Genomic DNA, 72,089 nt, shown 5'->3' with positions numbered 1-72,089 from the left:
TGACTCTTAGGACTCTTCTACAGGTGTTTGTCTCCCCATATCTCTATCCCACTCTGGAGGTATCCTGAAGAGAGATATCTAACCCTTTGTTACGCACGCCTCTATGAAGAGGGAACGCAACACCCTGCTACAACTAAACTCTCCGTGAAGCAAAAAAGGTATGGACTGTAGGTGCGAGTAAGAATGACAACAGACAGAATGTGGTACCGTTTACAAGGACTTTATTCCTGTACACGGTAATATGGGGAAAAGGGGCTGGACGGAACCAAACCAAAGAAAGTGAATATCAAAGCCCCCTCTCCTATCTTACCTGCCTAACCACTACTTACCTAACCTACCCTCTCCTATCTTACCTGCCTAACCACTACTTACCTAACCTACCCTCTCCTATCTTACCTGCCTACCCACTACTTACCTAACCTACCCTCTCCTATCTTACCTGCCTAACCACTACTTACCTAACCTGGCCTCTCCTATCTTACCTGCCTACCCACTACTTACCTAACCTGGCCTCTCCTATCTTACCTGCCTACCCACTACTTACCTAACCTACCCTCTCCTATCTTACCCGCCTACCCACTACTTACCTAACCTACCCTCTCCTATCTTACCTGCCTAACCACTACTTACCTAACCTGGCCTCTCCTATCTTACCTGCCTAACCACTACTTACCTAACCTGGCCTCTCCTATCTTACCTGCCTAACCACTACTTACCTACTTTAGCACCACCTGGTGTACTAACCAAAATACAGGGGGTGGTCCGCCCAGGTCTTACCTATTGTGCCTAGACAGTGAATATACTATGGGTATATGTATGCCCGCGGGCCTCTTGCCTAAGCACTCCCAAGGTGCCTTCCCCTTCCCCCCTGGGAACAAATGAAACAGAATATTAAACAATTTCACAAACAAACTAAGAAACAAAGGACATCAACTAAGCTCTACCTGAGCAACAAACTCACAGAACATACCACTTCTCAGCAATCCCAACCTTCAGCAATCCCAACCTTCAGCAATCCCAACCTCCAGCAATCCCAACCTCCAGCAATCCCAACCTCCAGCAATCCCAACCTCCAGCAATCCCAACCTCCAGCAATCCCAACCTCCAGCAAACTCTACCTCTAGCAAACTCAATCGCTCTGCAATGACCTCCCAGCAAATCTCTCTCTCCTGAACAGAACACTGGCTTTTATATCAAATTTCAATCAAATCAATCAAATTTATTTTATATAGCCCTTCGTACATCAGCTGATATCTCAAAGTGCTGTACAGAAACCCAGCCTAAAACCCCAAACAGCAAGCAATGCAGGTGAAGAAGCACGGTGGCTAGGAAAAACTCCCTAGAAAGGCCAAAACCTAGGAAGAAACCTAGAGAGGAACCAGGCTATGTGGGGTGGCCAGTCCTCTTCTGGCTGTGCCGGGTGGAGATTATAACAAAACATGGTCAAGATGTTCAAATGTTCATAAATGACCAGCATGGTCGAATAATAATAAGGCAGAATAGTTGAAACTGGAGCAGCAGCACAGTCAGGTGGACTGGGGACAGCAAGGAGTCATCATGTCAGGTATTCCTGGGGCATGGTCCTAGGGCTCAGGTCCTCCGAGAGAGAGAAAGAGAGAATTAGAGAACGCACACTTAGATTCACACAGGACACCGAATAGGACAGGAGAAGTACTCCAGATATAACAAACTGACCCTAGCCCCCCGACACATAAACTACTGCAGCATAAATACTGGAGGCTGAGACAGGAGGGGTCAGGAGACACTGTATATAGCTTCAGAAGGAACAGGTAATTGGAGACAGCTGCGTCTTGACGAGGGGGCGGGGTCAGCTCTCCAATTAGCCCTGGAGTCGACCAATCAGCTGCTTGAGGGATTTCAGGAAGCCATTTCCTGAAATAAACACATGCAAATACACAAACTACAACACATAAACTGGGGAACGTAACACCCTTATTATAAGACATTATAAAGGCTAAAACATGCTTATAACAAGTTACAAAACGTTAGGTCTGCAGCAGTGGTGGAAAATTAACCAAGTGTCATAAAAGTAAAGATCCCTTCATAGAAATTCACTCAAGTAAAAGTGAAAGTCAACCAGGAAAATCGTACTTGAGTAAAAGTCTAAAAGTATTTGGTTTTAAATATACTTAAGTATCAAAAGTAAATGTAATTTCTAAAATATATTTAAGTATCAACAGTAAAAGTATGAATAATTTTCTATTCCTGATATTAAGCAATCAAGAAGGCTAAATAACAGAATTGTATTTATGGATAGCCAGGGGCCCACTCCAACACTCAGACGTCATGTGTATTTATGGATAGCCAGGGGCCCACTCCAACACTCAGACATCATGTGTATTTATGGATAGCCAGGGGCCCACTCCAACACTCAGACGTCATGTGTATTTATGGATAGCCAAGGGCCCACTCCAACACTCAGACGTCATGTGTATTTATGGATAGCCAGGGGCCCACTCCAACACTCAGACGTCATGTGTATTTATGGATAGCCAAGGGCCCACTCCAACACTCAGACGTCATGTGTATTTATGGATAGCCAGGGGCCCACTCCAACACTCAGACGTCATGTGTATTTATGGATAGCCAGGGGCCCACTCCAACACTCAGACGTCATGTGTATTTATGGATAGCCAGGGGCCCACTCCAACACTCAGACGTCATGTGTATTTATGGATAGCCAGGGGCCCACTCCAACACTCAGACGTCATGTGTATTTATGGATAGCCAGGGGCCCACTCCAACACTCAGACATCATGTGTATTTATGGAGAGCCAGGGGCCCACTCCAACACTCAGACGTCATGTGTATTTATGGATAGCCAGGGGCCCACTCCAACACTCAGACGTCATGTGTATTTATGGATAGCCAGGGGCCCACTCCAACACTCAGATGTCATGTGTATTTCTGGATAGCCAGGGGCCCACTCCAACACTCAGATGTCATGTGTATTTATGGATAGCCAGGGGCCCACTCCAACACTCAGACGTCATGTGTATTTAGTGAGTCCACCAGATCAAAGGCCATATGTTCTCAAAATGAAACTTCATTGCTGAAATATACTTAAGTATCAAAAGTAACAGTCAATTATTTTATATATATATATTTATTATTTATTATCTTTATATTTAGCAAACCAGACAGCACAATTTTCCTGTTTTGTTTTTCAAGAAATAGCCAGGGTCACAGTCCAACTGTCACGACTTCCGCCGAAGTTCTCCTTGTTCGGGCAGCGTTCGGCGGTCGAAGTCACCGACCTTCTAGCCATCGCCAGATCCTCTTTTCATTTTCCTTTGGTTTTGTCTTGTCTTCCATCACACCTGGTTCCAATCCCATCAATTACATGTTGTGTATTTAACCCTCTGTTCCCCCCCCCATGTCCTTGTGGGTGATTGTTTATTGTAGTGTTTGTGCTCGTCTGTCCTGGTGTGTATTTACCCCTCTGTTCCCCCTCATGTCCTGGTTGGTGATTGTTTATTGTAGTGTTTGTGCTCGTCTGTCCTGGTGTGTATTTACCCCTCTGTTCCCCCTCATGTCCTTGTGGGTGATTGTTTATTGTAAGTGTTTGTGCTCGTCTGTCCTGGTGTGTTTACCCCTCTGTTCCCCCTCATGTCCTTGTGGGTGATTGTTTATTGTAGTGTTTGTGCTCGTCTGTCCTGGTGCGTATTTACCCCTCTGTTCCCCCTCATGTCCTTGTGGGTGATTGTTTATTGTAGTGTTTGTGCTCGTCTGTCCTGGTATGTTTACCCCTCTGTTCCCCCTCATGTCCTGGTTGGTGATTGTTTATTGTAGTGTTTGTGCTCGTCTGTCCTGGTGTGTATTTAACCCTCTGTTCCCCATGTCCTGGTTGGTGATTGTTTATTGTAAGTGTTTGTGCTCGTCTGTCCTGGTGTGTTTACCCCTCTGTTCCCCCTCATGTCCTTGTGGGTAATTGTTTATTGTAGTGTTTGTGCTCGTTGTCCTGGTGTGTATTTACCCCTCTGTTCCCCCCCATGTCCTTGTGGGTAATTGTTTAATGTAGTGTTTGTGTACGTCTGTCCTGGTGTGTGTTTACCCCTCTGTTCCCCCTCATGTCCTTGTGGGTGATTGTTTATTGTAGTGTTTGTGCACATCTGTCCTGGTGTGTATTTAAGTAGTACTTTAAAGTATTTTTACTGAAGTACTTTACACCACTGATCTGCAGGCTTGGTTTAAAGTGTCAGCGGAGGCACATCTGTCCTGCACTTTCTAGAAGCTCACACTAATGAGTCCAGTTGATTGTGTTTTTAAGGAGAGTGGATTTCCAATATATTTAGACAGATTTAACAACTCAGAGGCTTTGTGGTTACTGTCCGCCCTGATATTGGAAGGTTGGGGGTTTGATTTGATACTCAGCATTAAGGTGATGAATTGCGGATAAGGCCCTGAGACAGACGAGCATCCTGGGGGATGTACATCAAGCTGCATCAACCTACAGAAACAGGCAACAGGATGCACTAGGGCCATTCTGGCTCAGAGAAGGCTTACAACCTACAGAAACAGTTAACAGGCTGCTGCACTAGGGCCATTCTGGCTCAGAGAAGGCTTACAACCTACAGAAACAGGTAACAGGCTGCTGCACTAGGGCCATTCTGGCTCAGAGAAGGCTTACAACTTACAGAAACAGGCATCAGGCTGCTGCACTAGGGCCATTCTGGCTCAGAGAAGGCTTACAACCTACAGAAACAGGTAACAGGCTGCACTAGGGCCATTCTGGCTCAGAGAAGGCTTACAACCTACAGAAACAGGCATCAGGCTGCTGCACTAGGGCCATTCTGGCTCAGAGAAGGCTTACAACCTACAGAAACAGGCATCAGGCTGCTGCACTAGGGCCATTCTGGCTCAGAGAAGGCTTACAACCTACAGAAACAGGTAACAGGCTGCACTAGGGACATTCTGGCTCAGAGAAGGCTTACAACCTACAGAAACAGGCAACAGGCTGCACTAGGGCCATTCTGGCTCAGAGAAGGCTTACAACCCACAGAAACAGGCATCAGGCTGCTGCACTAGGGCCATTCTGGCTCAGAGAAGGCTTACAACCTACAGAAACAGGCAACAGGATGCTGCACTAGGGCCATTCTGGCTCAGAGAAGGCTTACAACCTACAGAAACAGGTAACAGGCTGCACTAGGGACATTCTGGCTCAGAGAAGGCTTACAACCTACAGAAACAGGCAACAGGCTGCACTAGGGCCATTCTGGCTCAGAGAAGGCTTACAACCTACAGAAACAGGTAACAGGCTGCACTAGGGACATTCTGGCTCAGAGAAGGCTTACAACCTACAGAAACAGGTAACAGGCTGCACTAGGGCCATTCTGGCTCAGAGAAGGCTTACAACCTACAGAAACAGGTAACAGGCTGCACTAGGGCAATTCTGGCTCAGAGAAGGCTTACAACCTACAGAAACAGGTAACAGGCTGCTGCACTAGGGCCATTCTGGCTCAGAGAAGGCTTACAACCTACAGAAACAGGTAACAGGCTGCTGCACTAGGGACATTCTGGCTCAGAGAAGGCTTACAACCTACAGAAACATGTAACAGGCTGCACTAGGGCCATTCTGGCTCAGAGAAGGCTTACAACCTACAGAAACAGGTAACAGGCTGCTGCACTAGGGACATTCTGGCTCAGAGAAGGCTTACAACCTACAGAAACATGTAACAGGCTGCACTAGGGCCATTCTGGCTCAGAGAAGGCTTATAACCTACAGAAACAGGTAACAGGCTGCACTAGGGCCATTCTGGCTCAGAGAAGGCTTACAAACCACAGAAACAGGTAACAGGCTGCACTAGGGCCATTCTGGCTCAGAGAAGGCTTACAACCTACAGAAAGAGGTAACAGGATGCACTAGGGCCATTCTGGCTCAGAGAAGGCTTACAACCCACAGAAACAGGTAACAGGCTGCTGCACTAGGGACATTCTGGCTCAGAGAAGGCTTACAACCTACAGAAACATGTAACAGGCTGCACTAGGGCCATTCTGGCTCAGAGAAGGCTTACAACCTACAGAAACATGTAACAGGCTGCTGCACTAGGGACATTCTGGCTCAGAGAAGGCTTACAACCTACAGAAACAGGCAACAGGCTGCTGCACTAGGGCCATTCTGGCTCAGAGAAGGCTTACAACCTACAGAAACAGGCATCAGGCTGCTGCACTAGGGCCATTCTGGCTCAGAGAAGGCTTACAACCTACAGAAACAGGCAACAGGCTGCACTAGGGCCATTCTGGCTCAGAGAAGGCTTACAACCTACAGAAACAGGTAACAGGCTGCACTAGGGCCATTCTGGCTCAGAGAAGGCTTACAACCTACAGAAACAGGTAACAGGCAACTGCACTAGGGCCATTCTGGCTCAGAGAAGGCTTACAACCCACAGAAACAGGTAACAGGCTGCACTAGGGACATTCTGGCTCAGAGAAGGCTTACAACCTACAGAAACAGGTAACAGGCTGCACTAGGGACATTCTGGCTCAGAGAAGGCTTACAACCTACAGAAACAGGTAACAGGCTGCACTAGGGACATTCTGGCTCAGAGAAGGCTTACAACCTACAGAAACAGGTAACAGGCTGCACTAGGGCCATTCTGGCTCAGATAAGGCTTACAACCTACAGAAACAGGTAACAGGCTGCTGCACTAGGGCCATTCTGGCTCAGAGAAGGCTTACAACCTACAGAAACAGGTAACAGGCTGCACTAGGGACATTCTGGCTCAGAGAAGGCTTACAACCTACAGAAACAGGTAACAGGCTGCTGCACTAGGGCCATTCTGGCTCAGAGAAGGCTTACAACCTACAGAAACAGGTAACAGGCTGCTGCACTAGGGCCATTCTGGCTCAGAGAAGGCTTACAACCTACAGAAACAGGTAACAGGCTGCACTAGGGCCATTCTGGCTCAGAGAAGGCTTACAACCTACAGAAACAGGTAACAGGCTGCACTAGGGCCATTCTGGCTCAGAGAAGGCTTACAACCTACAGAAACAGGTAACAGGCTGCACTAGGGCCATTCTGGCTCAGAGAAGGCTTACAACCTACAGAAACAGTTAACAGGCTGCTGCACTAGGGCCATTCTGGCTCAGAGAAGGCTTACAACCTACAGAAACAGGTAACAGGCTGCACTAGGGCCATTCTGGCTCAGAGAAGGCTTACAACCTACAGAAACAGGTAACAGGCTGCTGCACTAGGGCCATTCTGGCTCAGAGAAGACTTACAACCTACAGAAACAGGTAACAGGCTGCTGCACTAGGGCCATTCTGGCTCAGAGAAGGCTTACAACCTACAGAAACAGGTAACAGGCTGCTGCACTAGGGCCATTCTGGCTCAGAGAAGGCTTACAACCTACAGAAACAGGTAACAGGCTGCTGCACTAGGGCCATTCTGGCTCAGAGAAGGCTTACAACCTACAGAAACAGGCAACAGGCTGCTGCACTAGGGACATTCTGGCTCAGAGAAGGCTTACAACCTACAGAAACAGGTAACAGGCTGCACTAGGGCCATTCTGGCTCAGAGAAGGCTTACAACCTACAGAAACAGGTAACAGGCTGCTGCACTATGGACATTCTGGCTCAGAGAAGGCTTACAACCTACAGAAACAGGTAACAGGCTGCTGCACTAGGGCCATTCTGGCTCAGAGAAGGCTTACAACCTACAGAAACAGGCATCAGGCTGCTGCTCTAGGGCCATTCTGGCTCAGAGAAGGCTTACAACCTACAGAAACAGGTAACAGGCTGCACTAGGGCCATTCTGGCTCAGAGAAGACTTACAACCTACAGAAACAGGCAACAGGCTGCACTAGGGCCATTCTGGCTCAGAGAAGGCTTACAACCTACAGAAACAGGTAACAGGCTGCACTAGGGCCATTCTGGCTCAGAGAAGGCTTACAACCTACAGAAACAGTTAACAGGCTGCTGCACTAGGGCCATTATGGCTCAGAGAAGGCTTACAACCTACAGAAACAGGCATCAGGCTGCACTAGGGCCATTCTGGCTCAGAGAAGGCTTACAACCTACAGAAACAGGTAACAGGCTGCTGCACTAGGGACATTCTGTCTCAGAGAAGGCTTACAACCTACAGAAACAGGCAACAAGCTGCTGCACTAGGGCCATTCTGGCTCAGAGAAGGCTTACAACCTACAGAAACAGGTAACAGGCTGCTGCACTAGGGCCATTCTGGCTCAGAGAAGGCTTACAACCTACAGAAACAGGTAACAGGCTGCTGCACTAGGGCCATTCTGGCTCAGAGAAGGCTTACAACCTACAGAAACAGGTAACAGGCTGCTGCACTAGGGACATTCTGGCTCAGAGAAGGCTTACAACCTACAGAAACATGTAACAGGCTGCACTAGGGCCATTCTGGCTCAGAGAAGGCTTACAACCTACAGAAACAGGTAACAGGCTGCACTAGGGCCATTCTGGCTCAGAGAAGGCTTACAACCTACAGAAACAGGTAACAGGCTGCACTAGGGCCATTCTGGCTCAGAGAAGGCTTACAACCTACAGAAACAGGTAACAGGATGCACTAGGGCCATTCTGGCTCAGAGAAGGCTTACAACCCACAGAAACAGGTAACAGGCTGCTGCACTAGGGACATTCTGGCTCAGAGAAGGCTTACAACCTACAGAAACATGTAACAGGCTGCACTAGGGCCATTCTGGCTCAGAGAAGGCGTACAACCTACAGAAACATGTAACAGGCTGCTGCACTAGGGACATTCTGGCTCAGAGAAGGCTTACAACCTACAGAAACAGGCATCAGGCTGCTGCACTAGGGCCATTCTGGCTCAGAGAAGGCTTACAACCTACAGAAACAGGCAACAGGCTGCACTAGGGCCATTCTGGCTCAGAGAAGGCTTACAACCTACAGAAACAGGTAACAGGCTGCACTAGGGCCATTCTGGCTCAGAGAAGGCTTACAACCTACAGAAACAGGTAACAGGCTGCTGCACTAGGGCCATTCTGGCTCAGAGAAGGCTTACAACCCACAGAAACAGGTAACAGGCTGCACTAGGGACATTCTGGCTCAGAGAAGGCTTACAACCTACAGAAACAGGTAACAGGTTGCACTAGGGACATTCTGGCTCAGAGAAGGCTTACAACCTACAGAAACAGGTAACAGGCTGCACTAGGGACATTCTGGCTCAGAGAAGGCTTACAACCTACAGAAACAGGTAACAGGCTGCACTAGGGCCATTCTGGCTCAGATAAGGCTTACAACCTACAGAAACAGGTAACAGGCTGCTGCACTAGGGCCATTCTGGCTCAGAGAAGGCTTACAACCCACAGAAACAGTTAACAGGCTGCTGCACTAGGGCCATTCTGGCTCAGAGAAGGCTTACAACCTACAGAAACAGGTAACAGGCTGCACTAGGGACATTCTGGCTCAGAGAAGGCTTACAACCTACAGAAACAGGTAACAGGCTGCTGCACTAGGGCCATTCTGGCTCAGAGAAGGCTTACAACCTACAGAAACAGGTAACAGGCTGCTGCACTAGGGCCATTCTGGCTCAGAGAAGGCTTACAACCTACAGAAACAGGTAACAGGCTGCACTAGGGCCATTCTGGCTCAGAGAAGGCTTACAACCTACAGAAACAGGCAACAGGCTGCTGCACTAGGGACATTCTGGCTCAGAGAAGGCTTACAACCTACAGAAACAGGTAACAGGCTGCTGCACTAGGGCCATTCTGGCTCAGAGAAGGCTTACAACCTACAGAAACAGGCATCAGGCTGCTGCTCTAGGGCCATTCTGGCTCAGAGAAGGCTTACAACCTACAGAAACAGGTAACAGGCTGCACTAGGGCCATTCTGGCTCAGAGAAGGCTTACAACCTACAGAAACAGGCAACAGGCTGCACTAGGGCCATTCTGGCTCAGAGAAGGCTTACAACCTACAGAAACAGGTAACAGGCTGCACTAGGGCCATTCTGGCTCAGAGAAGGCTTACAACCTACAGAAACAGTTAACAGGCTGCTGCACTAGGGCCATTATGGCTCAGAGAAGGCTTACAACCTACAGAAACAGGCGTCAGGCTGCACTAGGGCCATTCTGGCTCAGAGAAGGCTTACAACCTACAGAAACAGGTAACAGGCTGCTGCACTAGGGACATTCTGTCTCAGAGAAGGCTTACAACCTACAGAAACAGGCAACAGGCTGCTGCACTAGGGCCATTCTGGCTCAGAGAAGGCTTACAACCTACAGAAACAGGTAACAGGCTGCTTTACTAGGGCCATTCTGGCTCAGAGAAGGCTTACAACCTACAGAAACAGGTAACAGGCTGCTGCACTAGGGCCATTCTGGCTCAGACAAGACTTACAACCTACAGAAACAGGTAACAGGCTGCTGCACTAGGGCCATTCTGGCTCAGAGAAGGCTTACAACCTACAGAAACAGGCAACAGGATGCTGCACTAGGGCGATTCTGGCTCAGAGAAGGCTTACAACCTACAGAAACAGGTAACAGGCTGCACTAGGGCCATTCTGGCTCAGAGAAGGCTTACAACCTACAGAAACAGGTAACAGGCTGCACTAGGGCCATTCTGGCTCAGAGAAGGCTTACAACCTACAGAAACAGGTAACAGGCTGCACTAGGGCCATTCTGGCTCAGAGAAGGCTTACAACCCACAGAAACAGTTAACAGGCTGCTGCACTAGGGCCATTCTGGCTCAGAGAAGGCTTACTTCTTTCTCCTTAGACAGATTTGATTTACAGGGGGATATAGATGAGAATGGAAGACACAGTAGAAAAAGGTAGACAGGGATTGAACCATGGCTCTGCACCAGTTGATTGTTAATGTAGTTTGAATTGGCTGTACTCTCTTAGAGAAAAAGGTGGAACCTAAAAGGGTTATTTGGCTGTCCCCATAGGACCCTCGAACTCAACTCTGGACCTCAAAGCCAGTTCCACTGCATTTTCTTTATTGTTGCCCTCTAATCAGGGACTGATTTACACCTGGGACAACAGGTGGGTGCAATTAATCACCAGGTAGAACAGAAAACCTGCAGGCTCCGGACCTCGAATACCCCTGCCATAGGATAGGAGAACCCTGTGAAGAACCCATTTTGGTTCCAGGTAGAACCCTTTACATAGAGCGGTCTACATGGAACCCAAAATAGTTTTATCTGGAACCAAAGGTGGTTCTACCTGGAACCAAAAAGGGTAAAAAAAGGGACAGCCGAAGAACCTCTTTGGAATGATTTATTCTAAGAGTGTCCTAGTTCATCAAACAAGGCTGTACTGGTACATCTACACTGCTGTGACACAACTGACCACTGTAGGAGCTATTGAAGTTTCTTCATCCATTATGTGTTGACCAACTCAACAGGGACTTGTAACACTTGATCTTAAAGCCTAAAGGGTATAATGCATTGTAAGATCCCCTTACAATCATCTCATAATAAATAAACTGAATACCTTCCATTTTGAGTCGGTTGACACATAGGAAGACAAAGCGTAATTCTAAGCCTTGTCATAATGCTCATTCATCTTTATACCATGTCATAAAGCACTATATCTGCAGGCTATATTTAAATTGTTACCGGACTTGCTACTCTTATTTAGTTATTTGGTTGAGGTTTGTCTTTGAGAGTCACACACCATGTAATTCCTTTTTGATCATGGCCCTGAGCTCTACAATCTCCATTAAACAGAATGTTTCTGCAGATTAGGGTTTGGACCACGCTTCTGTGAACATCAAATGGAACACATTTTGACGCTGAAAGTTAATTAAAAATTGTAAGTGAAACATCCTATTGACCTTCTTATTCTTTATGTAGTACTTTAGTATCTATCAATCAAATGTACAGTTGAAGTCGGCAATTTACATACACCTTAGCCAAATACATTTAAACTCAATTCCTGACATTTAATCCTAGTAAAGATCCCTGTTTTAGGTCAGTTAGGATCAACAATTCATTTTAAGAATGTGAGTGTCAGAATAATACTTTTCGCACCAAAGTACGTTCATCTCTAGGAGACAGAACGCGTCTCCTTCCTGAGCGGTATGACGGCTGCGTGGTCCCATGGTGGTTATAATTGCGTACTATTGTTTGTATAGAGGAATGTGGTACCTTCAGGTGTTTGGAAATTGCTCCCAAGGATAAACCAGACTTGTGGAGGTCTACAATTTTATTTCTGATTTCTTTTGATTTTCCCATGATGTCAAGCAAAGAGGCACTGAGTTTGAATGTAGACCTTGAAATACATCCACAGGTACACCTCCAATTGACTCAAATGATGTCAATTAGCCTATCAGAAGCTTCTAAAGCCATGGCATCATTTTCTGGACCTTTCCAAGCTGTACAAAGGCACAGTCAATTTGTATGTAAACTTCTGACCACTGGAATTGTGATACAGTGAATTATCAGTGAAATAATCTGTCTGTAAACAATTGTTGGAAAAATTACCTGTGTCATGCACAAAGTAGATGACCTAACCGACTTGCCAAAACTATAGTTTGTTAACAAGTAATTTGTGGAGTTGTTGAAAACTAATTTTAAGCATAAGTGTATGTAAACTTCCGACTTCAACTGTACGTATAAAGCCCTTTTTTACATCAGCAGATGTCACAAAGTGCTCATACAGAAACCCAGCCTAAACCCCACATCTGGGTGGTAGCCTGACTAGGAAACTTGTTGTCGGCTCCCCAATCTAGTGCATAGGCTTTTGCTCAGTGGGCTATTGCCTTGATATGCACAAGAGTCTCATGCAACCCAGGGATCACTCGATGTCGATTGGGGACATGAGGACATAAGAGGGTGCTGAATACAATTGAATCCAATACAATAATTGTGTACCCAGCTTGTTATAGAAGTAGCCTACTACTAATACAACATTCCCCCATTCCAGTTAACCTGATTGATTTTTTGACTGGCCATTCTAAGAAATGGTCACAATATTATTAAAAGGTTCCGAAATGTAGCTCGTCATCCATTGAGTGTTTGGTGTAACGGATCAGCTGCTCCAAAACAGGTCCGCTACTGAAATGCAACATTTATTAGCAGTGCCACTGCGCATGAAAAACGTTCTAAGAGAATTGAGTAGGACTGGGCTGCAGCGTGGTAGCCAGTGCTACAAGTATCCTCTCCGTTAGGTGTAACCCATTGCTTCAATTGAGTACATATTAAGCTAATAGTTTACTATATTTCATTTGAGCAAGTAGTACTGCACCTTCCATTATTCTATTGGGTTTCCCATTGACAGTCCCGCCCGACAGATTGACAGCTCTCAGATGAGAACCTTCTGTTCAACCTGCTTGAGAAAGAGAAAATACGTGCGTTTTGAGTCCTCATCAGCATCTGGAAAGAAAGTTTCCATTTTGAGTTTGAAGCTAGAAAAGTGTCTGAAAATGAAGTGTTTATCTATGGTAATTTATCTTCATATTGCTACTAAAGCCGGCTTTTTTCTATAAAATGTATTCCTGGTGTCCTGCTCATTTACCTTATAGGACCTAATGTTTACTCTCACTACTCCTACGAACTAGCGTTGGTGTACTTACCCAGGAGTGAGAAGTGGGTTACATAAGGACCCTCTCAGTAGTGTCTAATTATACATCGGTCGGCTACTCTCTCTCCCGTTATTTACTATTTCAAAGCGCAGTTGTCTTTTATTATTCGTTCCATTATATTCGACAATATCAAAACAGAACCCTCTTGACCAGATGTTGCCGAGAATAATTTGACAAGTCAGCACCAGACGGCGGGGAGAAGAATAAAGACCATGTTGGAGAGCTTTGCGCATTTCTCCATCTCGGGTGCCCGGTCCAGAACGTTATGTGATACGGATTTCTTTGTGACCATGACGTTCATTTGAATTGCTCACGGTTTTGTTTTTAACGAAGTTTAATTGACAATGAAGTACGGAATGGTTGTTATCACGGCTGGCTTTTCAGGTTTACTCAGCTTCAGCCTTCTTGCAGTGGCAATTGGCAGCGACTATTGGTACATCATCGATGTGAACAAGGCGAACCAGTCGGACTTGGAGGACCTGAGTTCGCATTCCGGTCTCTGGAGGATCCGTGAAGGTATGTCCACGTATTTTTTTTTTAAGCACCCCAAATTAAATGCCATAGCCTAGCACACTTTAATATTGCGGTTCAATATTGCGCTGTGTTTTCTGGTAGCTTGTCATATAACTTGAAATACATATGCCACATTTAAACAACGGAGTCTACCTGTTTCACCACCCATGTCAGCCTGCTTCCACGACCCACTGGCCACAGACGTCCGTTCAACGTCTAATTGTAATGTATATTTGGTTGAGTTGTCAACTAACGTGAATTAAACGTGACATCAACCAAAAATGTCCTTTGGGTTAAAAGTTGGATGGTTAAAAATAAGACATTCCCATAAATGAATTACTTTTTGCAAATCCAATCACTTTTCAATGTTTATTCAACCTCATCACATTTTTGTTTTCCTCGCTTTATTTTAGATTACATTTATTTAAATTCAACATCAAAAACTGAATCGAGTTTCACTTTCAAAATGCTACCTCATTCAGAATGGACCCAATGCTGGTCCATAGCCATCTCTGTTGTATGCCAGCTAATCTCTTCCCCACCCGAGACGCGTTTGCATACACAGGACATTGTAATAAACAGGTGCACTTTAGAAGCATTTTTTCCACATCTGTTTTATTGTACTCCTGCTCATTTACATTTTGCATATACATTATTATTAATAATATTATTATGATTGCTATTAATATTATCATTATTATTTTTGTTATTTTTCGTGTTATTATTATTATCACTATTGTTATTATTATTAATCTGATTGTTATTGTTATTATTATTAATAATATTAATTGTATTATTATTATTCACATAGCTCACCTGTATCTTTCCGGCTGTTTTTTCAACTGCATCTCAGTCAGCCTAGAGCATATTTCCTGTTCCAGACAGTGGGTGCGTCCCAAATCACACCCTATTCCCATAAAGCTCTGGTCAAAAGTAGTGCACTACATAGTAAATAAGGTGCTATTTGGGATGCAAACATAGGGGAGTGACACATTACGCAGGGAGCGCCTGCAGTGTCTGTTAGTGTATCAAGTCAAGTGCTACACCACAATACTGCAGTACAGTGTGTCAACAGTATAAATCATTGCTATAGATTTGTTGATTCATGGCCTGTAAAGAGTTCTGTCGGAGAGCTCAGAGGTGAAGCAGCTGTCGATGTTAGGCACACACTTAGTAATAGGATATTAGCAACCATATAGGTGTTACACAGCCATAAGTGTGTTGTGTCATAGGCCTACCTTTTGACTGGTACTTTAACATCGTCATGTATGTCTACCAGTCTGAGCGGTCCAACATATTATGCAATATCTGCCATTTAGCAGAAGCTTTTATCCAAAGCGACGTACAGTCATGCATGCCATTTTACGTATCGTCTACCGGTCTGAAAGGTCAGCACATATCTTCTGTTTGCTCTTTCTACAGGGAAAAATGGCACCTCTTGGCCAATCCAGTCCTTCTTTGTGGATACCTCCAACAAAACTGACATAGAGAAGCACCTTATCAGTGAGTATGTGGCCTCCGACGCCTTCGACATGAAGACTGTATTTGGGTCCCAAAATGGCACCCTATTCCCTACATAGTGTATAACATTTAACCTATGAGCCCTGGTAAAAAGTAGCAGTGGTGGAAAAAGTAACCAAGTGTCATACTTGAGTAAAAGTAAAGATACCTTAATAGAACATAATTCAAGTAAAAGTTAAAGTATGAATTATAAAAAAAATCCTTATTTTAAGCAAACCAGACGGCACCATTTTCTTGTTATTTTCTAATTTTCAGACAATCCAGGGGCACACACCAACACTCAGACATCATTTACATATAGCCAGGGGCACACACCAACACTCAGACATCATTTACATATAGCCAGGGGCACACTCCAACACTCAGACATCATTTACATATAGCCAGGGGCACACACCAACACTCAGACATCATTTACATATAGCCAGGGGCACACTCCAACACTCAGACATCATTTACAGATAGCCAGGGGCACACACCAACACTCAGACATCATTTACATATAGCCAGGGGCACACACCAACACTCAGACATCATTTACATATAGCCAGGGGCACACTCCAACACTCAGACATCATTTACATATAGCCAGGGGCACACACCAACACTCAGACATCATTTACATATAGCCAGGGGCACACTCCAACACTTAGACATCATTTACAGCTAGCCAGGGGCACACTCCAACACTTAGACATCATTTACAGCTAGCCAGGGGCACACTCCAACACTCAGACATAATTTACAGATAGCCAGGGGCACACTCCAACACTTAGACATCATTTACAGCTAGCCAGGGGCACACTCCAACACTCAGACATCATTTACAGATAGCCAGGGGCACACTCCAACACTCAGACATAATTTACAGATAGCCAGGGGCACACACCAACACTTAGACATAATTTACATATAGCCAGGGGCACACTCCAACACTCAGACATCATTTACATATAGCCAGGGGCACACTCCAACACTCAGACATCATTTACAGATAGCCAGGGGCACACTCCAACACTCAGACATCATTTACAGATAGCCAGGGGCACACTCCAATACTCAGACATCATTTACATATAGCCAGGGGCACACACCAACACTCAGACATCATTTACAGATAGCCAGGGGCACACTCCAACACTTAGACATCATTTACATATAGCCAGGGGCACACTCCAACACTTAGACATCATTTACAGATAAAGCATGTGTGTTTAGTGAGTGTGTCAGATCAGAGGCAGTAGGGATGACTCTTGATAAGTGTGGGAATTTGACCATTTTGCTGTCCTGCTAAGTATTCCAAATGTAACAAGTACTTTTGGTTGTCTGGGAAAAAGCATGGAGTAAAAAGTACATTCTTTTCTTTAGGAATGTAGTGGAGCAAAAGTAAAAGTAGTCAAAAATATAAATAGTAAAGTACAGATACCCCCAAAAAACTACTTAAGTAGTAATTAAAGTATTTTTACTTCAGTTCTTTACACCAGTTAGGGCACAGCTGTAGTTAGTTCTAGCTCTGTCACACCCACACAAAACAGCACAGGTTGTTGAGTCTGTACGATGGGCTCAATGTTTACAAAGTGAATCAACATCATTGCACTCCACTTTAACAATACAATATAGACCCCATAAAATGATAAGGTTCATTACTAAGCACGTACAGTTGAAGTTGGAAGTTTACATACACCTTAGCCAAATACATTTAAACTCAGTTTTTCACAATTCCTGACATTTAATCCTAGTACAAATTTTTACATACACTCAATTAGTATTTGATAGCATTGCCTTTAAATGGTTTAACTTGGGTCAAACGTTTCGGGTAGCCTTCCACAAGCTTCCCACAACAAGTCAGGGCTTTGTGATGGCCACTCCAATACCTTGACTTTGTTGTCCTTAAGCCATTTTGCCACAACTTTTGAAGAATGCTTGGTGTCATTGTCCATTTGGAAGACCCATTTGCGACCAAGCTTGAACTTCCTGACTGATGTCTTGAGATGTTGCATCAATATATCCACATAATTTTCCTCCTCATGATGCCATCTGTTTTGTGAAGTGCACCACTCCCTCCTGCAGCAAAGCAACCCCAAAACATGATGCTGCCACCCCCGTGCTTCACGGTTGGGATGGTGTTCTTTGGCTTGCAAGCATCCCCCTTTTTCCTCCAAACATAACGATGATCATTATGGCCAAACAGTTCTATTATTGTTTCATCAGACCAGAGGACAGTTCTCCAAAAAGTACGATCTTTGTCCCCATGAGCAATTGCAAACCGTAGTCTGGCTTTTTCATGGAGGTCTTGGAGCCGTGGCTTCTTCTTTGCTGAGTGGCCTTTCAGGTTATGTCGATATAGGACTTGTTTTTACTGTGGATATAAATACTTTTGTACCTGCTTCCTCCAGCATCTTCACAAGGTCCTTTGCTGTTGTTCTGGGATTGATTTGCACTTTTCGCACAAAAGTACGTTCATCTCTAGGAGACAGAACGCGCCTCCTTCCTGAGCGGTATCACGGCTGCGTGGTTGCATGGTGTTTATACTTGTGTATTATTGTTTGTACAGATTAAGCATGCTGTCATGTGCCTTTTACTGAGGAGTGGCCTTCGTCTGGCCACTCTACCATAAAGGCCTGATTGGTGGAGTGCTGCAGAGATGGTTGTGCTGCAGAAATGGTTGTCCTTCTGGGAGGTTCTCCCATCTCCACAGAGGAACTCTGGAGTTCTGTCAGAGCGACCATCGGGTTCTTGGCCACCTTCTTGACCAAGGCCCCTCTCCCCGGATTGCTCAGTTTGGCCAGGTTTCCAGCTCTAGAAAGAGTTTTGGTGGTTCCAAACTTCTTTCATTTAAGAATGATGGAGGCCACTGTGTTCTTGTGGACCTTCAATGCTGCAGAAATGTTTAGGTACCCTTCCCCAGATATGTGCCTCGACACAATCCTGTCTCGGAGCTCTACAGACAATACCTTCGACCGCATGGCTTGGTTTTTGCTCTGACATGCACTGTCAACTGTGGGACCTTATATAGACTTGTGTGTGCGTTTCCAAATCCTGTCCAATCAATTTAATTTAACACAGGTGGACTCCAATCAAGTTGTAGAAACATCTCTAGGATGATCAATGGAAACAGAGTGCACCTGAGCTCAATTTTGAGTCTCATAGCAAAGGGTCTGAATACTTATGTAAATAATACATTTGCAAACATTTATGAAAACCTGTTTTCTCTTTGTCATTATGGGATATTGTGTGTAAATTGATGATGGGAAACAAATAATTTAATCAATTTAAAATAAGACTGTAACGTAACAAAATGTGGAAAAAGTCAAGTGGTCTGAATGCCCCCCACACACACCCTCAAGCACACAGTGATGTTTCTAGGCATAAGCGACATAAGTGGCAACTAGGGGGCCCACAACCCGATTTAGTAAGTCAGCCGGGGTCTCAACGTAATGTTGAGAGTTAGAATAGTATAACCATTTTGAAGATTGTTAGTGCATCTGCAGTTTTCCTCTTGTTATGTCAATCATTGACAGTCACTTAATTAGCCCATGAGAAATAACATTTCTCTATGCAAAATGTGTAGAATTGCAAGACATTAACTTCAAAGCTGCAAAACATTCTCTCGGCCACCAAGAGTGGCCTTTACCTTTTTTTGCCCGTGAGGTGGGGGGGCATTACCGTGAGGTGGTGGGCATTACCTTGAGGTGGGGGGGGCATTACCGTGAGGTGGGGGGGCATTGCCGTGAAGTGGGGGGCATTACCGTGAAGTGGGGGGCATTACCTTGAGGTGGGGGGGCATTACCGTGAGGTGGGGAAGCATTACCGTGAGGTGGTGGGTCCCCCCAACCAAATATCGCTTATGGTCCCCGAAACGCTAGAAACGGACCTGCTCACACACACACACACCATGCAGAAATGTTTTTGTGAGAGGACAATGTACAGTGTATTTCTCCAGCTCACAGTAACCCTGCTTTGCATTCTGGGTCTCCCTGCAGACTCCCACAAGGTCATAGTCACCCTGCTGCCTCTCAGTCTGTTGCTGGTGGTGTTGGGAGGGATCTGTGGTCTGGTCAGCTCTCTGGCCAGGAATCCCAGCCTGCTGGCCGGCTCCGCATCCTACTTCCTCTTCTGCAGTAAGTGACTTTCTGGAGCATCCCCTGGTGTTCAGGCCTGGGTTGTGTTCATTAGGCACTAATTGGAGGAGAATGGACTGAAACGGGGACTACATGGACTTGTCCAATGAGAAACACTCTTATTTTATTTTTTTATAGATTTTTAAAAATTCTGTTGTGTGCCCTAATGAACACAACCCTGGTTTTCAGACAAGGGTTAAAATAGTATTTGTGTTTGCTTGAGCTTTCCCAGCACAATGGGATACAATAGAATAGTCCAAAAGTGCAAACTCTGCCCACCTGGCACTCAAGGTGAACCTTTTGAAAGAAAACAATATGAACCCTTGTTTTCATGTTGTTCTGGAGCTTGTGGCAGTGAAATGGTTATTTTAGATTGATTCTATGTTGTACTGATATGAATGTCTTGTTCAACTGCTTTAGGCTGAAATTGTACAGTGCATGATGCTGAAAGGTTAAAGACCAGTGGGCATTTTCTAGCTGTCAGTGTGTGTGGATGTGTGGGAGGATTTGAGTACACACATTCTCATACTGTTGTCTTTATTCAATTGAAGGTTGCTTTCAGCTTTCAAATCAACTCAGTTTTCTCTCTGAAACATGCTTAAATAACCTCATTCAAGGATTTTTAGAGATGACAGCAAATATGTCTTGAAAGGTTGAGATATTGTACTGAATACTTTCAGTCAGGGCCGGTTTAATGCAGGGGCTTCTCGGGGCTGAATGCAGGGGCTTCTCGGGGCTGAATGCAGGGGCTTCTCGGGGATGAAGCCCCTGAGCCCAAGCCCATAGATCCAGCCACAGGAGTGTAAAATACACCAGAGAGCATCATTTAGCCACAGAAGATGAACAGCCCCCCCCCCAAAAAAAACAACAACAACTGTGGATTAAAGAGATCCTTTTGAGGCATCAATATGAGTCAGAAACAATTATTCAGGTGTCATAATTGACTACAAAGTGTAAATAGAATAGTTTTGGTCGTAAAGTCAGTTTTGACTACAACAGAGTTTGTAACATCTGTGCATCACACTGGGTAAATGACGGTTGGGTTTTGATTTGACAATGTCCATTTGCCCATTAACATGGGGTGAATAGCTGTGGAGATTGCTCTCTATCCAATAGCATTGACAGTGAGACAGGCCTGCCCAGAAGCTATGACTTTTTACACAAGATATCACGTTGTGCATTTTATTACTTGAGAAATACTGCACCAAATACCTTAGTTAGATGTTAAAATGGGCAACTACAACATCCTTGGCCAAAACGTCAACGTTTATTACAGATTTCTTGAGTTATTTTAGATTCATTCTTGGGACTTTGAGGGAGGGAAATAGGCTTCCACGTCTACAGTGTCTCATGGGGAACAAACATCAATAACCAAATGTGAAATCGGCCAGAAAACTGAAATCTTGTTTATCGAATGAGCAACAAAAAAACATGTACCAATCTGAGTGTTCAGTGGTTCTTTAAGTTTTATCACAAACACATACAGGTAACTGCTAAAATAAAGGAAACACCAAGATAAAGTGTCTTAATAGGGTGTTGGGCACTACATGCTCCCAAAAGAGTTTCAATGCGCCTTGGCACAGATTCTACAAGTGGACCTAAACCAGCACCCCAGGGGCACTGCAGCAAGACACTGAACCACTAACCTGCCCCAGGGGCACTGCAGCAAGACACTGGACCCTTAACCTGCCCCAGGGGCACTGCAGCAAGACACTGGACCCTTAACATGCCCCAGGGGCACTGCAGCAAGACACTGAACCCCTAACCTGCCCCAGGGACACTGCTCTGCAGCTGACCCTTTGCTGCTTCCAGCTTCTAGGATAGGGCTTTTCAACTACGTCCCGGAGGTCCAAAACACTTCTGGTTCTTTGTTTTCACCTGGTAGTTATTAATTGCACTCACCTGGTTTCCCAGGTCTGAACCAGTACCTGATTAACAGGAGATGAAAAACAGGAGTATTTTGTCCCTCCAGGACCGACATTGAACAGTCCTGCTCTAGGGGAATAAAACAGCCTTGAACAGCCCTGCTCTAGGGGAATAAAACAGTCTTGAACAGCCCTGCTCTAGGGGAATAAAACAGTCTTGAACAGCCCTGCTCTAGGGGAATAAAACAGCCTTGAACACCCCTGCTCTAGGGGAATAAAACAGCGATGAACAGCCCTGCTCTAGGGGAATAAAACAGCGATGAACAGCCCTGCTCTAGGGGAATAAAAAGCCTTGAACTGCCCTGCTCTAGGGGAATAAAACAGCCTCGAACAGCCCTGCTCTAGGGGAATAAAACAGCCTTGGACAGCCCTGCTCTAGGGGAATAAAACAGCCTTGAACAGCCCTGCTCTAGGGGAATAAAACAGCCTTGAACAGCCCTGCTCTAGGGGAATAAAAAAGCCTTGAACAGCCCTGCTCTAGGGGAATAAAACAGCCTTGAACAGCCCTGCTCTAGGGGAATAAAACAGCCTTGAACAGCCCTGCTCTAGGGGAATAAAAAAGCCTTGAACAGCCCTGCTCTAGGGGAATAAAACAGCCTTGAACAGCCCTGCTCTAGGGGAATAAAACAGCCTTGAACAGCCCTGCTCTAGGGGAATAAAACAGCCTTGAACAGCCAAGCTCTAGGGGAATAAAAAAGCCTTGAACAGCCCTGCTCTTGTCGTGAGTAACAGCCTTTCTGGAAATATAGATGCCTTTGCTGGGAAGGGATGAGTTCCTGTCTAGCCTCCGAAAAAGAGCGTAGGTTCACAATCTCACACAAAGAAGACATCTTTCATTCATCCGTTTTTTTCTTTCTTGCAGCAGCAGAATAAACATTATGAGAGTGTCAGGTCTCGTCATGTCTAACCCTTACATTTTTATCCCTCCCAAAAAAACAGCTCTTGGTCTACCTAATGGAGATAGGAACACCTTACGTGATGCCCACTTGACAAGAAAAAAGCTTTCCTTGTGAATAGCTTCTGATGACAGCACTCAGCACCTCCAGACAGAATCAAATATGAGATCTAATCCAGCTGAGACTGAGTGAAGTGCTGTGATGAATAAGCAAAATACACACACATTTCAAATTGGCCCCACAGGGAAATAAAATAAAACCATGACTGTTTTTGCAACACTTTCTGTGAGGCACACTTACTGTATATAAAGCATTATACGTAAGCTAGTATATTATTTAGTTTATACTTCTTTACCTCAAAAATATATATTTTTTTGTTGGGGAAAGAAGGAGCCATGTTATTTATGTTCCTCTTCCCAATGCAGGTTTGATTCATCCAAGAATGCACATAAAGATAGTATTATGTCATTTCTATATTATTATAGTAGTAGTTTTATTACATTACATGTAACTTACCTATAGAGTACTTGACTTTGTAACTACTCCCCCAATACCAGTTCTACCTACTTGGGTGATGCCCTGGCAGCTGTTGGCCCAGAAAGCCCACCACTCATCAGTAGTCCAGAGTAGGATGGTACAGTCCTACGCCAAGCCTCTGCCACACACCTACCACACACCTCTGTCATCACCACACACGTCTGTCATCACCGCACACCTCTGTCATCACCACACACCTCTGTCATCACCACACACCTCTGCCATCACCATCACCGCACACCTCTGTCATCACCACACACCTCTGTCATCACCGCACACCTCTGTCATCACCGCACACCTCTGTCATCACCGCACACCTCTGTCATCACCGCACACCTCTGTCATCACCACACACCTCTGCCATCACCACACACCTCTGTCATCACCACACACCTCTGTCATCACCACACACCTCTGCCATTCACCTCACACCTCTGTCATCACCACACACTTCTGTCATCACCACACACCCCTGTCATCACCGCACACCTCTGTCATCACCACACACCTCTGTCATCACCACACACCTCTGTCATCACCGCACACCTCTGTCATCACCACACACCTCTGTCATCACCGCACACCTCTGTCATCACCGCACACCTCTGTCATCACCGCACACCTCTGTCATCACCTCACACCTCTGTCATCACCACACACCTCTGTCATCACCACACACCTCTGTCATCACCGCACACCTCTGTCATCACCGCACACCTCTGTCATCACCGCACACCTCTGTCATCACCGCACACCTCTGTCATCACCACACACCTCTGTCATCACCTCACACCTCTGTCATCACCGCACACCTCTGTCATCACCTCACACCTCTGTCATCACCATCACCTCTGTCATCACCACACACCTCTGTCATCACCGCACACCCCTGTCATCACCGCACACCTCTGTCATCACCACACACCTCTGTCATCACCTCACACCTCTGTCATCACCTCACACCTCTGTCATCACCACACACCTCTGTCATCACCACACACACCTCTGTCATCACCACACCTCTGTCATCACCGCACACCTCTGTCATCACTGTGCACATAAATGCACATGCACATAAAGATAGTATTATGTCATTTCTATATTATTATAGTAGTAGTTTTATTACATTACATGTAACTTACCTATAGAGTACTTGACTTTGTAACTACTCCCCCAATACCAGTTCTACCTACTTGGGTGATGCCCTGGCAGCTGTTGGCCCAGAAAGCCCACCACTCATCAGTAGTCCAGAGTAGGATGGTACAGTCCTACGCCAAGCCTCTGCCACACACCTACCACACACCTCTGTCATCACCACACACGTCTGTCATCACCGCACACCTCTGTCATCACCACACACCTCTGTCATCACCACACACCTCTGCCATCACCATCACCGCACACCTCTGTCATCACCACACACCTCTGTCATCACCGCACACCTCTGTCATCACCGCACACCTCTGTCATCACCACACACCTCTGTCATCACCTCACACCTCTGTCATCACCTCACACCTCTGTCATCACCACACACCTCTGTCATCACCACACACACCTCTGTCATCACCACACCTCTGTCATCACCGCACACCTCTGTCATCACCACACATCTCTGTCATCACCGCACATCTCTGTCATCACCGCACACCTCTGTCATCACCGCACACCTCTGTCATCACCACACACCTCTGTCATCACCACACACCTCTGTCATCACCACACACCTCTGTCATCACCACATACCTCTGCCATCACCACACACCTCTGTCATCACCACACACCTCTGTCATCACCACACACCTCTGTCATCACCACACACCTCTGTCATCTCCACTGTCTCCGCTTTTTGACTTCTCAACTCAACACCTGGAATTTCAAACTCAAAACAACTAAAAAACTGACTGCCAGCTTTGCAGTCTTTAAACGCCATTGTGGGTTAAGATAATTAAGATCAACGTTATACTAATTATTAAAACAATATGTTTATACTGTATATATAATACATACATATATTTACACATTTACAGAGAGAGAGAGAGAGAGAGAGAGAGAGAGAGAACAGCCTAGACTTCTAGATATTAAGATGAGAGTTAATTTGCAATTGCCAACTTGTTATGAGAAACACTCACATAGAGCAGCCAACTGTGGCAGCTGCCAAGAACAGATGAATCTTACTGAAAAAAACATGCCTTTCCTCCCACTGACACTACAACAGATCATTCTCTTTCTGAATCCACATTCTGATCAAATCTTATTGTGTTACACAGCTGATTCCCTGTGCTATTACTTAGTCTGGGCCTGTTTGAACTAGGACTTCAGAGTTCTACTGGGCTTTTGGAATTACTTAGTCTGGGCCTGTTTGAACTAGGCCTTCAGAGTTCTACTGGGCTACGGTATTACTTAGTCTGGGCCTGTTTGAACTAGGCCTTCAGAGTTCTACTGGGCTACGGTATTACTTAGTCTGGGCCTGTTTGAACTAGGCCTTCAGAGTTCTACTGGGCTATGGTATTACTTAGTCTGGGCCTGTTTGAACTAGGCCTTCAGAGTTCTACTGGGCTATGGTATTACTTAGTCTGGGCCTGTTTGAACAGGCCTTCAGAGTTCTACTGGGCTATGGTATTACTTAGTCTGGGCCTGTTTGAACAGGCCTTCAGAGTTCTACTGGGCTATGGTATTACTTAGTCTGGGCCTGTTTGAACAGGCCTTCAGAGTTCTACTGGGCTATGGTGTTACTTAGTCTGGGCCTGTTTGAATAGGCCTTCAGAGTTCTACTGGGCTATGGTATTACTTAGTCTGGGCCTGTTTGAATAGGCCTTCAGAGTTCTACTGGGCTATGGTGTTACTTAGTCTGGGCCTGTTTGAATAGGCCTTCAGAGTTCTACTGGGCTATGGTATTACTTAGTCTGGGCCTGTTTGAACAGGCCTTCAGAGTTCTACTGGGCTATGGTATTACTTAGTCTGGGCCTGTTTGAACTAGACCTTCCGAGTGCTACTTATATTTCACTCTGGTCTTCAGGCAGCAGGCTGGTTTGAATGAATGTTGTGATGAAAACACAAAGCACTATATTTTCCAGTTTTTTTCTCCTACCTGTCCAATATTACAGACATTACAGAGATCCATCTGTTCCGTCTTTGTACTGGATGTGCACACCTTCTACTTGAGACAAAGATAGACTCACTCAAACAAAACACACACACACACACAAACTCACACAGACACACACCTCATACACACACAGACTCCTGTACTCACACACATGCATATGCCCATACTCACAAACACACGCACATACACGCACACTCACATACACACACACTCACAGACACACACACTCACAGACACACACACTCACAGACACACACACACACACAGACAAGGCTGCTGTCCCATGTACTGCTACACGGTTGATTAATATACTGGATTCTCAACAGAGCTCACTGTAATATATCTGTTGCTGTAGATATCATTATTCATTTATATTTTTGGTGTATATACTCATAGATTACGTTTGGATTAACGATAGTGTTGTTTGGGTTGTTAACTAGATTAGTCCTAACATTCATGATTTAACTAGTTTAGTCCTAACATTCATGATTTAACTAGTTTAGTCCTAACATTCATGATTTAACTAGTTTAGTCCTAACATTCATGATTTAACTTGTTTAGTCCTAACATTCATGATTTAACTTGTTTAGTCCTAACATTCATGATTTAACTAGTTTAGTCCTAACATTCATGATTTAACTTGTTTAGTCCTAACATTCATGATTTAACTAGATCCGTTCTAATATTCATAATTTAACTAGATTAGTCCTAACATTCATGATTTAACTAGTTTAGTCCTAACATTCATGATTTAACTTGTTTAGTCCTAACATTCATGATTTAACTAGTTTAGTCCTAACATTCATGATTTAACTTGTTTAGTCCTAACATTCATGATTTAACTAGTTTAGTCCTAACATTCATGATTTAACTTGTTTAGTCCTAACATTCATGATTTAACTTGTTTAGTCCTAACATTCATGATTTAACTAGTTTAGTCCTTACATTCATGATTTAACTTGTTTAGTCCTAACATTCATGATTTAACTAGTTTAGTCCTAACATTCATGATTTAACTTGTTTAGTCCTAACATTCATGATTTAACTAGTTTAGTCCTAACATTCATGATTTAACTAGTTTAGTCCTAACATTCATCATTTAACTTGTTTAGTCCTAACATTCATCATTTAACTTGTTTAGTCCTAACATTCATCATTGAACTAGTTTAGTCCTAACATTCATCATTTAACTAGTTTAGTCCTAACATTCATGATTTAACTAGTTTAGTCCTAACATTCATGATTTAACTAGTTTAGTCCTAACATTCATGATTTAACTAGTTTAGTCCTAACATTCATGATTTAACTAGTTTAGTCCTAACATTCATGATTTAACTAGTTTAGTCCTAACATTCATGATTTAACTAGTTTAGTCCTAACATTCATAATTTCTTGTTCCCAGTGTTTTATTATTATTTGTGTACTTGTTTTTTTTTGTTCCTCTCTTAGGAGCCAGTAACACAAGGATTTCATTACAACCACTATAACATCTGATAAAGTGTGTACTACACCAATTGATTTGATCCTAGAATATAACATTAGATAGGCCTACATTGGTGTCACAAACATAACGATGCTGACTGTTGTCAATCCAAAATCCAATGCATGACAACATACCTTGCCAAGGCATGTTTTTTTTGTCCTGCTTAATTCAGTGGTATCAACAAGCTAAATTAGAAGGGCTTATTCTATCTACAGGATCCATATTCGAACTACTGAGATAGTTTGAACTACTGACATAGTTTGAACTACTGACATAGTTTGAACTACTGACATAGTTTGAACTGCTGAGATAGTTTGAACTACTGAGATAGTTTGAACTACTGAGATAGTTTGAACTACTGACATAGTTTGAACTACTGACATAGTTTGAACTACTGAGAAGGTTTGAACTACTGACATAGTTTGAACTACTGACATAGTTTGAACTACTGACAGTTTGAACTACTGACATAGTTTGAACTACTGAGATAGTTTGAACTACTGACATAGTTTGAACTACTGAGATAGTTTGAACTACTGACATAGTTTGAACTACTGACATAGTTTGAACTACTGAGATAGTTTGAACTACTGACATAGTTTGAACTACTGACATAGTTTGAACTACTGACATAGTTTGAACTACTGACATAGTTTGAACTACTGACATAGTTTGAACTACTGACATAGTTTGAACTACTGACATAGTTTGAACTACTGACATAGTTTGAACTACTGACAGTTTGAACTACTGACATAGTTTGAACTACTGAGATAGTTTGAACTACTGAGATAGTTTGAACTACTGAGATAGTTTGAACTACTGAGATAGTTTGAACTACTGACATAGTTTGAACTACTGACAGTTTGAACTACTGACATAGTTTGGGCTAGCAGGTTCATAAAAATGCTGCAAGCAAAGACACACAAGCTCATGGACAATGCCACACACCCACTGTACAGCAGGGAATGAAGCGCAGGAGCAGCTACAGTAGCAGGTTCATCCTGCCCAGAAGCTCCACAGGGAGGTTTAGACGATCATTCTTACCCACAGCCATGAGGCTTTTCAATGATTAACTGATTTACGATGTCTTCTTCTTATAAATGTTGTTGTTGCTTGTTTCCCCAGAGGAGGATAAACAACAGCATTTCGTTACTCCTTGAATTGGATTGTGTCTTTTATTGCTACTAAGGTGCAGGTGCCTTCATATCTGTCTTAATGTGTGTTTTTGATCATATGTTTGTCATTGTTATGTATTGATGATGTTGACTGAAAACAATTTCCCAAGTACGGATCAATAAAGCACTACTCTACAAACTCTGCGAGTTTGGTCTGACAACTGAGGGAGTTTGGTCTGACAACTGAGGGAGAGGGAGTTTGGTCTGACAAGTGAGGGAGTTTGGTCTGACAACTGAGGGAGTTTGGTCTGACAAGTGAGGGAGTTTGGTCTGACAACTGAGGGAGTTTGGTCAGACAACTAAGGCAGTTCTGTCTGAACAACTGAGGTATAACAACTGAGGGAGTTTGGTCTGACTACTGAGGGAGTTTGGTCTAACAACTGAGGGAGTTTGGTCTAACAACTGAGGGAGTATGGTCAGACAACTTAGGGAGTTGGACAGACAACTGAGGGAGTTTGGTCTAACAACTGAGGGAGTTTGGACAGACAACTGAGGGAGTTTGGACAAACAACTGAGGGAGTTTGGTCTAACAACTGAGGGAGTTTGGACAGACAACTGAGGGAGTTTGGACAAACAACTGAGGGAGTTTGGACAGACAACTGGGGGAGTTTGGTCAGACAACTGAGGTAGTTTGGACAGGCAACTGGGGGAGTTTGGTCAGACAACTGAGGGAGTTTGGTCAGACAACTGACAATGTCCTAATATAGATGCCATGTATGGGCTGGATGTTTATGTCTTCTACGTGGTAGGAGGTACAGCTCTATTCAGTCAGATCTACTTTAGCATTAAGACAAATCCCATGCAGCCTTGTTTATAAGTTCGAACACTGGAATGTGAGATGTAATCTACACCTCAGTTAGGATGAGAAAAATCCTCATTATTTCGTTGATTTGAACATTACTTCTATATAGCCTTCACTTTCTCCTTCTGAACTTTTAATGTGAGTGGAGTGGGTGTGGCTTCAATTATTTCAAGAGCAGCTGATCACGGATTTGACAGCTCCAATGCAGTTCTATCTCCGACACCACTCCATAAGGAACATAGACCATTGACAAATGTCCCTCACCTCACTCTGAGGAACAGTTTCCTTGAGAAGTCTGGCAGGTTGCGTGATTATCGCTGGAGGCTAGCTTGTCCAGAGTTCAGCTGGAGAGCAGCCTGCTGGAGGAAACCAGTCAACACAACATCCATCACATCATGTATAAGATTAGCTGAATGCCACAAACCTAAAGGAACATCGTTTAATCCTGGTTCAAGTAGAAAATCCTACTTGTGGATGAAGCATGCAAACTAAAAAGGAAGATGTTTACTCTGGGATGATAAGAACTGTTGAAATCCTCCTCCTTATATTGGGATGGTCATTTCCTCTAAAGCACCCATTCCAATTACAGCCTTATAAAATGGAATCTAAATCTGTGTATCTAGGTAACTCTTGGATCACCCCTGGACATTATTACAGGTAGCTAAGAGTACGGCTGTTAATAGGACACCCCTGAAAAGCCCTACCAGCCTACCATTAAATGGAGGTAAGGAGCTGCTTAATGGGATGAAAGGAACACTGCATCACCACCACCACGGTAGCTAATGGCTCTGCCTAAGTAACAGAGTTTGAAATGTGGTGGTTGGAGCCGTCCATTTGGTATCCTTTGGGTGGCTCAAACCGTTGGAACGAATCAAGGGGAAGTGGTACTCGCTGTGAAAGCAACGTGACATCCGTAACACCTGCACTGGGCCTATTTTAAGGCTGTCCTGATGGAGAAGGTGAATGAAGGGTATCCATGCAAAAGGAAATAGATTAAATAGGTTTAATTGAGCTTGAGGACCGAGCTTTCTGAAAATTCCTACATTTGGCTTTAGAGTGGGAAGTAATGACAAGCTAGAGAAAGGCAAGGTCCTAATATAATATATTAATATAATAATATAACAATATATGCCATTTAGCAGACGCTTTTATCCAAAGCGACTTACAGTCATGTGTGGAGACATTTTACGTACAGTATGGTAAATGTGACCCAATTTGAAGTACTGTATTCCAAGACTATAAAACACAGAGGCGGTTCACTCATAGTGTACCTCTCTCCTTCTGTTTGTTCCTCTGAGATTCGGTAGCTGTTTTTATTTTTTTATCAATAAAACAATTGTAATCCTCTTTGAAACCAGTAACAACATTCCACAGCCGAAATAGAATCTACAGAGGCACTTCATTTGACACATTAGTCTTCATTTGCGGGCATAACGTGCTGTTCTGGTCCATGCAGGAGTCTACCTGCAGGAAAAACTGGTTGCCCATTGTGGATATACATGTGGATTTGTTTTTCAGTGTACATCAATCAACATTTGTTTTCCTGCTTGTGGCCCTGCTGTCCACCACAACAACCTCCCGTCCTCCAGAGGGAGAGGCTGTTCAGTATGAGCACCACGTACTGTAGTCATCTCCGTCCTGTTTACTGTAGTAATAGCCCTACCATCTCCTGAGCCCACACCTGTGCTCACATCTGACTTTACTCAAATTCTCATTATGCCAGTCTCCCAACAGACCCTAAAACAGTCTGGCTCAGTGGGAAGCTAGGGTGGATATTAGAACAGAGGACACTGGACATTAGAACTGTTCTAGAGACAGATATATTTTAGAGTCAGTTCTAGAGCTGGATCTATTCTAGTCATATCTGTTCTAGAGTCAGTTCCAGAGCTAGATCTGTTCTAGAGCCAAATGTGTTTTAGTCAGTTCTAGAGCTGGATCTATTCTAGTCAGATCTGTTCTAGAGCCAGATGTGTTTTAGAGTCAGTTCTAGAGCTGGATCTATTCTAGTCAGATCTGTTCTAGAGTCAGTTCTAGAGCTAGCTCTGTTCTAGAGTCAGATCTGTCTCTGTTATAATATCCACACTAGCATCCCACTTAGTATTCATAGTTCATGAACTATGACGCAGTGTATTGGGCATCCATTGTAAGTGTTGTGCTAGTATTGACATGAGAACATCACCCTCAGGACATGGAGTTGTTGCTTTTCTCAGTCACAAATGATTATTGCCATAGGGCCTGGTCATTGGCTAACATGCCCAAACACACACATTACAAGACATTGTTTCCAATCAATCAGATCTTTGGTCTTGTATGGTTTTTGTGCCTGTTCAGTCTCTCATGGGAATGTTTGTGACAAACACCTTTGAGGGCTGCTACAAATACTCTTACCCACAATGAAACTGTGTCTAAAACCCACAAATATCTTACCCACAATGAAACGTTGTCTAAAACCCACAAACATTCTTAACCACAATGATAAGTTGTCTAAAACCCACAAACACTGTTACCCACAAGGAAATGTCTAAAATCCACAAACACTATTACCCACAAGGAAATGTCTAAAACCCACAAACACTATTACCCACAATGAAATGTTGTCTAAAACCCACAAACACTCTTACCCACAATGAAATGTTGTCTAAAACCCACAAACACTCCTACCCACAATGAAACAGTGTCTAAAACCCACAAACACTGTTACCCACAAGGAAATGTCTAAAATCCACAAACACTATTACCCACAATGAAATGTTGTCTAAAACCCACAAACACTATTACCCACAATGAAATGTTGTCTAAAACCCACAAACACTATTACCCACAAGGAAATGTCTAAAATCCACAAACACTATTACCCACAATGAAATGTTGTCTAAAACCCACAAACACTCTTACCCACATTGAAATGTTGTCTAAAACCCACAAACACTATTACCCACAATGAAACGTTGTCTAAAACCCACAAACACTATAACCCACAATGAAACGTTGTCTAAAACCCACAAACACTGTTACCCACAAGGAAATGTCTCAAATCCACAAACACTCTTACCCACAAAGAAATGTCTCAAATCCACAAACACTCTTACCCACAATGAAAAGTTGTCTAAAACCCTCAAACACTCCTACCCACAATGAAACGCTGTCTAAAACTCACAAAGAAATTGTATTCAACAGGGAGCACTGAGAGCAATGTCAGCTATGATCTTTCAGCATTATCAGGGTAACACACAGGCTTATGTTTCTGCGTTATCAGGGTAACACACAGGCTTATGTTTCAGCATTATCAGGGTAACACACAGGCTTATGTTTCTGCGTTATCAGGGTAACACACAGGCTTATGTTTCTGCGTTATCAGGGTAACACACAGGCTTATGTTTCTGCGTTATCAGGGTAACACACAGGCTTATGTTTCTGCGTTATCAGGGTAACACACAGGCTTATGTTTCTGCGTTATCAGGGTAACACACAGGCTTATGTTTCTGCGTTATCAGGGTAACACACAGGCTTATGTTTCTGCGTTATCAGGGTAACACACATGCTTATGTTTCAGCATTATCAGGGTAACACACAGGCTTATGTTTCTGCGTTATCAGGGTAACACACAGGCTTATGTTTCTGCGTTATCAGGGTAACACACAGGCTTATGTTTCAGCGTTATCAGGGTAACACACAGGCTTATGTTTCTGCGTTATCAGGGTAACACACAGGCTTATGTTTCTGTGTTATCAGGGTAACACACAGGCTTTATTTCAGCGTTATCAGGGTAACACACAGGCTTATGTTTCTGCGTTATCAGGGTAACACACAGGATTATGTTTCTGCGATATCAGAGTAACACACAGGCTTATGTTTCAGCGTTATCAGGGTAACACACAGGCTTATGTTTCTGGGTAATTCTCTAAGAGCTTTCCACACCTAGATTGTACTACAATTTGTCCAAATAATACCTTTAAAATTCTTCAAATTGATTGTTGATCATTGCTAGACAACAATTTTCATTTCATTTTATCATTTTAATTTTCAAGCTTCAACGTCACACAACTCTCCTTCCATGGCCTCCAACTGCGCTTTAATGCAAATAAAACTAAATGCATACTCTTCAACTGATCACTGCCCGCACCTGCAAGCCCGTCCAGCATCACTACTCTGGACGGTTCTGACTTAGAATATATTGACAACTACAAATACCTAGGTGTCTGGTTAGACTGTAAACTCTCCTTCCAGACTCACATTAAACATCTCCAATCCAAAATTAAATCTAGAACCAGCTTCTTATTTTGCAACAGAGCCTCCTCCACTCATGCTGCAAACATACCCTCGTAAAACTGACCATCCTACCAATCCTCGACTTTGGCAATGTCATTTACAATATAACCTCCAACACTCTACTCAACAAATTGGATGCAGTCTATCACAGTGCCATCCATTTTGTCACCAAAGCCCCATATACTACCCACCACTGCGACCTGTATAATCTCGTTGGCTGGCCCTCGCTTCATACTCGTCGCCAAACCCACTGGCTCCAGGTCATCTACAAGTCTCCGCTAGGTAAAGCCCCACCTTATGTCAGCTCACTGGTCACCATAGCAGCACCCACCAGTAGCACGCGCTCCAGCAGGTATATCTCACTGGTTACCCCCAAAGCCAATTCTTCCTTTGGCCGCCTCTCCTTCCAGTTCTCTGCTGCCAATGACTGGAACGAACTGCAAAAATCTCTGAAGCTGGAGACTCTTACCTCCCTCACTAGCTTTAAGCTGTCAGAGAAGCTCACAGATCACTGCACCTGTACATAGCTCATCTGTAAATAGCCCATCCAATCTACCTCATCCCCATACTGTATTAATTTATCTTGCTCCTTTGCACCTCTTATCTTACCTCATTTGCACATGCTGTATATAGATTTTTCTACTGTATTATTGATTGTATGTTTTGTTTATTCCATGTGTAACTCTGTGTTGTTGTATGTGTCGAACTGCTTTGCTTTATCTTGACCTGGTCGCAGTTGCAAATGAGAACTTGTTCTCAACTGTCCTACCTGGTTAAATAAAGGTGTTCTCAACTGTCCTACCTGGTTAAATAAAGGTGTTCTCAACTGTCCTACCTGGTTAAATAAAGGTGAAAAATATATATATATATAAGTCAAAACTGTAACTCGGCCACATGAACATTCACTATCTATTTGGTAAGCAACTCCAGTGTAGATTTGGCCTTGTGTTTTAGGTTATTGTTCTGCTGAAAGGTGAATTAATCTCCCAGTGTCTGGTGGAAAGCAGACTGAACCAAGTTTTCCTCTAGGATTTTGCCTGCACTTAGCTCCATTCTGTTTGTTTTTATCCTGAAAAACTCCCCAGTCCTAAGCAATTACAAGCATACCCATAACATGATGCAACCATCACTATGCTTTAAAATATGGAGAGTGGTACTCAGTAATGTGTTGTATTGGATTTGTCCCAAACATAGCACTTTGCATTCAGGACAAAAAGGTAATTGCTTGGCCACATTTTTTTGCAGCATTTACTTTATTGCCTTGTTGCAAACAGGATACATTTTTTGGAATATATTTATTCTGTACATGCTTCCGTCTTTTCGCTCTGTCAATTAGGTTAGTATTGTGAAGTAACTACAATGTTGTTGATGCATTCTCAGTTTTCTCCTATCACAGCCATTAAACTATGCAACTGTTTTAACGTCACCATTGGCCTCATGGTGAAATCCCAGAGCGGTTTCCTTCCTCTCTGGCAACTGAGTTAGGAAGGAAGCCTGTATCTTTGTAGTGACTGAGTGCATTGATTCACCATCCAGTGTATTTTTTAAAATCCATATACCAATAGGTGTCCTTCTTTACTTGGGATTGGAAATCTCTGTGGTCTTTGTAGTTGAATCTGTGTTTGAAATTCATGTTAAACACTATTATTGCACACAGAGTGAGTCCATGTAATTTATTATGTGACTTCTAAATAATTTTTTTTTACTTCAGAACGTATTTAGGCTTGCCATAACAAAGGGGTTTAGTACTTATTGACTCAATACATTTAAGCTTTTCATTTTTAATTAATTGATAAACATGTAGAAAAACATATTTCCATTTTGAAGGCCAGTGTAGGCCAGTGAGCAAACATCTCAATGTAATCCATTTTAAATTAAGGCTGCAACACAACAACATTTGGAAACAGTAAAAGGGTGTAAATACTTTCTGAAGGCTCTGTAAATATACATTTAACATGACCCCCCAGGACATTTAACATGACCCCCCAGGACATTTAACATGACCCCCCAGGACATTTAACATGACCCCCCAGGACATTTAACATGACCCCCCAGGACATTTAACATGACCCCCCAGGACATTTAACATGACCCCCCAGGACATTTAACATGACCCCCCAGGACAGGGAGGACACTTCACATAATGACTTTCCCAGAATCAAAGAAAAATAAACACTCGGATGTCTGCAATGACCCTTGAGGTTTATTACGGATAAACAGACAGGCTTACATGTATTAGGGACACACAGGCCAGCTCATGTTTCTGTGTGTCAGACTTCTCCCTCAGGGCCATGACATTCTCTTGTGACTGACAAGTATATCTATTTGCATCATTTTATTTCAGACCAATGTTTTTCATAATCTGAAGAGTTTTGAATCTTGAGAAGTGTCATGACCAAATCTAAGAAGGCTACATAACCTAAGTATGCTTCAATAAGATTCATGTTGCAACAACATATTTTAGTTTTGTACAGAGGAAGTGGTCCATCAAAATGTATAATCTCTTCCAAGGCCACATTAGTAACAAACGCACGTCTACTGCTTCCTTGTTAGCAGAACATCAGTGTAATTGGCCCTAATTCACTCTCAAAGGCGCTGCTTGAATTAATTAATGTTAATCATATTTACAAATTAGGTACAGCCTCCACCCCTTGTATTTAAAGGGGGAATCCATGATTGGTTGTTTGGGTAAACGTCTCAGGGATGGGGCTGGAGAAATGTAACCACTGTCACATTTATAGAGAGAGCTATGGATGTAATGACTGACCATCCATGAGCTCAAACCTCTAGTTAGAACCATGTTTAGAGGCCATATAGTGGTTGTTTACGTTTACACTATTTACAAACAATGGAGTAAAACAAGCTCATATTTTGGGTTCTGATGGGGTACGACAGTTAAACTAACCTCAGAATCAGAATCACCTTAATTCGCAAGGCACATTTAGATTCACATGCTCAGAATTGTACTTGGTGATATGGTGCTGCTAGGGATAACATTTAGAGAAAGACAGTTTACACAAAGTTTACATATATTATATTCAAGTAGGTTAAATAAAAATAAATAAATAAAAGGTAGAGTGAACATAGACTTTAAGAGAGCAATGAGGTTATTCAATGTCTATACAGTCTATCAGAAATACAAAAACGTTTTTGTTCCCATGTTGTATTTGAATGTATGTTGTATGTGTATTATAATTCAACTACTGTTTGCACTGTAACTGTGGAAAAAAAACTATACAAATAGTTTTGAAAATAAAAAAGTGAAAATCATGGATGTACCAATCACGGATTGCCCCTTTAACACCTTGTGACGTGTTCAGGTTATGATCTGTTGTAAAGTTAGACGTTTTCAGAAAACACCTCCCTCCGCTTGATTATTCAGCTCATAGTCCAGGTAATTAGGGCTCTGAGCTGAGCGTGAAATTAGATCAAGTCTGGAATTTAGATGGGTATTTAAAAAGCCAGGCTATTCTAATAAGGGGCACAGATGTTTGTAAATGGACAATCATTATAGCTTTTTGTATCCCTTGAATGTCTGTTCTTTGTTCGTGTGTAAATGCCACACAGTTCAAAGATCTAAATATAATCATCTATCATTATTGCTGTTTGTGAATTAATTTCACGTACTATGCAATAGATATTTTTTGTCTGTGTGTTAAAGTCATTATGACATTGGACTAGTTGTTTCATGTATTGCATTTACAATGGACTAGTTGTTTCATGTATTGCATTTACAGCTGCACCATCGAGAGCATCCTGACCGGTTGCATCACCGCCTGGTATGGCAACTTCTTGGCATTTGACCGTAAAGCGCTACAGAGGGTAGTGCGTACGGCCCAGTACAACACTGGGTCCAAGCTTCCAGCCATCCAGGACCTCTATACCAGGCGGTGTCAGAGGAAGGCCCAAAAAATTGTCTGAGACTCCAGTCACCCAAGTCATAGACTGTTCTCTCTGCTACCGCACGGCACGCAGTACCGGAGCGCCAAGTCTGGGACCAAGAGGCTTCTAAACAGCTTCTACCCCCAAGCCATAAGACTCCTGAACAATTAATCAAATGGCCACCGGACTATTTACATTGACCCCCCCCCCCCCCCCCCCCCCATTTGTTTTGTACACTGCTGCTACTCGCTGTTTATTATCTATGCATAGTCACTTCACCCCTACCTACATGTACAAATGACCTCTAACCTGTACCCCCGCACTATGACTCAGTACCGGTACCCCCTGTATATAGCCTCGTTATTGTTATTTTATTGTGTTACTTTTTATAAATTTTTACTTTAGTATACTTGGTAAATGTTTTCTTAACTCTTCTTGAACTGCACTGTTGGTTAAGGGCTTGTAAGTAAGCATTTCACGGTGTTAGGTTCTTATTTTCCAGAGTAAATAACTCACAGACACTAGAGAAGCTTTAACCAAGTTTTAATTATTCCCAAAGGTTCTGTACAGCTGTATTCAGTCAACCCAACACTTCTCCTCACCTCCTCACCTCAACCCCTCATTCACCTAATCCACAGATGTCCATCTGTCTCCCCTGTATCAACACGGTGCTCTGCTCCCGTCCCCCAACACATTCCAACATATTCCACAGCTATCTGTCTTTCTATAGATATTCTATGCTTCTTCTCTATCATTTATTTTATATCTCAATGTTCAAAATGTGGAATCCAACAACGGTAAGGTCTGCACTTGTTGTATTCGGCGCATGTGACAAATAAAGTTTGATTTGATTTGAACTAAAGATAAAGAACATGATGAGGATGTAAACAGACTGTGTACCAGAAGGCACCCTATTCCCTACATAGTACACTACTTTTGAACAGAGGTATATTGGCCCATGTCAAAAAGTAGTGCACTATGTAGGGAATAGGGTGCCATTTGGGACACTGACAGAGCGATTGAGAGGACGTTGAGATGTTTGCAAACATTTTCCTCATAACTAGATTATAATAATGTTGACACAGCGTGAAAAGCCCATCTAGCTGGGATTACATCATCTCCATCAGATCGTTATACTGTAACTTAATGCATCAATTATGTATTATACCTCACAGGGTTTAGTTAAAAACTGATTAGGTAAATAGGTTGAATTCAATGGATAGTAGTAGTGTGTTTCTGTGGACAACAAGCTGGAACAAGCTAGCTCTATGATGATACTACTGACCTCGGTGGTCTCCATGGGAAAATGAGAGGAAACAGCGAACAAAGCCTGCGGTTTTAATATTGCCTGTTGGTCTTTTGTTTATGGGAAAACAACTAGACTGTGGGTATACTGTGGAATTGAGTGTTGAGATGTCTGAGATATTAGCTCAGCGGTCAAGAGATGGTCTCATGAATCATTTATTTTTGCCCTCATAGCTATAACAGGACTTATACTGTAGAAACAGATGGGGATTTGTAACCTCACTCCCCAGCTTGAAGTGCCTCTAGCCACACTGCTGAATTTATAGCTATTCACTAGTGTAGTTGGCTAAGACGTGATCAAGGAGGGCGGTCAGGTGTGTTTGTGAGGCAGTGGTCCAGGGTTCTAGTCTCGGGGTGAGTTGGCTAAGACGTTATCAAGGAGGGTGGCCAGGTGTGTTTGTGAGTCCAGGGTTCTAGTCTTGGGGTGAGCTTGTTAGGGATGAAGTGGTTAAGCTAAGCACAGTGATGTCTGTCACACTTACTGTGTTTTTCTTGCCAACCTTAGTTGAATGCACTGACCAGAAGGCCAGAATACTGATAATTACAACTGTGAGGTCAAGACCCACTAGATAACCTTGTACATTGTGTTGCATGACAGCTGTGTGCTAATACCTCTAGGGGATCTCAAATGTCTTTTCCCACAATCCTCTCACCTCACCTCCTCTTGAATCCCATTGGAAGAGATGGTCCGAGGGGAGGGACCTCAGATCTTCTCCAATGCTTTTTTTATGCATCCAACAAAATCATGATCAACTATAACTAGATGTCAACGCCGGACACTCCCAAGAGTCAATCTATAATTAGAACAATGAAGGAAATACTTGATCACTCACTGTATTTGAGTAACTTGGATTCAATCCAATGCACGTTCCAGAACAGCCAGACTAGACAGCTTTTGGTGGAGATCGCATTCATGATAAATACTGCAGATGATGGCAAGAACGTAAATTTACTTTAAAAAGTGTATTGTCAGCTGTCTAGTGTGCTGCTCTATAATGTGTCTTTGGTTGAATCCCGGCCAAACTTTGACTATCTGTCTGTATCCATCCAGGTCTCTTCACCCTCTCCGGGTTGAGTGTTTACGTCAGCTACTGCCAACGGGCTCGGGAACTGTTGGAACCTGAGATTCTGGCCAGCGTCCATGTGTCCTATGGCTGGTCGTTGGGTATGGCCTGTCTCTCCTTCAGCCTGGAGGTGACCGCAGGCCTGCTGCTGATGCTGGCTGCACGTAAGGCCCATCTCATGGGACGTGACCATGGAGTCACCATTATCGCCATGGCCTGAAGAGGGAAAGAGAACGGACTGAAACTGGAAGGGACTTCTGGAAGGGTCCATTCAGAATCAGTCATTTTCATTCTCTGTTGCCAAACATTTTAAAACGTTTTCTGTTGCGTGTCCTAATGAACACGACCCCTGACTGTGACCACTGATCAAACTCCCCAGTTCATTGCAACTCCAAAGGACTGACTTGTATGTTACATGTTCTAGCTTTCTCCTCTGAGCTACTGGTCCATATTAGGACAGTCTCAGGGCCAAAATAACTTGGCTCCACAATTCATCCCTCTCTGGACACATGGTCTCATTATTGGGGGCAGCAGCTCTATTTTGCTAATTGAAAGAAATGTGCAAGGATCCAATCATACACAAGGACACACAAAAATACACGCTTTCTGGCAATATTACATAGCAATTCACTAGATTTGAATGCTACAAAGGAGCAATGCTTTCGCATCCTCAATGGCTGGAGGGCAACAGTAGTTAATAAGGCTTTGATTACTTAGCTCCTCTATTTCCTCTTTGGTTTACTCAGGGTTCACAGCCCAGAAGCTACTTTCAGCACATTCCATACATTGTCACAATCTACTAATTTATTCATGTTGTGGCTCTTTGCTAATCGATGAGTTGTTGTGAGATGAAGAAAGACACAACGTTAATCACTAGGACATTATTGCTGTAGGGAAGTTTGGTTTTGGTTTCTCAGTCCACTTGTCTCTGTAATTGTGTATCGTAATGATAATAGGCATTGTAGAATTTAATTTGGAAAAAAGGAAATGATCCAAGTTTCAAAATGCTTTAAGCTAATAATTGTCTAGTAGACAGATGCCTGCCTTGTACTTGCATCATGGCAGTCTTGTGTGTGTTTGTGTTATGTTCCAACTCCTTTCAAACCTTGCTACAGTAACATTAAATCATACGGACTATGAGGGCTAACAAAGGAAATTGGTTTGTTGTGTATGCTGCAGCACATCCTAATGACCCTAACATACGCAACTCCTCACCCTCACAATGTAGAACAATGATCATTAGTCTGAAATACTGTCTCAGTGGGCTATTTTAGTCCCACACACAGTAGCTGCCCTCATTCACAAGTTCCCCTTGGGGTTTCCACCTGCAATTAGTGCCAAAGGTCAATTGCATACCAGTAGTAACAAAGGACTAAAAAAAGGTTCATAAACCCAACTAATCTGCAGAGAGAGATCAGCTACTGTACTTACCAGCAACAATAACCCTTCCTACAGAGAGAGATCAGCTACTGTACTTACCAGAAACAAAACCCTTCCTACAGAGAGAGATCAGCTACTGTATGTACCAGAAACAAAACCCTTCCTAAAGAGAGAGATCAGCTACTGTACTTACCAGAAACAATAACCCTTCCTACAGAGAGAGATCAGCTACTGTACTTACCAGAAACAAAACCCTTCCTAAACAGAGAGATCAGCTACTGTACTTACCAGAAACAATAACCCTTCCTAAAGAGAGAGATCAGCTACTGTATGTACCAGAAACAAAACCCTTCCTAAACAGAGAGAGATCAGCTACTGTATGTACCAGAAACAATAACCCTTCCTAAAGAGAGAGATCAGCTACTGTATGTACCAGAAACAATAACCCTTCCTAAACAGAGAGATCAGCTACTGTATGTACCAGAAACAATAACCCTTCCTAAAGAGAGAGATCAGCTACTGTATGTACCAGAAACAATAACCCTTCCTACAGAGAGAGATCAGCTACTGTATGTACCAGAAACAATAACCCTTCCTAAAGAGAGAGATCAGCTACTGTATGTACCAGAAACAATAACCCTTCCTACAGAGAGAGATCAGCTACTGTATGTACCAGAAACAATAACCCTTCCTACAGAGAGAGATCAGCTACTGTATGTACCAGAAACAAAACCCTTCCTAAACAGAGAGATCAGCTACTGTATGTACCAGAAACAAAACTCTTCCTAAAGAGAGAGATCAGCTACTGTACTTACCAGAAACAATAACCCTTCATACAGAGAGAGATCAGCTACTGTATGTACCAGAAACAAAACCCTTCCTAAACAGAGAGATCAGCTACTGTACTTACCAGAAACTAAACCCTTCCTAAACAGAGAGATCAGCTACTGTATGTACCAGAAACAATAACCCTTCCTAAACAGAGAGATCAGCTACTGTACTTACCAGAAACACAAACCCTTCCTAAAGAGAGAGATCAGCTACTGTATGTACCAGAAACAATAACCCTTCCTACAGAGAGAGATCAGCTACTGTATGTACCAGAAACAAAACCCTTCCTAAAGAGAGAGATCAGCTACTGTATGTACCAGAAACAAAACCCTTCCTAAACAGAGAGATCAGCTACTGTATTTACCAGAAACAATAACCCTTCCTAAAGAGAGAGATCAGCTACTGTATGTACCAGAAACAATAACCCTTCCTACAGAGAGAGATCAGCTACTGTACTTACCAGAAACAAAACCCTTCCTACAGAGAGAGATCAGCTACTGTACTTACCAGAAACACAAACCCTTCCTAAAGAGAGAGATCAGCTACTGTATGTACCAGAAACAATAACCCTTCATGAAGAGAGAGATCAGCTACTGTACTTACCAGAAACAAAACCCTTCCTAAAGAGAGAGATCAGCTACTGTATGTACCAGAAACAAAACCCTTCCTAAAGAGAGAGATCAGCTACTGTATGTACCAGAAACAAAACCCTTCCTAAAGAGAGAGATCAGCTACTGTACTTACCAGAAACAATAACCCTTCCTACAGAGAGAGATCAGCTACTGTACTTACCAGAAACAAAACCCTTCCTAAACAGAGAGATCAGCTACTGTACTTACCAGAAACAATAACCCTTCCTAAAGAGAGAGATCAGCTACTGTATGTACCAGAAACAAAACCCTTCCTACAGAGAGAGATCAGCTACTGTATTTACCAGAAACAATAACCCTTCCTACAGAGAGAGATCAGCTACTGTACTTACCAGAAACAAAACCCTTCCTACAGAGAGAGATCAGCTACTGTACTTACCAGAAACAAAACCCTTCCTACAGAGAGAGATCAGCTACTGTATGTACCAGAAACAATAACCCTTCCTGAAGAGAGAGATCAGCTACTGTACTTACCAGAAACAAAACCCTTCCTACAGAGAGAGATCAGCTACTGTATGTACCAGAAACAAAACCCTTCCTAAACAGAGAGATCAGCTACTGTATGTACCAGAAACAATAACCCTTCCTAAACAGAGAGATCAGCTACTGTACTTACCAGAAACACAAACCCTTCCTAAAGAGAGAGATCAGCTACTGTATGTACCAGAAACAATAACCCTTCCTACAGAGAGAGATCAGCTACTGTATGTACCAGAAACAAAACCCTTCCTAAAGAGAGAGATCAGCTACTGTATGTACCAGAAACAAAACCCTTCCTAAACAGAGAGATCAGCTACTGTATTTACCAGAAACAATAACCCTTCCTAAAGAGAGAGATCAGCTACTGTATGTACCAGAAACAATAACCCTTCCTACAGAGAGAGATCAGCTACTGTACTTATCAGAAACAAAACCCTTCCTACAGAGAGAGATCAGCTACTGTACTTACCAGAAACACAAACCCTTCCTAAAGAGAGAGATCAGCTACTGTATGTACCAGAAACAATATCCCTTCATGAAGAGAGAGATCAGCTACTGTACTTACCAGAAACAAAACCCTTCCTAAAGAGAGAGATCAGCTACTGTATGTACCAGAAACAAAACCCTTCCTAAAGAGAGAGATCAGCTACTGTATGTACCAGAAACAAAACCCTTCCTAAACAGAGAGATCAGCTACTGTATGTACCAGAAACAAAACCCTTCCTACAGAGAGAGATCAGCTACTGTATGTACCAGAAACAAAACCCTTCCTAAAGAGAGAGATCAGCTACTGTACTTACCAGAAACAAAACCCTTCCTACAGAGAGAGATCAGCTACTGTATGTACCAGAAACAAAACCCTTCCTAAAGAGAGAGATCAGCTACTGTATTTACCAGAAACAAAACTCTTCCTACAGAGAGAGATCAGCTACTGTACTTACCAGAAACAAAACCCTTCCTAAAGAGAGAGATCAGCTACTGTACTTACCAGAAACAATAACCCTTCCTAAAGAGAGAGATCAGCTACTGTACTTACCAGAAACAAAACCCTTCCTAAAGAGAGAGATCAGCTACTGTATGTACCAGAAACAAAACTCTTCCTAAAGAGAGAGATCAGCTACTGTATGTACCAGAAACAAAACCCTTCCTACAGAGAGAGATCAGCTACTGTATTTACCAGAAACAAAACCCTTCCTACAGAGAGAGATCAGCTACTGTATGTACCAGAAACAAAACCCTTCCTAAAGAGAGAGATCAGCTACTGTATGTTCCAGAAACAAAACCCTTCCTAAAGAGAGAGATCAGCTACTGTACTTACCAGAAACAATAACCCTTCCTACAGAGAGAGATCAGCTACTGTACTTACCAGAAACAAAACCCTTCCTAAACAGAGAGATCAGCTACTGTACTTACCAGAAACAATAACCCTTCCTAAAGAGAGAGATCAGCTACTGTATGTACCAGAAACAAAACCCTTCCTAAAGAGAGAGATCAGCTACTGTACTTACCAGAAACAATAACCCTTCCTACAGAGAGAGATCAGCTACTGTACTTACCAGAAACAAAACCCTTCCTAAACAGAGAGATCAGCTACTGTACTTACCAGAAACAATAACCCTTCCTAAAGAGAGAGATCAACTACTGTATGTACCAGAAACAAAACCCTTCCTACAGAGAGAGATCAGCTACTGTATTTACCAGAAACAATAACCCTTCCTACAGAGAGAGATCAGCTACTGTACTTACCAGAAACAAAACCCTTCCTACAGAGAGAGATCAGCTACTGTACTTACCAGAAACAAAACCCTTCCTACAGAGAGAGATCAGCTACTGTATGTACCAGAAACAATAACCCTTCCTGAAGAGAGAGATCAGCTACTGTACTTACCAGAAACAAAACCCTTCCTAAACAGAGAGATCAGCTACTGTATGTACCAGAAACAAAACCCTTCCTAAACAGAGAGATCAGCTACTGTACTTACCAGAAACAAAACCCTTCCTACAGAGAGAGATCAGCTACTGTACTTACCAGAAACAAAACCCTTCCTAAACAGAGAGATCAGCTACTGTATGTACCAGAAACAATAACCCTTCCTAAACAGAGAGATCAGCTACTGTACTTATCAGAAACACAAACCCTTCCTAAAGAGAGAGATCAGCTACTGTATGTACCAGAAACAATAACCCTTCCTACAGAGAGAGATCAGCTACTGTATGTACCAGAAACAAAACCCTTCCTACAGAGAGAGATCAGCTACTGTATGTACCAGAAACAATAACCCTTCCTAAACAGAGAGATCAGCTACTGTACTTACCAGAAACAAAACCCTTCCTAAACAGAGAGATCAGCTACTGTATGTACCAGAAACAATAACCCTTCCTAAAGAGAGAGATCAGCTACTGTACTTACCAGAAACAAAACCCTTCCTAAACAGAGAGATCAGCTACTGTATGTACCAGAAACAATAACCCTTCCTACAGAGAGAGATCAGCTACTGTATGTACCAGAAACAAAACCCTTCCTACAGAGAGAGATCAGCTACTGTATGTACCAGAAACAAAACTCTTCCTACAGAGAGAGATCAGCTACTGTATGTACCAGAAACAAAACTCTTCCTAAAGAGAGAGATCAGCTACTGTATGTACCAGAAACAAAACCCTTCCTAAAGAGAGAGATCAGCTACTGTATGTACCAGAAACAAAACCCTTCCTACAGAGAGAGATCAGCTACTGTACTTACCAGAAACAATAACCCTTTCTACAGAGAGATCAGCTACTGTACTTACCAGAAACAAAACCCTTCCTAAAGAGAGAGGTCAGCTACTGTATGTACCAGAAACAAAACCCTTCCTAAACAGAGAGATCAGCTACTGTACTTACCAGAAACAAAACCCTTCCTACAGAGAGAGATCAGCTACTGTATGTACCAGAAACAAAACCCTTCCTACAGAGAGAGATCAGCTACTGTATGTACCAGAAACAATATCCCTTCATGAAGAGAGAGATCAGCTACTGTACTTACCAGAAACAAAACCCTTCCTAAAGAGAGAGATCAGCTACTGTACTTACCAGAAACAATAACCCTTCCTACAGAGAGAGATCAGCTACTGTACTTACCAGAAACAAAACCCTTCCTAAACAGAGAGATCAGCTACTGTATGTACCAGAAACAAAACCCTTCCTAAAGAGAGAGATCAGCTACTGTATGTACCAGAAACAAAACCCTTCCTAAACAGAGAGATCAGCTACTGTATGTACCAGAAACAAAACCCTTCCTACAGAGAGAGATCAGCTACTGTATGTACCAGAAACAATAACCCTTCCTACAGAGAGAGATCAGCTACTGTATGTACCAGAAACAAAACTCTTCCTAAAGAGAGAGATCAGCTACTGTACTTACCAGAAACAATAACCCTTCCTAAACAGAGAGATCAGCTACTGTATGTACCAGAAACAAAACCCTTCCTAAAGAGAGAGGTCAGCTACTGTATGTACCAGAAACAAAACCCTTCCTAAACAGAGAGATCAGCTACTGTATGTACCAGAAACAATAACCCTTCCTAAAGAGAGAGATCAGCTACGGTATGTACCAGAAACAAAACCCTTCCTAAACAGAGAGATCAGCTACTGTATGTACCAGAAACAATAACCCTTCCTAAACAGAGAGATCAGCTACTGTACTTACCAGAAACAAAACCCTTCCTAAAGAGAGAGATCAGCTACTGTATGTACCAGAAACAATAACCCTTCCTAAAGAGAGAGATCAGCTACTGTATGCACCAGAAACAAAACCCTTCCTACAGAGAGAGATCAGCTACTGTACTTACCAGAAACAAAACCCTTCCTAAACAGAGAGATCAGCTACTGTATGTACCAGAAACAATAACCCTTCCTAAACAGAGAGATCAGCTACGGTATGTACCAGAAACAAAACCCTTCCTAAAGAGAGAGATCAGCTACTGTACTTACCAGAAACAAAACCCTTCCTAAAGAGAGAGATCAGCTACGGTATGTACCAGAAACAAAACCCTTCCTAAACAGAGAGATCAGCTACTGTACTTACCAGAAACAATAACCCTTCCTAAACAGAGAGATCAGCTACTGTACTTACCAGAAACAATAACCCTTCCTAAAGAGAGAGATCAGCTACTGTACTTACCAGAAACAATAACCCTTCCTAAAGAGAGATCAGCTACTGTATGTACCAGAAACACTTACCAGAAACAATAACCCTTCCTAAACAGAGAGATCAGCTACTGTACTTACCAGAAACAAAACCCTTCCTACAGAGAGATCAGCTACTGTATGTACCAGAAACAATAACCCTTCCTAAACAGAGAGATCAGCTACTGTACTTACCAGAAACAAAACCCTTCCTACAGAGAGATCAGCTACTGTATGTACCAGAAACAATAACCCTTCCTAAACAGAGAGATCAGCTACTGTACTTACCAGAAACAATAACCCTTCCTAAAGAGAGATCAGCTACTGTATGTACCAGAAACAATAACCCTTCCTAAAGAGAGAGATCAGCTACTGTACTTACCAGAAACAAAACCCTTCCTACAGAGAGATCAGCTACTGTATGTACCAGAAACAATAACCCTTCCTAAACAGAGAGATCAGCTACTGTACTTAACAGAAACAATAACCCTTCCTAAAGAGAGAGATCAGCTACTGTACTTACCAGAAACCATAACCCTTCCTAAAGAGAGAGATCAGCTACGGTATGTACCAGAAACGAAACCCTTCCTAAACAGAGAGATCAGCTACTGTACTTACCAGAAACAATAACCCTTCCTAAAGAGAGAGATCAGCTACGGTATGTACCAGAAACAAAACCCTTCCTAAACAGAGAGATCAGCTACTGTACTTACCAGAAACAATAACCCTTCCTAAACAGAGAGATCAGCTACCGTATGCACCAGAAACAAAACCCTTCCTAAAGAGAGAGATCAGCTACTGTACTTACCAGAAACAATAACCCTTCCTACAGAGAGAGATCAGCTACTGTACTTACCAGAAACAAAACCCTTCCTAAACAGAGAGATCAGCTACCGTATGCACCAGAAACAATAACCCTTCCTAAACAGAGAGATCAGCTACTGTACTTACCAGAAACAAAACCCTTCCTAAAGAGAGAGATCAGCTACTGTATGTACCATAAACAATAACCCTTCCTAAACAGAGAGATCAGCTACTGTACTTACCAGAAACAAAACCCTTCCTAAAGAGAGAGATCAGCTACTGTATGTACCAGAAACAAAACCCTTCCTACAGAGAGAGATCAGCTACTGTACTTACCAGAAACAATACCCTTCCTAAAGAGAGAGATCAGCTACTGTACTTACCAGAAACAAAACCCTTCCTAAAGAGAGAGATCAGCTACTGTACTTACCAGAAACAAAACCTTTCCTACAGAGAGAGATCAGCTCCTGTACTTACCAGAAACAATACCCTTCCTAAAGAGAGAGATCAGCTACTGTACTTACCAGAAACAAAACCCTTCCTACAGAGAGAGATCAGCTACTGTACTTACCAGAAACAAAACCCTTCCTACAGAGAGAGATCAGCTACTGTACTTACCAGAAACATAACCCTTCCTAAAGAGAGAGATCAGCTACTGTACTTACCAGAAACAAAACCCTTCCTAAAGAGAGAGTTCAGCTACTGTACTTACCAGAAACAAAACCCTTCCTAAAGAGAGAGATCAGCTCCTGTACTTACCAGAAACAAAACCCTTCCTAAAGAGAGAGATCAGCTACTGTACTTACCAGAAACAAAACCCTTCCTACAGAGAGAGATCAGCTACTGTATGTACCAGAAACACAAACCGTCCTAAAGAGAGAGATCAGTTACTGTACTTACCAGAAACAAAACCCTTCCTAAACAGAGAGATCAGCTACTGTACTTACCAGAAACAATAACCCTTCCTAAACAGAGAGATCAGCTCCTGTACTTACCAGAAACACAAACCTTCCTACAGAGAGAGATCAGCTACTGTACTTACCAGAAACAAAACCCTTCCTACAGAGAGAGATCAGCTCCTGTACTTACCAGAAACAATAACCCTTCCTAAACAGAGAGATCAGCTCCTGTACTTACCAGAAACAATAACCCTTCCTACAGAGAGAGATCAGCTACTGTATGTACCAGAAACAATAACCCTTCCTACAGAGAGAGATCAGCTACTGTACTTACCAGAAACACAAACCTTCCTACAGAGAGAGATCAGATGCAGGTTGAGAGAGACGATCTTCAGACAAGTTCTCTGTGCTAGGTGAGTTATAAACCCTGAGAATGAGTTAACTGTCATGAAAGGTGTGTGTCCATGTGGGTGTTTTTCAGTCTGTTCCTCTGTTCTCATCAACAGATCAACCTTCTCAACGGGGACGGAGGAATTTGGAATCCAGTTTGTGCTTCATCTCTATTGAGGTGAAATCCTGGGATGAGAACAGACAGGACTGTCTGAGGAGAGACGCAGAACTGGTGATCATAAACAGCTGAGAGGAACAGGTGAGAGAGAGGGGGGAGAGGTGAGATGAGAGGAAAGGAGAGAGAGAGAGGGGGAGAGGGGAGATGAGAGGAAAGGAGAGAGAGAGAGAGAGGGGGGAGAGAGAGATGAGAGAAAAGGAGAGAGAGAGAGAGAGAGAGAGAGAGAGAGAGAGAGAGAGAGAGAGAGAGGGGGGAGAGGGGAGATGAGAGGAAAGGAGAGAGAGAGAGAGAGAGAGGGGGAGAGGGGAGATGAGAGGAAAGGAGAGAGAGAGAGAGAGGGGGGAGAGAGAGATGAGAGAAAAGGAGAGAGAGAGAGAGAGAGAGAGCGAGAGAGAGAGAGAGAGAGAGAGAGAGAGAGAGAGAGAGAGAGAGAGGGGGGGGAGAGGGGAGATGAGAGGAAAGGAGAGAGAGAGAGGGGGGACCCGGTTATCCAGAAATCCCGGTTAAAACATGGCTGGAATCATGGGGTAATTAGGGAATTGTTGTAAAGTTAGTGGATTTTTGCAACGCTATACCGATGTTAGCTGATTTATTCCAGTGTGTTCCAGGTCCAGGAGTGAAGAACAGTGTTATCACCTAAAGAAAGTGTTGATCATTAAATGCCACTGGACATTGGAGGTTCTCTGTATTGTTACAAGGGGAGCGGACAGTGTAATAACTATCATGGCAGGGAGGACTGTGCTGAACGATGGTCATATTCTTCTAGCCCAGAGGAAAGCTGGAGCGATACACTGTGCAGTGAATCACACTTCTGGATCTGTGAGAAGGTATCCATCACTAAAACTCAATCCCACACAGTTCAACTGAAGTTCAACCGAAGTGAACTACTCCCGTATAGAAAATGACATCTGTGTCATCTTACCTGGGTTTTTATTATGCTCAAACTCCTTTCAAACCCTAATGTTGCTAACATTAAATTGTGTTGACTCTTGGGGCTGAAAATGGTTTCTCATACTAATCAATCACAACTTACTCACGTATCACCTTGTGGAATGGCAATATGTGTGAGACTATACACTCGAAGTGACATGATAAGTGAAAACACGTTGTGGAGTATGTCTGAATCAAATGTTTATCACATGGTACACCTATAGCTATGTAGTCAGTGTGACTCATAAACCTACCATATATGTAGTCAGTGTGACTCATAGACCTACTGTACCCTATATGTAGTCAGTGTGACTCGTAAACCTACTGTACCATATATGTAGTCAGTGTGACTCATAAACCTGCCATATATGTAGTCAGTGTGACTCAATGACCTACAGTACCATATATGTAGTCAGTGTGACTCATAAACCTGCCATATATGTAGTCAGTGTGACTCAATGACCTACAGTACCATATATGTAGTCAGTGTGACTCATAGACCTACAGTAGCATATATGTAGTCAGTGTGACTCATAAACCTACTGTACCATATATGTAGTCAGTGTGACTCATAGACCTACCATACATGTAGTCAGTGTGACTCATAAACCTACCATACATGTAGTCAGTGTGACTCATAAACCTACCATACATGTAGTCAGTGTGACTCATAAACCTATCATACATGTAGTCAGTGTGACTCATAGACCTACAGTACCATATATGTAGTCAGTGTGACTCATAGACCTACTGTACCATATATGTAGTCAGTGTGACTCATAAACCTACCATACATGTAGTCAGTGTGACTCATAGACCTACAGTACCATATATGTAGTCAGTGTGACTCATAAACCTACCATACATGTAGTCAGTGTGACTCATAGACCTACAGTACCATATATGTAGTCAGTGTGACTCATAGACCTACTGTACCATATATGTAGTCAGTGTGACTCATAAACCTACCATACATGTAGTCAGTGTGACTCATAAACCTGCCATATATGTAGTCAGTGTGACTCAATGACCTACAGTACCATATATGTAGTCAGTGTGACTCATAAACCTACCATATATGTAGTCAGTGTGACTCATAGACCTACAGTACCATATATGTAGTCAGTGTGACTCATAGACATACAGTACCATATATGTAGTCAGTGTGACTCATAAACCAACATAGCTTTAGACCTACCATACACTGTATGTAGTCAGTGTGACTCATAAACCTACCATATGTGTAGTCAGTGTGACTCCTAAACCTACCATATATGTAGTCAGTGTGACTCATAGACTTACTGTACCATATATGTAGTCAGTGTGACTCATAAACCTACTGTACCATATATGTAGTCAGTGTGACTCATAGACCTACTGTACCATATATGTAGTCAGTGTGACTCATAAACCTGCCATATATGTAGTCAGTGTGACTCAATGACCTACAGTACCACATATGTAGGCAGTGTGACTCATAGACCTACTGTACCATATATGTAGTCAGTGTGACTCATAAACCTACCATATATGTAGTCAGTGTGACTCATAGACCTACAGTACCATATATGTAGTCAGTGTGACTCATAGACCTACTGTACCATATATGTAGTCAGTGTGACTCATAGACCTACTGTACCATATATGTGTAGTCAGTGTGACCCATAGACCTACTGTACCATATATGTAGTCAGTGTGACTCATAGACCTACAGTACCATATATGTAGTCAGTGTGACTCATAGACCTACTGTACCATATATGTAGTCAGTGTGACTCATAGATCTACTGTACCATGTATGTAGTCAGTGTGACTCATAGACCTATTGTAGCATATATGTAGTCAGTGTGACTCATAGACCTACTGTACCATATATGTAGTCAGTGTGACTCAGAGGCATACAGTACCATATATGTAGTCAGTGTGACTCATAGACCTACAGTACCATATATGTAGTCAGTGTGACTCATAGACCTACAGTAGCATATATGTAGTCAGTGTGACTCATAGACCTACTGTACCCTATATGTAGTCAGTGTGACTCGTAAACCTACTGTACCATATATGTAGTCAGTGTGACTCATAAACCTACTGTACCATATATGTAGTCAGTGTGACTCATAAACCTACTGTACCATATATGTAGTCAGTGTGACTCATAAACCTACCATACATGTAGTCAGTGTGACTCATAAACCTATCATACATGTAGTCAGTGTGACTCATAGACCTACAGTACCATATATGTAGTCAGTGTGACTCATAGACCTACAGTACCATATATGTAGTCAGTGTGACTCATAGACCTACAGTACCATATATGTAGTCAGTGTGACTCATAAACCAACATAGCTTTAGACCTACCATACACTGTATGTAGTCAGTGTGACTCATAAACCTACCATATGTGTAGTCAGTGTGACTCCTAAACCTACCATATATGTAGTCAGTGTGACTCATAGACTTACTGTACCATATATGTAGTCAGTGTGACTCATAAACCTACTGTACCATATATGTAGTCAGTGTGACTCATAGACCTACTGTACCATATATGTAGTCAGTGTGACTCATAAACCTGCCATATATGTAGTCAGTGTGACTCAATGACCTACAGTACCATATATGTAGTCAGTGTGACTCAATGACCTACAGTACCATATATGTAGTCAGTGTGACTCAATGACCTACCATATATGTAGTCAGTGTGACTCATAGACCTATTGTACCATATATGTAGTCAGTGTGACTCATAGACCTACAGTACCATGTATGTAGTCAGTGTGACTCAGAGGCATACAGTACCATATATGTAGTCAGTGTGACTCATAGACCTACTGTACCATATATGTAGTCAGTGTGACTCATAAACCTACCATACATGTAGTCAGTGTGACTCATAGACCTACAGTACCATATATGTAGTCAGTGTGACTCATAGACCTACTGTACCATATACAGTATGTAGTCAGTGTGACTCATAGACCTACTGTACCATATACAGGTATGTAAATCAAATCAAAATCAAATCAAATTTATTTTATATAGCCCTTCGTACATCAGCTGATATCTCAAAGTGCTGTACAGAAACCCAGCCTAAAACCCCATACAGCAAGCAATGCAGGTGAAGAAGCACGGTGGCTAGGAAAAACTCCCTAGAAAGGCCAAAACCTAGGAAGAAACCTAGAGAGGAACCAGGCTATGTGGGGTGGCCAGTCCTCTTCTGGCTGTGCCGGGTGGAGATTATAACAAAACATGGTCAAGATGTTCAAATGTTCATAAATGACCAGCATGGTCGAATAATAATAAGGCAGAATAGTTGAAACTGGAGCAGCAGCACAGTCAGGTGGACTGGGGACAGCAAAGAGTCATCATGTCAGGTATTCCTGGGGCATGGTCCTAGGGCTCAGGTCCTCCGAGAGAGAGAAAGAAAGAGAGAATTAGAGAGAGCATATGTGGGATGGCCAGTCCTCTTCTGGCTGTGCCGGGTGGAGATTATAACAGAACATGGCCAAGATGTTCAAATGTTCATAAATGATCAGCATGGTTGAATAATAATAAGGCAGAACAGTTGAAACTGGAGCAGCAGCACAGCCAGGTGGACTGGGGACAGCAAGGAGTCATCATGTCAGGTAGTCCTGGGGCATGGTCCTAGGGCTCAGGTCCTCCGAGAGAGAGAAAGAGAGAAGGAGAGAATTAGAGAACGCACACTTAGATTCACACAGGACACCGAATAGGACAGGAGAAGTACTCCAGATATAACAAACTGACCCTAGCCCCCCGACACATAAACTACTGCAGCATAAATACTGGAGGCTGAGACAGGAGGGGTCAGGAGACACTGTGGCCCACTCCGAGGACACCCCCGGACAGGGCCAAACAGGAAGGATATAACCCCACCCACTTTGCCAAAGCACAGCCCCCACACCACTAGAGGGATATCTTCAACCACCAACATACCATCCTGAGACAAGGCTGAGTATAGCCCACAAAGACCTCCGCCACGGCACAACTTAAGGGGGGGGGGGGGGGGGCGCCAACCCAGACAGGATGACCACATCAGTGACTCAACCCACTCAGGTGACGCACCCCCTCCAGGGACGGCATGAGAGAGCCCCAGTAAAGCCAGTGACTCAGCCCCTGTAATAGGGTTAGAGGCAGAGAATCCCAGTGGAAAGAGGGGAACCGGCCAGGCAGAGACAGCAAGGGTGGTTCGTTGCTCCAGAGCCTTTCCGTTCACCCTCCCACTCCTGGGCCAGACTACACTCAATCATATGACCCACTGAAGAGATGAGTCTTCAGTAGAGACTTAAAGGTTGAGACCGAGTTTGCGTCTCTGACATGGGTAGGCAGACCGTTCCATAAAAATGGAGCTCTATAGGAGAAAGCCCTGCCTCCAGCTGTTTGCTTAAAAATTCTAGGGACAATTAGGAGGCCTGCGTCTTGTGACCGTAGCGTACGTGTAGGTATGTACGGCAGGACCAAATCACAGAGATAGATAGGAGCAAGCCCATGTAATGCTTTGTAGGTTAGCAGTAAAACCTTGAAATCAGCCATTGCCTTGACAGGAAGCCAGTGTAGGGAGGCTAGCACTGGAGTAATATGATCAAATTTTTTGGTTCTAGTCAGGATTCTAGCAGCCGTATTTAGCACTAACTGAAGTTTATTTAGTGCTTTATCCGGGTAGCCGGAGAGTAGAGCATTGCAGTAGTCTAACCTGGAAGTGACAAAAGCATGGATTAATTTTTCTGCATCATTTTTGGACAGAAAGTTCCTGATTTTTGCAATGTTACGTAGATGGAAAAAAGCTGTCCTTGAAATGGTCTTGATATGTTCTTCAAAAGAGAGATCAGGGTCCAGAGTAACGCCGAGGTCCTTCACAGTTTTATTTGAGACGACTGTACAACCATTAAGATTAATTGTCATTCATGTAGTCAGTGTGACTCATAGACCTACTGTACCATATACAGTATGTAGTCAGTGTGACTCATAGACCTACTGTACCATATACAGTATGTAGTCAGTGTGACTCATAGACCTACTGTACCATATCTGTAGTCAGTGTGACTCATAGACCTACTGTACCATAAACAGTATGTGGTTAATAAATATGCTACAGCTGCAGCATTTGGCCCTGAAATTCTGTGTTAATCGAATAATATGAATAAAAGTGTTTACATCCCACCAGGCAAAAATACATTGAATTAACAGTCTGTGAATATCATCTGTCAACTCACTGACATTGAACATCAATTTGGTTAAAAACACACAAAGTGGTCAACGTACACTAATTCTCCCCCGATTTTTAACAACAGGATTTTAAGGGTTAGTTTATTTAAAGTATTATTCATGTTTCTTGCCAACACAATTAAATATCAACCAAATGTTGAGGTTGATTCTTCTGATTCTCTTTGTGTATGAGAGTTTGTGGTGAATCAATTGATTTCCTTTAGTTAGGCTGTTCAGATGTATCACTCTCTCGTCTAACAAGTCATGCACAGGTTGCATCGTGTGTGGAAGCAGAAGACACACACTGAGAGGCTTTCAGGAATGGGTCATAGTTGGTAATAGCTCCAACCGTTCAAAATGCAGAGCCAAATTCGTAGAAAACTATTTCAAGATGTGCCAGAAGTGCTAGAAACAGTTTTTACCACTCCGTTAGGCGGTATCCAAGGTTACTCACATAACCAGGGTTCAATGGACTAAACTGCACGTTCAGCTGATTGAGGAAAACTCAGTATTTGCAGGAGATAAATTGGCGTTGTTCACTGTAACATGGACAATAAAGTTGTATTGTATTGTAGTGCACAGTATGTAGTTTTAGTAAGTAGTAGGCAAGACAAAAAAATACCGGGACCTTTGCTAGCCTATATTATATTATACAATATTTCTGTTAATTTAGGGGATCCTTTTTGCCTCATGACCACCATTAACATACGACGTTGGGGTCTCTCAGCTTCTGTTGTTGTTTGCTGCAATGTCATGTCAGTGTAAATGCTGTCAATAGTCATGCATGTATCAATATTGCTCAGTGTCCATGTGTTAACCTAATTGTAGCATCAATGTATTCTTCTTTGAGCAGACAATCTGCCAATTGGGCAATTTTCTAATAGGGTTTGTGTCTTTGTAAATAGCAGGCGCAAACTTGGCAGAGGGAAATGTTCCTCAAACAAACAAGAGCTATCAGGAAAAAAACATGTTTTTTCCCCCTCTAAGGCTGGGATTCAAACAAACATCACAGAGCTGGTAGAACACCTCAGTTGACAATTAATAAAGGCAGTTTTCTGTGGAGTTATTGGTTCCATTCAATTGTAAATTATGCCGGGTTCACGTGCTAGTCGGAACTAGGAAACTGGAAAATGTCTGCCTTGCTAACTGGTTATAGTTATACATGTGCAGCATTCAACCGGTAAGCAAGTCAGACATTTCTGAGTTTCCTAGTTCTGTCTAACACGTGAACGTGGCATATTCTAATGTGCAGTGTGATGTCTGCACATTGTGGTTTGTTTTAATCCCGGTCTTAGTTTTTACATCTGTAAAATACACTGACATTATACCCACAGTATTGCATTGGAATAATCTTGTAACCTCTCTTTTAAAATGTTGTGAGAAGTCAGTGTAGGTTAGTATTGCGCATAAAATACAAATATAGTATACTATTAAGTGCAAACTGGTTCTAAAGTTTGATAAATTTGACCGTATAATTATGTTCAAAATTATGTAAGTTTACCACAATATAAAAAGCCTAAGCTCTTGTCCTTACGAGGTGGCTGGCACAAAGACAGACTAATGACACTGTAAGTTTCAACTGTTTTAAGCCTTCTTTGGTTCTGCTCACTGGGCAAATTAAGTTGTATGCAAATGAACAATGCCTTACAACATCACAACCACAGCTTTTAAAACCCCAATTTGTTCCAAGCTCACTTAAATTAGAAAATGAAGCTTTTTGCAATATACAATGCCTTAAAAACAACACAACAGTATGTGTGCATTGTGCTGGTGAAACCAGATGAGGCTTATGTAAAGCAATGTTTCTCCAGCCATTCCTATGGAGACACTCCTATGGTGGGCACATTTTTGGTTTAATGGAGCACCAACACATCAGATTTTACTAATGAAGGGCTAGTGCTGGGCTGTTAGTGCTGGGCTGTTAGTGCTGAGTGCTGTTAGTGCTGGGCTGTTAGTGCTGGGCTGTTAGTGCTGGGATAGATCAAGAATATGCAATATCTAAGTCCCCCGGGAATGGATTTAGAAACAGGGAACCTAGGTCTTTTCACACGAGTGAGCCAAACCAAGCTGAGCCAAACCAAGCTGAGCCAAACCAACCTGGTCTATGCTCAGCGGCCTGGTTACACATCCACCACAGTTGCTGGAACTGTGTGTAAAAGGACCAGTGTGACTCATAGAGCGTGGTTAGATGGAGCCCTGGAGGTCATGTGTTCTTACCCAGCAACAGGCCTGTGGAGCGTGGTTAGATACAACCCTGGAGGTCATGTGTTCCTGCCCTTCAACAGGCCTGTGGAGCGTGGTTAGATACAGCCCTGGAGGTCATGTGTTCCTACCCGGCAACAGGCCTGTGGAGCATGGTTAGATGGAGCCCTGGAGGTCATGTGTTCCTACCCTTCAGCAGGCCTGTGGAACGTGGTTAGATACAGCCCTGGAGGTCATGTGTTCCAACCCGTGCTGGGTTGGTTTTGGTCGGCACACGTGGTAGTGTGAAAAGGGTACAAGTGAGTCACCAGGCAGTGGGGTGTGCAGGAATGTCACCAGGCAGTGGGGTCTGCAGGACTGTCACCAGGCAGTGGGGTCTGCAGGAATGTCACCAGGCAGTGGGGTCTGCAGGACTGTCACCAGGCAGTGGGGTCTGCAGGACTGTCACCAGGCAGTGGGGTCTGCAGGACTGTCACCAGGCAGTGGGGTCTGCAGGACTGTCACCAGGCAGTGGGGTCTGCAGGACTGTCACCAGGCAGTGGGGTCTGCAGGACTGTCACCAGGCAGTGGGGTCTGTAGGACTGTCAGAGGAGTCACCAGGCAGTGGGGTCTGCAGGACTGTCAGGGGAGTCACCAGGCAGTGGGGTCTGCAGGACTGGCAGAGGAGTCACCAGGCAGTGGGGTCTGCAGGACTGTCAGGGGAGTCACCAGGCAGTGGGGTCTGCAGGACTGTCAGGGGAGTCACCAGGCAGTGGGGTCTGCAGGACTGTCAGGGGAGTCACCAGGCAGTGGGGTCTGCAGGACTGTCAGGGGAGTCACCAGGCAGTGGGGTCTGCAGGACTGTCAGGTGAGAACAGTTACATTGTGTTTGGTCATATCTCTGAATGTCATTTTTTGACAGATCAGCGTTTGCCAGATTATTTCCCATCTAATTGTTTGATCATCATCAGCTCTACCTGTGTATGATTTGCGGGGCTTCAGGAGGGCCCTGCAGCGCCGCAGTAGCCGCCACCTCAAACCTTCACATGGAATTCCAACAGGAACTAAGCCCTCATGATCCCCATGGACACCGTTTGTTTGTTTGCAGCAATGGTATTGGTACAAGATCCTGAGGACTTGAAGTCGAAGGTATGGCCTACACACTAGTGTGATTCTAAGCCATTCATTATGCAGAGGATGAGGTAAGTCTAGCTATTGCTGTGAAAAAACAATTGATATAATAGGGCTCCGTGGGACATAAAAAATTCATAAGAGATTCTGCAATAATGGCTTCACCACTGGTGTGAACATCTACAGTTACTTGCGAAATACTGCACATGTACAGCGAGTCAGAATCCCCCAATTTATGAAGCACTCCAATTCAATGTCCAGTCAGCTCTTTGGCTGCAGGCACCTGCAGTCTTCTTGGTGTTAAAGGGCCAAATCAGCTGCTGTTACATCCGTTTTTGGACTTACAAATGAGGAATATGTACCCATTAATTCTTGAAGAATATAACTTATAAATGAGTTATATGTACCCATTGATTCTTGAAGAATAGAACTTATACATGCCTCAGGAGCTTAATTCAACTGTCGTACCCCATCAGAACCCAAAACATAAACTTGTTTTATTCCAATGTTTGTAAACCATATATATGTATAGAAATGTTGTATAGACACATACTGTATCAAGGAAGGTCAGTACTTGCATCCATAGTTCTGTCTATGAATTTGAGAGTGCTTACATTTCTCCAGCCCTATCGCTCAGCTTTTTACTGAACCAGGGGTGGGGAGGCCACTTTGTTATTGTTTCTACTGCTGATTGCCGCTTTAAGGTTTCCGGTGTTGACTAGAGTGGTTGCTGTGAATGAATGACCAGAGCATGGCAATGGGGTTCTGGCAGCCATGCAACGATATATTAGGGCAGTCCAAATCACATTCAACTTGTGGATGGAGCCAGCATAATATTTCAGCCCTCTCTCTCGCCGCATAATACTACCAAGGCTGACAGGGAGACATCGCTCTCTTTTGGCAGCGGCACTCACAGAGTTTTGACAGAGTGCTGCTATTTTAACTTGGGTATCTGCCGTTCTACTATCTGTGGGAAACAAAATTGCCTTACAAACTTGTGTTGCGGATACACACACCTGTGTTGCGGATAGTCACTGACCACTCTCCACCGGCCTGTTGCCGGGTAGGAACACATGACCTCCAGGGCTGTATCTAACCACGCTCCAACGGCCTGTTGAAGGGTAGGAACACATGACCTCCAGGGCTCCATCTAACCACGCTCCACAGGCCTGTTGAAGGGTAGGAACACAAGACCTCCAGGGCTCCATCTAACCACGCTCCACAGGCCTGTTGAAGGGTAGGAACACATGACCTCCAGGGCTGTATCTAACCACGCTCCACAGGCCTGTTGAAGGGTAGGAACACATGACCTCCAGGGCTGTATCTAACCACGCTCCACAGGCCTGTTGCTGGGTAGGAACACATGACCTCCAGGGCTCCATCTAACCACGCTCCACAGGCCTGTTGCCGGGTAGGAACACATGACCTCCAGGGCTGTATCTAACCACGCTCCAACGGCCTGTTGAAGGGTAGGAACACATGACCTCCAGGGCTGTATCTAACCACGCTCCACAGGCCTGTTGAAGGGTAGGAACACAAGACCTCCAGGGCTCCATCTAACCACGCTCCACAGGCCTGTTGAAGGGTAGGAACACATGACCTCCATGGCTGTATCTAACCACGCTCCACAGGCCTGTTGCTGGGTAGGAACACATGACCTCCAGGGCTGTATCTAACCACGCTCCACAGGCCTGTTGCTGGGTAGGAACACATGACCTCCAGGGCTCCATCTAACCACGCTCCACAGGCCTGTTGCCGGGTAGGAACACATGACCTCCAGAGCTGTATCTAACCACGCTCCACAGGCCTGTTGAAGGGTAGGAACACATGACCTCCAGGGCTGTATCTAACCACGCTCCACAGGCCTGTTGCCGGGTAGGAACACATGACCTCCAGGGCTCCATCTAACCACGCTCCACAGTCCTGTTGAAGGGTAGAAACACATGACCTCCAGGGCTCCATCTAACCACGCTACACAGGCCTGTTGCCGGGTAGGAACACATGACCTCCAGGGTTGTATCTAACCACGCTCCACATGCCTGTTGTAGGGCAGGAACACATGACCTCCAGGGCTGTATCTAACCACGCTCCACAGGCCTGTTGCCGGGTAGGAACACATGACCTCCAGGGCTCCATCTAACCACGCTCCACAGGCCTGTTGAAGGGTAGAAACACATGACCTCCAGGGCTCCATCTAACCACGCTCCACAGGCCTGTTGCCGGGTAGGAACACATGACCTCCAGGGTTGTATCTAACCACGCTCCACATGCCTGTTGTAGGGCAGGAACACATGACCTCCAGGGCTGTATCTAACCACGCTCCACAGGCCTGTTGCCGGGTAGGAACACATGACCTCCAGGGCTCCATCTAACCACGCTCCACAGGCCTGTTGAAGGGTAGAAACACATGACCTCCAGGGCTCCATCTAACCACGCTCCACAGGCCTGTTGCAGGGTAGAAACACATGACCTCCAGGGCTGTATCTAACCACGCTCCACAGGCCTGTTGTAGGGCAGGAACACATGACCTCCAGGGCTGTATCTAACCACGCTCCACAGGCCTGTTGAAGGGTAGGAACACAAGACCTCCAGGGCTCCATCTAACCACGCTCCACAGGCCTGTTGCTGGGTAGAAACACATGACCTCCAGGGCTGTATCTAACCACGCTCCACAGGCCTGTTGAAGGGTTGGAACACATGACCTCCAGGGATCCATCTAACCACGTGTCACAGGCCTGTTGCTGGGTAGAAACACATGACCTCCAGGGCTGTATCTAACCACGCTCCACAGGCCTGTTGAAGGGTTGGAACACATGACCTCCAGGGATCCATCTAACCACGCTCCACAGGCCTGTTGCCGGGTAGGAACACATGACCTCCAGGGCTGTATCTAACCACGCTCCACAGGCCTGTTGAAGGGTAGGAACACAAGACCTCCAGGGCTCCATCTAACCACGCTCCACAGGCCTGTTGAATGGTAGGAACACATGACCTCCAGGGCTGTATCTTCCGATTGCGTGTACTTTCCAGCGCCATTACTGAGCCACTGACCTGATTACCTGTTCCATTACAATACAGAATTGTCTTGAAATTGACTGATGCAATATTTAGTCTCCCTAACACATCAAATTCAACAGACAGGCATTCAGGGAGATACTGCATGTCTTATACATTGTTTGTGTTTCACCTCAGAAGAGGTGAAACAGGTGGTTTAATAGCCATGGAGGTGTCCTGTAGTTGACAGGTATGAAAGGGTACATGTAGAATTGGAATTCAGTGAAACCCTTACGGCAGTACACATTCATTGAAAAGCAAAATTCTTCCTGCTTAAAATATGAATTATTCAAATTAGTTTTGATTTGCCTCCTTTTGTTCCCCAGGCCTTGTCATATCAATCACAATTTAAAAATAAGCATTTCTAGGTTTAGTACAGAGCAGCTTTGATTTAGTACCCAACAACATTTTCAAGCTCTGCCTCCCTGACACAGGATTGGTGTCACGTTGCAAAAGGATGGAAACCAGGCACAGCAATACGTAATAGGGGTTTTAATTGACTACCCAAAACAGAAGAGTAAGGTGTAAACCTCTAAATAATTCACGAGACGAGACCCGTAATAACAAGTGCACAAAAAAAAACACGTAGCACCAAAGCCCGAATAAAACAGAGCACAGGTACTCACAAGACCAACGGACACAGGACATGAACGACAAGGACAATGGGGAACAGAGGACACTTATATACACATAGTAATCAGGGGGATTGGGAACCAGGTGTGCATAATGAGACAGTACGGTCCGGGGTTGGTGGTGATGATCCAGTTCAGTGACGCCTAGAAAGCTGTTGACACAGACCTCCCGAGCTGGTGAACAGAATGAGCAGCAGTACCCAGCTGGTGAACTGAATGAGCAGCAGTACAGAGCTGGTGAACAGAATGAGCAGCAGTACCCAGCTGGTGAACAGAATGAGCAGCAGTACCCAGCTGGTGAACAGAATGAGCAGCAGTACCCAGCTGGTGAACAGAATGAGCAGCAGTACCCAGCTGGTGAACAGAATGAGCAGCAGTACAGAGCTGGTGAACAGAATGAGCAGCAGTACAGAGCTGGTGAACAGAATGAGCAGCAGTACCCAGCTGGTGAACAGAATGAGCAGCAGTACCCAGCTGGTGAACAGAATGAGCAGCAGTACAGAGCTGGTGAACAGAATGAGCAGCAGTACAGAGCTGGTGAACAGAATGAGCAGCAGTACCCAGCTGGTGAACAGAATGAGCAGCAGTACCCAGCTGGTGAACAGAATGAGCAGCAGTACCCAGCTGGTGAACAGAATGAGCAGCAGTATCGGGGGGATCCGTGACAATTGGAGGCATTTCCATTGGAGGCTAATTTGCACTTCACCATATTTGTCACACACTGTAATAATTGTGATAAAGGCTCAATGACTCACACTGACTTACTGTAAGTCTTCCCGATACACCGCATTAAACACACCTCTCTCTCAAACCATAAACAGAAATTGTATCGTGGTTCTTCAGCTAAATGAAATCTGCTACAGATGTGCAATGAGACATGCTTGAAATAATGTGGCCCTTTAAAATAAACAGATTACATTACCGGAGTATCTGTAAAATCAGTGGAATTACTGGTTTTCTCATCCAGTTTTCAAATGTAATATTGGCATCGTAGAGGAAGTAGTTTGTTGGCATTATACGTGATTGGTTAGATTTTCTTGTTAAATCAAAATTGAAAGGTTCAGCACAGTTGAAAAATATATGGCAAATAGAAATCCATCAATAATAGAATTCTACTATATACCGAAAGAGCTTCCATCTGTGGTCCTGATTAATTCTGCTCTATAACCAAAGAGCTTACATCTGTGGAGCTGTGGAATTCTGCTCTATACCCAAAGCGTTTCCATCTGTGGAGCTGTGGAATTCTGCTCTATAACCAAAGAGCTTCCATCTGTGGAGCTGTGGAATTCTGCTTTATAACCAAAGAGTTTCCATCTGTGGAGCTGTGGAATTCTGCTCTATACCCAAAGCGTTTCCATCTGTGGAGCTGTGGAATTCTGCTTTATAACCAATGAGCTTCCATCTGTGGAGCGGTGGAATTCTGCTCTATAACCAAAGAGTTTCCATCTGAGGAGCTGTGGAATTCTGCTTTATAACCAAAGAGTTTCCATCTGTGGAGCTGTGGAATTCTGCTCTATAACCAAAGAGCTTCCATCTGTGGAGCTGTGGAATTCTGCTCTATAACCAAAGAGTTTCCATCTGTGGAGCTGTGGAATTCTGCTCTATAACCAAAGAGCTTCCATCTGTGGAGCTGTGGAATTCTGCTCTATAACCAAAGAGTTTCCATCTGTGGAGCTGTGGAATTCTGCTCTATAACCAAAGAGCTTCCATCTGTGGAGCTGATTAATTCTGCTCTATATCCAAAGAGTTTCCATCTGAGGAGCTGTGGAATTCTGCTCTATAACCAAAGAGCTTCCATCTGAGGAGCTGTGGAATTCTGATGTAGGTGTTAAGTGGATCTATTCAACCATCACTGCTCAACTGAGGTAAAGATCATATAGGGCAGGCAATGAATACATTCTCCACACCTCTCCTTATCTTTCCCTTCTTCCTGACTCGACATCTTCTTCTTTATCCCCTATCTTTATGCATTTCATACCACTTCCAGATCTATGCTGGCTGGCTGGGCGCTTCAGTGAGTCACGTGGGCTCACTGTCTCCCGTGCTGATTCAGAGTGGGGTCTAACTCACGTCTCAAGATGGATTGGTCTCATAAAGTGCAGAGGGACATGATCCCTGGAGGGGCGTGAATAAGCTGGGTTTTGTTTTATAACCAGTCCACATGAAGAGTTAATTAGCAAAGAAGGACCTGGAACGCTCAGTGAGACCCAACACTATGCAAGTGTTATATAATTGAAAATTGTGGGCTCAGATTGCTTTATCCCCCCTCTAATAGCTTTCCTTGAATCAGACGGGAGTGGGAAGAAAATGTCTAGAGGCTAGACTTGTATAGAATAGCTCATCCACAAACCAAAGTGTACCTTACCCAGAGAGCAAAATGATTATGGCCCAAATCCAGCCCATATCTACAATAGCCTAGTTTGGACTAGGTGAGGCCGGGCTACTTATAATTTGGCCTGATAGGCTTGTAACTCTGCGCCTGATTCAGGTGTTTCAACATCACTTCATACTCCACCCAACCCCAGCATCTACTCTGCTGCACCCATCCACTCTCACCCATGTTGTTCATTTAGAAATTGTATCTGCAAATCTCTTTCTGCTGATCTTGGCTTCACATTTTTCTCGGCTTGGCCTGATGAAGGACTGTAGGAGTTGGCCGGGCTATTAGATGTTTAAACATAGATTCCTGCGTGCACCAATTACCAATAATTACCACACCAAAAACTGTAGAAATGGCACCCGATGCACATCTGCTTGGCACTCAGCCTCAAGGAGATAGACTATAGCGTTCTGTCCAGGTACCTTTTCAGGTACTGAGAAAACAGTGTAAAGGTAATGCCACTGTCTCTCACTGGCTCACCTGGAGATACATGTAACTTACAGTGGTGGAAAAAGTATCCAATTGTCATACTTGAGTAAAAGTAAAGATACCTTAACAGAAAATGACTCAGGTGAAAGTGAAAGTCACCCAGTAAAATACTACTAAAAGTATTTGGTTTTAAATATACATAGCTATCAAAAGTAAATGTAATTGCTAAAATATACTTAAATATCAAAAGTTAAAGTATAAATCATTTCAGATTCCTTAGATTAAGCAAACCAGATGGCGCCATTTTCTTGTTTTTTATTTAATTTACAGAAAGCCAGGGGCTCCAACACTAAGACATCATTTACAAACAAAGCATGTGTTTAGTGAGTCTGCCAGATCAGAAGCAGTAGGGATGACTAGGGATTTTCTCTTGAGTGTGTGAATTAGACAATGTTCCTGTCCTGCTAAGCATTCAAAAGTACTTTTGGGTGTTAGGGAAAATGCATTGAGTTAAAAGTACATTACTGTCTTTAGGAATGTGGTGAAATAAAAGTAAAAGTAGTCCAAAATATAAATAATAAAGTAAAGTACAGATACCCCAAAAAACGACTTAAGTAGTACTTTAAAATGTTTTTACTGAAGTACTTTACACCACTGGTGTTGTGATGTTGGAAACTAGGCTATTTACCACTTACCACCCGGCCCAGTTTCCACTGGTGTTGTGGTGTTGGAAACTAGGCTATTTACCACTTAACACCCGGCCCAGTTTCCACTGGTGTTGTGGTGCTGGAAACTAGGCTATTTACCACTTACCACCCGGCCCAGTTTCCACAGGTGTTGTGGTGTTGGAAACTAGGCTATTTACCACTTACCACCCGGCCCACTTTCCACTGGTGTTGTGGTGTTGGAAACTAGGCTATTTACCACTTACCACCCGGCCCACTTTCCACTGGTGTTGTGGTGCTGGAAACTAGGCTATTTACCACTTACCACCCGGCCCACTTTCCACTTACGGTCCAGGTCTGGTTGCCATTGGCCTAAAAGTGGCCCAGCAGTTACACAGCAAAAGCCAGAGCTGGCCCATAAGAAAGGTTCCAGTGCATCCTTTCATAGTGTGCATCTTCCACATTCGGACCAGATCTTGCCCATATGATGCATTGCGGTACCAGCACTGAGGCTTCTGCCGCCAAACATCCAGAACAGGCCAGTATTGTTGTCTGGGTACCATTATAACACTTGTGGAAATCTGAGAGGGCAGATTCCTTTCTTGAATTCAGATAAGTGAAGAATGTCACTAAGAAAAGATATTCACTCCAATTATCTCATCTTCAGGATTTATTTAACTGGAACAACTGGCATTTTAATGTTCTGTGGCTGTCCCATGTTAGCCTTCATGTCACGACTTCCGCTGAGGTCTGTCCCTCTCCTTGTACGGGCGGCGTTTGGCGGTCGACATCACAGGTCTTCTAGCCATCGCTAATCCATCTTTCATTTTCCATTGGTTTTGTCTTTATTTTCTACACACCTGGTTTTCATTCTCCAATTACATGTTCATGTATTTAACCCTCTGTTTCCCCCATGTTTGTTGTGCCTGATTATTTCTATGTTCAGTTCGGTTCATGATGGCTGGTTTTTTGACGGGTGCTGTGTTCACCCGTGCCTAATATTTACCGTTGGTTTTTGGTCAGGTGTATTTGTTTACCTTGTGCCGTTATTGTTTGAGTTAAGTACATTGCTCACTCATTTTGCTCTCCTGTGCCTCACTTCATTGCACCAGCTACACTCACCTTCTGACACTTTATCTCCACAGACCAGCTATGTGGATTTCTCTATAGCCTATTGTCATTTTGTAAGTACTTTTGATTCCCATAACTTTAAGTGATAAAAATAAATATATAGAGAAAATGCTTCCACTGGACAGGAACTATGACAGATGAAAATGTGCTCTAGCTGAATCTAGCACTAAAACACCTCTGTTGTTGGTTGTTGTATACTGTCCCTAAAAAAATGATATTAAACAATGGTAGTAGGAGACACCATATTTCCAGTGTGACAAAACAAACGTCTTCAGTAAGGGGTGAGATGTGAGGCTGTCCTAAAATGTACGTAATTTTAAATGAGTCATACCACTGCTCCTAGGCTACTTTTTGTCTTCCAAAAATAACACCCATAGTTGCACCACTGGTAGGATAAGAGCCATGCTTCAAGGGAAGGATGATCCAATGCAGAATCCACTCACAAGTGATTTGATTCAAAACACCTCCTGAACTTAATCTGTTTGTTATCCTGTTACTGTTACATTTTCTGTGGGGGTTCTTTTTATTGCCACGGTGATGTTGTCAGTGTTTCTTGAATCTCCATGATAAAAAAAGCATTGTGAACAGAATCACCACTACTTATGTTCTTATTTATACATCCTCCCTGTAGTCCTCATGTCCCCTAACCTCTATGACCCTCCCCTAACCCCTACGACCCTCCCCTAACCCCTATGACCCCCCCCCCCCCCCAACCCCAATGACCCTCCCCTAACGATGTACAGTTAGTTGCTGGCTGCAGCACAGGCATTTAGAAAAGTAACTGATGAACGCATGCATCTGTAGTGTAGGATTGTTACTATCTATTCTCAGAGAAATACTGCCTCTTTTTAAATATAATGGTTTAAACAATTACATTTCTGAAATCAAATTCAACGTCAATTTCACAAATGCTGAAATACTGTCTCTGCCCTAGACAATGTTATTGCCACTAGGTGTCAGGGTAACACTGTATACTCATTCCTGTGTTCACGCTCCTTTGGCCTCAACCAGCTGTCGGCATTCACCAAAAAGTAATGTATCAACTATAATCTGGGTCATTCAAACAGACTGTGTACAGTGGTAGACTTATTCACAGTTCTATTCTAAATGAGAATAGAGTCAGAGATTAAGATCAGGGACAGAAATTAAGATCAGGGACAGAAATTAAGATCAGGGACAGAAATTAAGATCAGGGACAGAAATTAAGATCAGGGTCAGAGATTAAGATCAGGGACAGAAATTAAGATCAGGGACAGAAATTAAGATCAGGGACAGAAATTAAGATCAGGGACAGAAATTAAGATCAGGGTCAGAAATTAAGATCAGGGACAGAAATTAAGATCAGGGACAGAAATTAAGATCAGGGTCAGAGATTAAGATCAGGGACAGAAATTAAGATCAGGGACAGAAATTAAGATCAGGGACAGAAATTAAGATCAGGGACAGAAATTAAGATCAGGGTCAGGAATTAAGATCAGGGACAGAAATTAAGATCAGGGACAGAAATTAAGATCAGGGACAGAAATTAAGATCAGGGACAGAAATTAAGATCAGGGACAGAAATTAAGATCAGGGACAGAAATTAAGATCAGGGACAGAAATTAAGATCAGGGACAGAAATTAAGATCAGGGTCAGAGATTAAGATCAGTGACAGAAATTAAGATCAGGGACAGAAATTAAGATCAGGGACAGAAATTAAGATCAGGGACAGAAATTAAGATCAGGGACAGAAATTAAGATCAGGGACAGAAATTAAGATCAGGGACAGAAATTAAGATCAGGGACAGAAATTAAGATCAGGGTCAGAGATTAAGATCAGGGACAGAAATTAAGATCAGGGACAGAAATTAAGATCAGGGACAGAAATTAAGATCAGGGACAGAAATTAAGATCAGGGACAGAAATTAAGATCAGGGTCAGAGATTAAGATCAGGGACAGAAATTAAGATCAGGGACAGAAATTAAGATCAGGGTCAGAGATTAAGATCAGGGACAGAAATTAAGATCAGGGACAGAAATTAAGATCAGGGTCAGAGATTAAGATCAGGGACAGAAATTAAGATCAGGGACAGAAATTAAGATCAGGGACAGAAATTAAGATCAGGGACAGAAATTAAGATAAGGGACAGAAATTAAGATCAGGGACAGAAATTAAGATCAGGGACAGAAATTAAGATCAGGGACAGAAATTAAGATCAGGGTCAGAGATTAAGATCAGTGACAGAAATTAAGATCAGGGACAGAAATTAAGATCAGGGACAGAAATTAAGATCAGGGACAGAAATTAAGATCAGGGACAGAAATTAAGATCAGGGACAGAAATTAAGATCAGGGACAGAAATTAAGATCAGGGACAGAAATTAAGATCAGGGTCAGAGATTAAGATCAGGGACAGAAATTAAGATCAGGGACAGAAATTAAGATCAGGGACAGAAATTAAGATCAGGGACAGAAATTAAGATCAGGGACAGAAATTAAGATCAGGGTCAGAGATTAAGATCAGGGACAGAAATTAAGATCAGGGACAGAAATTAAGATCAGGGACAGAAATTAAGATCAGGGACAGAAATTAAGATCAGGGACAGAAATTAAGATCAGGGACAGAAATTAAGATCAGGGACAGAAATTAAGATCAGGGTCAGAAATTAAGATCAGGGACAGAAATTAAGATCAGGGACAGAAATTAAGATCAGGGACAGAAATTAAGATCAGGGTCAGAGATTAAGATCAGGGACAGAAATTACGGCACAACATATTTTTTGAGAAAGAGACACACTTCCGATCAAACGTTTTAGAAGCTGTTAAGGAGCCTTTTGGACCTAAACTTGGTGCTCCGGTACCACTTGCCGTGCGGTAATAAAGAGAACAGTCTATGACTTGGGTGACTGGAGGTCTTTGACAAATTTTTGGGCCTTCCTTTGACACTGCCTAGTATATACGTACCAGTCAAAAGTTTGGACACACCTACTCATTCAAGGGTTTTTCTTTACATTGTAGAATAATGGTAAAGACATCAAAGCTATGAAATAACACATGGAATCATGAGGTAACCAAAAAAGTGTTAAACGAATCAAAATATATTTTATATTTGAGATTCTTCAAATAGCCACCACACTCTTGGCATTCTCTCAACCAGCTTCATGAGGTAGTCACCTGGAAAGCATTTCAATTAACAGGTGTGCCTTGTTAAAAGTTCATTTGTGGAATTTCTTTCCTTCTTAATGTGTTTGAGCCAATCAGTTGTGTTGTGACAAGGTAGGGGTGGTACAGAAGACAGCACTATTTGGTAAAAAAAACGAGTCCATATTATGGCAAAGAGAAATGACAGTCCATCATTACTTTAAGACATGAAGGTCAGTCAATACGGAACATTTCAAGTGCAGTCGCTAAAACCATCAAGTCGCTATGATGAGGACCGCCACAGGAAAGGAAGACCCAGAGTTACCTCTGCTGCAGAGGATAAGTTCATTACAGTTAACTGTCTCTCATGAGGACCGCCACAGGAAAGGAAGACCCAGAGTTACCTCTGCTGCAGAGGATAAGTTCATTACAGTTAACTGTCTCTCATGAGGACCGCCACAGGAAAGGAAGACCCAGAGTTACCTCTGCTGCAGAGGATACGTTCATTAGAGTTACCAGCCTCAGAAATTGCAGCCCAAATAAATGCTTCACAGAGTTCAAGTAAGAGACACATCTCAACATCAACTGTTCAGAGGAGATTGTGTGAATCAGGTCTTCATGGTTGAATTGCTGCAAAGAAACCACTACTAAAGGACATCAATAATAATAATAAGAGACTTACTTGGGCCAAGAAACACAGCAATGGGTGTTAGACTGGTGGACATTTGTCCTTTGGTCTGGAGTCCAAATGTGAGATTTTTGGTTCCAACCGCCGTGTCTTTGTGAGACGCAGAGTAGGTGAACAGATGATCTCCGCATGTGTATTTCCCACCGTAAAGCATGGAGGAGGAGGTGTGATTGTGTGGGGGTGCTTTGCTGGTGACACACTTAACCAGCACGGCTACCACAACATTCTGCAGCGAGACATCCCATCTGGTTTGGGCTTAGTGGAATTTAAATATAGAAAAACCCTTGAATAAGTAGGTGTTCTAGAACATTTGTGAAACAGGATAACTCAATCCCCTCTTGTGTATTTGTATTAGAAGGCCTTATTATTTCATTTATGTTCTAATTAAGCACTATGGCCCGAGGGGGTGTGGTATATGGCCAATATACCATGGCTAAGGGCTGCTCTTATGCGCGATACAACGCAGAGTACCTGGATACAGCCCTTAGCCGTGGTATATCGGCCATATATCACAATCCCCCGAGGTGCCCTATTGCTATTATAAAATGGTTACCAACATAATTAGAGAAGTTACAATAAATGCTTTGTCATACGGTCTCTTGTAAACTGGA

The 72,089-nt window shown here is 43.3% G+C and overlaps 1 protein-coding gene across 1 annotated transcript; it reads left to right on the top strand.

Annotated features, from left to right (window-relative positions):
- The first annotated feature begins 13,506 nt into the window (after positions 1-13,506).
- LOC110486093 (transmembrane protein 235) lies at positions 13,507-41,278 on the top strand. The gene is made up of 4 exons (XM_036939193.1): positions 13,507-14,042; positions 15,462-15,542; positions 19,544-19,681; positions 40,119-41,278. The coding sequence occupies exons 1-4, from the start codon at positions 13,871-13,873 to the stop codon at positions 40,349-40,351; spliced, it is 624 nt and encodes a 207-aa protein (XP_036795088.1). The 5' UTR covers positions 13,507-13,870; the 3' UTR covers positions 40,352-41,278.
- Positions 41,279-72,089: the final 30,811 nt, after the last annotated feature.

Source organism: Oncorhynchus mykiss, chromosome 12 (assembly GCF_013265735.2).
Source record: "Oncorhynchus mykiss isolate Arlee chromosome 12, USDA_OmykA_1.1, whole genome shotgun sequence".
In the NCBI taxonomy this organism is placed as follows: Eukaryota; Metazoa; Chordata; class Actinopteri; order Salmoniformes; family Salmonidae; genus Oncorhynchus; species Oncorhynchus mykiss.
Note: the sequence above shows the minus strand (reverse complement) of the source record. Positions and strands in the feature narration are given on the sequence as shown.

What these genes read in the sequence shown, in the direction of transcription:
- LOC110486093 (XM_036939193.1), top strand. Translation starts at nt 13,871, where the DNA reads ATGAAGTACGGAATGGTTGTTATCACGGCTGGCTTTTCAGGTTTACTC. An exon ending in TCTCTGGAGGATCCGTGAAG is followed by an intron (nt 14,043 to 15,461) that starts GTATGTCCACGT and finishes CTCTTTCTACAG; the next exon opens with GGAAAAATGGCACCTCTTGG. An exon ending in CATAGAGAAGCACCTTATCA is followed by an intron (nt 15,543 to 19,543) that starts GTGAGTATGTGG and finishes GTCTCCCTGCAG; the next exon opens with ACTCCCACAAGGTCATAGTC.